A 72,089-nucleotide genomic window follows, 5' to 3' on the forward strand; every position below is an offset into this window, starting at 1 on the left:
GAGAGATGGCAGTCTTGTAAAGGCAAGCTCCTTTAATGATGTTTTCAGTTAGGTACTTCCGCCCAACACAACTTGTGACATCCCTTATCAACCAGTTCAGCTTAGTCCTATGGCGCCCATAGAAATAGATGAAAGGGCAATTACTCCATTACTTCAACGACTAGATGTGTCCAAAGCTGAGGCCCTGATGGTTTGTCTAATGGCCTTTTAAAGTTCTGTGCCAAATCTGTATCTCCTTTTTTAGCTCTCCTATTCAAGAAATCTTTGCTCACTAGTTGTCTTCCGACAAGTTGGAAGGTTGCCGGCGTGGTGCCTATTCACATGACCGGGCCTTGGGAATATATATATTTATATAATTATATATTATATATATAATTCATATATCCCCTAAAAGCAAAGCCTGTAAAACATCGGAGCACATCCTATATACAAACACAATGAATCATATCAATCCGTTAATAAATCCAAATCAGCACGGCTTCCGGCAGGGAACATCCTGTGCTACACAACTAACCGAGTTTGTTCATGAGGTATGCGAAGTTTTCCATCGTTGTAGCATCATTGACTGCATATTTACTGATTTTAAAAAAAGGATTTTGACGTAGTAGATCATGGTCTCTTAGTTCACAAGTCCCTCTGTTTAAATGTGAATGAGAAGGCTGTTGAATGGGTTAGGGAATACTTAAGTTTAAGGTGTTAGTATTTCACAATAAACGGAGCCAAATCCAATTTAACTTCAGTCACGTCAGGCATCCCACAGGGCTCTGTTTTGGACCGTTGCTTTTTCTTGTGTTCATTAATGACATATACGAGAATATTACTTCCCACATGCGACTTTTCACTGACGACTGTGTAGTCTACAGAGAAGTGAAAAATTCCCAGGATTCACTTGCTTTGCAGGAAGACCTAAATACATTGCACCGGTGGTGCGAACCGTGGCACATGAAGATAAACTTGCAAAAAACAGTGCACATGTGTTTCAAGAGGAAAAACAACGTACCTAATTACGTCTATAACATAAACGGCCACTTATTTTAAACTGTTCTCGAATATAAGTATTGAGGTGTGTACAACACCTCAAAACTATGTTGGCATCGACATGTTGATTATGTTGCTGGGAAAGCTTGCAAGATGTTGGGTTTTTTGCGCCACAACACGAGAATGTTTGCGCAAGACTCTAGGGATTTACTATTTAAAAGGTATATTAGGTCAGCACTGGAATATGCTGGTACTGTGTGGGACCCGCCGACAAATACCGACAGACAAAAATAGAAAGGATCCAGAAATTAGCGATGTTTCTGGGAAATATAGTAGATACACTAGTGTGTCTGGCATAAAACAGGAATTAAAATGGGAACGCTTTGAAGTAAGGAGGAAAAAACTAAGGCTTAAATGTTTTCTTAATATATATTACGATAGGATTGCTTTTACTAGGGACAAGTACATTTTTCATCCACACTACAGATCCGAGTGGGTTGATCATTACCATAAAGTGCGTGAATTCAGGTCAAGAACCGATATGTTCAAGACGTTTCTTCCTCGCACTGTTTGAGAATGGAATGCGGTATCTTCATGTCTTGGTAATATTACTGACAACGAAGTGTTTGCATGTCATTGTGACTGCCCTGGTAATATTTTTTTCTACAACCCCCAACTGCAATGCCACTGTGGCACTGTAGGTAAATAAATAAATAAATAAATAAACACTTCGTAATAGGGCGTCACAATACTGAAAGCATCTACTAGTTCTCATTTCATTTGCCCTAAAGTTAGAAGTGCAACACCACCTCCACGATCGCAAGGTCGATTGACGTAATGTATTTTATAACGTTCCATTCTGAAGACATCACTCTCGTTTTTGCTCCATGTTTCACTTAGCATGATAATAGAAATTGAAAGAAAATTGACTGAAGAATTCTTCTAGAATAAATACTTTATTTCGAATAGCTCTGGTGTTTAGATGCACACATATCGGTGCATGAGATATAATTTTACATACTATGCGGCTCAAGTCATCCTGGGAGTAGAAATCATGGTCATTCATGCTTGCATTTATTTGGACAAGAATAGCACTGGCTCGGCATATCGTCTGGTCTGAAGGCGGTGAAGGTCGTCGGGGCATCTAACGTGAATTGCGTTGACCCCATCAGACATTCGCAATAGAACCTTTTCATGCAGATACCAAATATAAAACCCAGCTTCTTTGACCCAGTTTTTTGTTGCTTGTAGCAGGTCACTGTTGTGACGGGTCATGTTTTCCTGAATGAAGATGCGCGGATGGCTGTGTTTTAGTTTGCTCTTCTTGTTCAACCAACAATATGGCGATAAGAGTAAACCTTGGTTTACAGGCTCTCACTGTAAACTGCGAAACAAAGGGAAACGCATGTACAATAACGCTGAATGATGATGTATGCAGGCCTTCATAAGATAAGCGCGTTAGCCGAGGATAACTACTAGGAATGTATTCGTAACTTGTCATTGATAATAAAACAGTCCAACAATGCATTGGCGCACAAAATGCCACAGGGTAATTTCTCATTGCAAGACAGTAATTAAGCTGAAATATTACATTATGAATGCGCTTCACCATTTAACGCATAATTTTCTTCAATATTCACTCAAGACCAGTTTACCCTTGGGATTGCTCCTCACTTTCGTTAAGAGTTGAGGCCACTGATACAAATATCTATTGAGGGCGTCTCACACCTGATTGTGAACCGTAAATTGCCTTCTTGTACAGGCGTTGATAGCTATAACAATAAAGCACGAAAACACTGTTTCCATGTGCAGTAAAATTCTATCTTATAATTTCAGGCAATAAAGTATAGCAAGTACGCTTACAGAAGGCTGGCAACTTGCTAATTAAAAACCAATATTTAAATAATATAATATACACTCACCAAATAGATATCGGCCCGTATTCTAGAGGGCATCATAACCTGGAACGTGTAAATATATACGTGTAAAAGGTATAAGCCACCTTGAATCTTATATCTATTTCTTCCCTAATAATCACGCATATTGCAGGGGTAACACATGTGAAAAGCAGCCACTAGAGATCGACTGCATAGTCCTACATTTCTAAAATGCTTTTAATCATGTAGCGCATTGCCGTTTGACATTAAATTAGTGAGGCGTTAAATTAAACTGGATGACCTTGTGGTTAATCTGCTGTTTCATGTCTATCAGACTGCAGTTACCACTGCAGTCTGATGATAACTGCATGAACTGCAGTTATCAGTTCGTTTGTTACCACTGGCGTACCTCAACGCAGCGTTTTTAAACCATTACTCATTCAATATTCATTACTGACTTGTGAAACCATTGTTATCTCAAATCAAGAAATTTGTATATGACTGTGTTATGTACCATCCTATTAAATGTTCCGATGACCACATTACCTTTCTGGATGACCGTGAAAGTGGGAGTTAGTGGTATATGGCCAATGTTCATGTTACCTATTTTTACAAACTGCAAAGTAATATCTGTATATCGGAAGGACTGCAACTGTACATTTTCATATCGGGGAAGGAAGAAAGTAATTTCTAATGCTTCCAAGTGCAAGTATATTGGCGTCGACTCCACTCCAGGAATCTATGCGTCATTGCATATTAAAAAATCTGGCGCTACCGCATCAGTACCTTTGAAATATATAGGTCGTAGTCTCCATAACCCGACAACGGCTCCCTTTGTCCGACTCAAACCGAGTTTGCTTGATCCCGTTGGTCTCACAACAAAAATAGCTTATGTATATGTTGCAAACAATTCAGAACGTGACATCACGATTTATCCCTCATTCAGAGAATTATAACTCAAGCTTACTACAAATCGCAAAATAAAATATCGCGAGAACCAACATGCATGCGTCAAGATATCACTGTCTTAACTGTATTCCATAAATATATCCACAATAGGAAGTCCTCACCTTTGCGTCTTTGTGCCTACCTTTCTATGTCTAGAACACAATATAATTGCCTTGGTTTCCCTAATATGAATGAAAGCACACTTTTACTGAACTCATACAGCGTGTTTGCTCAGTGGTTTTGGCGTTACGTTGCTAAGCGTACAGTCGTTGGATCAGACCTTGGTCACGGCCGCTGCATTTTGATGAGAGCGAATTGCAAGAACGTCTGTGTGCTTTGCATTGGGTGCAACTCACAGATGCCCTGGTCGACAAAATTTCCTTAATCCCCCAATATGATGTATTTATTCATTATTTTGGGGTTTTGGAATGCAATAAAGTGCGCACCAGCCGATACATCCACAACAAATGGGAAGGGCTAATGGGGAAAAGGTGGTGGCAGACAAAAAATCTCTTCCTTGGTTAAACATCATTATACAATATCAGAATGAAAACTTCAAATCAAAAAGGTGGTTTTCGCTGACATATTGACAACACGCGACAAAAATAAACTAAGCACCGGCCTAAACATTTAGAATATAGGCGGAGCGCTGATCGAGGAATAAAACACAGGAATAAAAATATCAGACTTACTTTATAAAAGTTTATAATTCAGAATAACTAAATGGGCCTGAAAAAACTTGAGGTAATCGTTTTTAATGGCAGTTTGGGACCAAAAATAAGTGTGCTTAACCCAAAAATTTTTGAACAAGCGCCTAATGACATTTCGAAAAACGCTGTAGTATCGGAAATATCCTATCAGTTGTCTACGGCCTCGTCATGCAGAGTCATTATATATAAGTTAATTCAAATAGCAGTTTTTCACTTTTCATGACTTCGCTCGACCAAAAGAAAGAGAACGGGCCCAAGAAGTTTCAACAAATGCATACGACTAATGGTGAAAACAGTAAATCAAAAAGGTTTATTTCTTTTGTCCTTCTGATCACCCAGAATCATTTTATAGGGCCGAGATAAAGGAGATGGTTTGCAGTTTCCATGATTCATGGGACAGAAATTGAGCGCTGTCGCAAACATGTTCAATAAGCGCACGTGCCCAAAAGCGAAAAAGCCGGGGGTTCGAAAAACAATATTTCTATAGGATGGGCTTGATCACGTAGAATCAACATATTGGGTCCAACCTAATCGGGCTGGGGTGGCAGGGGGTTGTCGGTTTTCATAAAATTGGGGGAAAAACAAAGTAATCTCCACCCGAAGCATTCGGAACAAGCAGTTACCGCCACTTTTCACAACGCTTTACGATAAACAATATCCTCTTTCCTTTGTTAGGCATGATCATGCAGAAGGCTATATAGGCTACAGATTAAAAAGGAAGAGGAGAGGGTTTGGTGGTAATGATACGGTGGAACCAAAACAAAGTATGCATACCGAAAAACATTCTGAATAAACGCCATCCGCGTCTGATCAAAACGAGGCACAATAGGCAATATCATCTTTGCTTTGTTGCGCCTGATTATGCACATGACTATATGGGTGCCAGACTAAATAGGGATTGGAAGGGGTGTGGTATTCATGATATGGCGGAACAGCAACAAGTTAAGCATTCCGAAAAGCAATCTGAACAAACGGCAATGAACTCTGCTCAAAACGAGGCACGATAGGCAATACCCTCTTTGCTTTGTTCGGCCTGATCATGCAAATGACTATATTGGCGACATAATAAATACGGGGTTCTGAGGGTGTGATTTTCCTAATATCGCGCAACTAAAACAAATTAAGCGTCCCAAAAAGCATTCTGAATATACGCTTACGGCCTCTGGTGAAAACGAGGTATGGTAAGCAATATCCTGTTTGCTTTGTTCGGCCTGATCAGGCAGATGACTATATAGGCGTTAGATTAAATAGGGGATGGAGGGGGTGTGGTTTTCATGACATCGCGGAAAAAAACTAGGTAAGCATCCGGAAAAACATTCTGAACAAACGCCAACGAACTTTGGTCAAAACGAGGCACGATAGACAATATCCTATTTGCTTTGTTAGGCCTGATCATGCAGATGACTATATAGGCGACATAATAAATAGGGGGTGCAGAGGGTGTGATTTTTATGACATCGCGGAAGAACAACAACGTAAGCGTCCCAAAAAAACTTTCTGAAGAAACACTTACGGCCTCTGGTCAAAGGGCTGTACGATAGGCAAGACGCTCTTTTTGGTGTTCGGCAGTTTCAACTGAATCAATCGCTTCCTCGTTATCAATGAAAACAATATAAAGGGGTTGGTTGCATTACGCACATTTCTCTATCACCTTATAGATGGCGTTAATACGGTCTATTGTTAAGTAGCCTTTGCAAAACCAGCCTGGGGTGCTATGCAGGATGCGCAGAGTTTCTCGTTCACCCGAGTTTTACCCGAGTTTGCTTGGCGGCAGTCAGTGAACGGAAATAGTGTGAAACGCGCCGAAGCTCCAGGCAAAAAAATATGTAGACGAAAAGGCTCGTATGACAACATGAGCGCACCCTGCGCGGCACGCTGCTTCAACGTTTCAAGCGCAGAAGGCTGTACAACGAAACGCGCCAGCGCCGCGTATTGGTATCAACGGATTATCGCTACATAGCGATACCGTGACTGTCCCGCTGTCTCTGCACACTTGCCGTGAGCCGCTTGCCACGCCTTTCCAGGGCGCGTGAAGGGCGTGCCTCGTCTTTTTGGCTCTATCTTTCTTTCCTCCATCGAATGCGAACGGAGTACATGCGGCGCATTCTTGCACCTACACTTTCACTCAAGCGAATACGTTAAAGTACAACAAATAAAATAACGAAAATTTTTATTTCTTTAAGTACCTGTTTTTCGGTTTCTGCGCTAGAAATTTGTGATGACAAACGGAGATTGAGCAAATTATTAAATTTTGCACTTCTGTCCGCGAGTGTCGACAGTGAGGCGAAAGCTTAGAAGCGGTACATTGTAGCGGGTCGCATGCACGAGGGCGTTCACACGGTGATAAGTCGACTAGGGGCGCTGCAGTCCTATTCTCAATAAAGTCGGTCATGATCCATGGAGAGTCATGGCCGCTCTTTCTCTATTATGGGAATAGAAATGCAGCGCCGCGGTCCGGTTGTTCATCGCAGGCGCTTGACTAGGCTATTAATGCCCTTGCTTTACCAACTATAAACGACACAACGGCTGTCGCTGCAAAATGGCGGTATGTTATTTTAGAGTGCGTAGTGACGCAGTTCAGTGAAAATGTACCAATTTATCTTTGTGCGCGAAGCCTCTGCGATACATTGCGAAAAGTGCGTGCTTCCCAGCGACACAATTAATCGTTTGTCATCGCTTGCCCAGTGATGGTGCCTCTGAGCGCATGTACGCAGTATATGAGTGTTGTGCAGTCGAAGGTGCTTGCGGATTACCTCTGCTGGAGCCACTAGCGATCGCAGATGGATATCGTAACGACACCGCAGCACTCGCATTTTGGCAGGTGAGGGCTCTTGTGGGCAGTTATGAGATCAGACTTCGAACAGGGAGAGGTGTTGGAACTGTTTAGTGCGCAGTGCTTGTGATGAAGAAATGCCATTGCGCTGGGTCTAGAAGAGCGACCGATTCTCGGACGCTGATCGTGTTTACGACGCTGTGGCTCCGTTTCATCACCGATGACAGAGCAGCCATCTCAAACGACTGCTGCAATACGCACTCCTCAGCATTGTCGTCCCCCTCGGCGCATCGACACCTTGCAAGCAGCTACAGTGACGTGCCGATAATTATTTACTGTGCGCTACGCGCCACAATGCAGGCAATGAAACCATGTTGTGGGGCTATCTCAGCCCGAGAAGATGTATGCATAAGCCAGCGACAGTCGACGCTTTTTTTTTTATAGTGGTACTCAGTATATCACCGATGACAGTGCGTTGTGCGTGTTTTATGTCGGCAGTCAAGATTGTTGATGCCTCTCAGCTCGACACCGTGTCGCTGTTGCCGGAAGATAAGTTGGGCGCGGCTCAACTGTAGTGGGCGCGCGCACAAGAGTTACATGCCTCGCGCGGGGCGTGACCTCTGGTTTTGATTGACAGGTGAACTCGTGCTAAACTCGTACATCGCGAAACCCCCTCCGAGTTCAACTCGGGAACATGGCGGCGGCAGCAGCAGCCTGTTTCATTGCATCCAGCGGCAGCAAGCGTCAGTATGAGCGTCTGGACCCGTTCACCTACATCACCGACGGGGAGTTTCAGCGTCATTTTCGCCTGTCGAAGACATCAGTGCGCTGGCTGTGTGACGAGCTAGGCGAATACTCTCGTCTGCGGAGACAGCGTGGCAGGCTTCATTCGCTCACCGTCGTAGAGCAAGTCATCTGTGCCCTCCGTTTCTACGGGACTGGGAGTTTTCACGGAAGCGTCGGCGCCGAGCGTTACATTGGACGCCATCAAACTACTGTTAGGCACTGTGTCACAGATGTGTCTGACGCGCTTATCGATGCGGCAGTGCGTAAGCGGTGGCTAGCTTTCCAGAATACTGCGGCTGAGAGGGCATATATAAAAGAATGCTTCCTACTTCGTGGGAACATTACGAACGAAGTCGGGTGTGTCGACGGAACGTACGTAGGAATTAAGGCGCCTTCAATGTCAGCCTCACTGTGATTAACATTGAAGCAATGTTTAGACATGCCATATTGCCACATTAGTCACTTCTGTGCAGCCGACTTAAATTTTATGTTAGCGACATTTCATATGCGGCTGCTTATGATACTGACTTTTTTGCTGGTTGATGACTTTTTGCCGATTGTTCTACTTGTCTGTCAGGGTGCCTTCCAAATGGCTCACTTTCTTGGGAAAGATGTTAATTAAGTATAAATAGATAAATGAATATCACAAATTGTGTGAAGTAACCTATGAATCCTAATCTCATAAAGAACTTGGGGTTCTTCATTGGTGAAGTTACTTAGTATGCACAATGCTGAATTTTGGTGATGCGTAATCTATCGGCCCTACTATGAAACAACAAGGCATAGCACAATTTGTTTCAGCGCGAGATGTGGATGTTGCGCCAAACCGGTTGTGCCTATGCATTTGTGGCGAAATGAAAATGCATTTAGAATCTTAGTGTGTTGGCTTGCATGAAGAAAATACTTCAGATTGTTTGCTCTGTTTACTGTCGATGCATGTGCCAGAGGTTCAGTGTATCTTTCTTTTTTTTTGGGGGGGGGGGGGGGTGGCGGCGTTATTCTGGATAGATAAATTGTATATTTTCGTCTCATAATGGGGCTCTAACTCTTCAGCAGTAGAACACTGCACATCCAATGCTCTGCAGAACTCTCTGTACGTGAAGATGTCATGAACCACCAAGGCAAAATTACATTTCGGGAGAAATGTGGTGCACATGCAAATGAAAAGTGGGTCGTTAACACGCCATGATAAAAATAAAGATTGCAGAGCGAATATACTTTTTGTACAGCTTTAGAAAATTGATTACACAAAACGTGATATGCTCAAACGAGTAAACACTTGCCGCAATGCCAAAGCAGGATGAGCGACATGCAGCAAATATTGGCACTGAACATGTCTCGTAACCGTTATTTTTATTGTAAGCCCTCGCTGTCACGCCTTTCCCTCCGGCACTCCCTTTACTGAAGCGTGGCACTGTCTTTCCATTGGTGTCATGATGATAATGGTAACGGCAGTAGCAAGGCTGGTTAATGCTTGCCCCTTTGATTCCTCTGAGTTTAGTGGTAAAGAATATGGCACGTGCATACGTACACCTGTGCTGCTAAATTTAACCCTTGTGATTTTTTTAGCTAATTTGGGTTGGGAAATTTCAAAGATGGCCTAATATTGGCCTAAGATTGTGGCCTAATAACTAGAGCATTGGTGAGATTGAAGACTGGGTGTATTGGTATAGAAGCTTGAAGTTTAATTGCACAACAATTCCACGGGACACCAAGAAGAGAAATACACACAGCAGAATGCTCTGCTGTGTGTGTCACTCTTCTTTGTGTGCCGTTGAATTGTTGCACGATCCAACTTCAAATAGAGCATAGGGCTTCTTTGGTGCAGGACCAAGGAAGTGTGTGCTATTCGACAACACGCCAGTGCCTTGCCACACATTTATGGAAGTCGGAAGGTTTGCAAACAAAGCTTTGGGTTCAAATCCACCTGCTCATGTAATACAAGCACTGATTCAAAGAACCATCATACAAAAATAATGGTGAAATCAATGGCCTGTGAAAACTGTAATTTGTATATTGACACTGTTGACATAATAGGTACCATACCAGCCTCAAAATTGTACTGGACAGAGCAGTTTGTTTCCTATGTGAAGCACAACCTCCCATTACGTGCTGTGCAGATAACCAAGCTCAGTTTGTTTTGACGTGCTACACAACATTCACTGTAATCTGTTTTTGATTCTAAAGAAGTTTTACAAAGAAGAAATTTACAAAGAAAAATGCTCGTTGCACTATTAGTACTAAGTGCCCTTAAGTGTGGAAGCCTTTAGTGTAGTATGCATAATAAAACCATATGCCGGGACAACGTTGCTTTATTTTTCAGAACTGGGGTTTTCTTTTTCAGAGCCAAATGTCATGTTGATTAGTGTGTCAGCAGCTGAGGTGGCCCCGCACCTTCACGAGTTTCTACTGTCAGCACCACAAACCTATTTTTGTTAGCTTCAAGACAAATGCCTCACCCTACAATATCGTCTTATACGAGCTGATTGCCTCCTATGCCTACAGACATCATATATTTGTCCCATTATGCAATTTTCTACCATCCTCAGCTGTAGTTCTCTCTCGTTCACATCCATTCTATCACGCTTATGTAATCACCTGTTGTGAATCGGCAACAAGTGATCGAATACGTGCATGGACTGCCCACCGATTCCTTTTTTTTTCTTAATCTCAACTAGCATATCAGTTGCCACGGTTTACTAGGACACTGTCTTCCTGCCTTAATGCTATCTCCAACAATTTTTTTTTTACTTCGCTTTCTGCACAGTCCTTGACATCTCAAGTTTCTTTGTTAACCTCCAAGTTTATGTCCCATATTGCATAACCGGTAGAATGCAATGATTCTAAACTTTTTTCAAGGATATCGGTTACGTGGTGATCACGATTCGGCAATGCCTTCCATGTGCTGTTCAACCCATGAAATTTTTGTATGAGTTTCCTGCTTTATATCAGTACCTGCTATTGATATTTCACCTTGGATAAAGATACTCTTCCATAAATTTCGTGGGCTTAATGTCACTCATGAATTTCCGTTATCTCACCAAGTCAGTGAAGGTTACCTTCATCTCTTCCATATTTTCGCGGGCCCACTTGCATGTAAAAGCAGGAACACTCATTGGCTCTCACTGCCTTCTTTAAACTGCTGGACATTCAGTTCGTTTCTACGAAAGTGACTTAATCCGTGCACTCTTATCATGGTAAATATGAAACAGTAGAAATATACTTATCTGCAGTTTTTCGATGTCTCCTTCACTGTGTTGGTAGCGAGATCCATCGTCGGTACCACCTCCTTGTCGCATCGTAGCTATATAGGATGTCTTCCTTTTGCACACGCTATGTAATATGCGTGACGCTCGCAGCCGCGCAGAGTGGAGGAACTCGGCACATTCGCAGAAGCAGCACCGGACAAGTTGTTTGTTCAGCACTGCGTCGCGAACAGTAGGTGTGCGTTGCGATCTGTAAAATCGCCGAACCTATTGGCAGTCTTACGGGGTGCACGGAAAGGTTGTTGATGGAGGAACAGAACGATCCAAGAAATGGTGGTCATCGTCGAGCCTGGTCACTACGTCGCGCACTGCTAGCTCGTTGTACAAGTTTGTTTACACTGGGCCTCTTCGATGTTTAGCCGCCATGCTCGCCCGGCGAATGGATGTGATGATGCCACCACAGCGTTCCCTCGTGGTATAATGCGAAGCGTACTAAATTACAAGTTAGTCTAAGGTGCATTCAATGTACATGTTGTAAGCTTTAAAGTGCTTCTAAACCACTTTAAACTAACTAATAATATTGTACTAAATGCGTTTGTTTTAAACTCGCTTGTGCATGTACTGCGCTCCGTGGAACGACAAACAAGTGAAAGAAGGCACGACCATGCACCGACAGTGTGATCACGTGAGCCCCAGTTTGTCGACCACACAGAAGGCAACGCCCAAGGAATCATAGCCAGCCAGAGGGAATCTACATAAACCAATGAAACTGGAAGCTTGTCGAAAGATAAACTGTGTCTCGGTACCATTCGTGCTTTTATCTTGGGGTGTCGCCAGAGCTCGTGAAGATCCCGAGTTTCACCAAACTCGGCGCATCCTGCATAGCACCCCTGGTCCTTTGGTTTACAGAATTCTATGGTGTTCCTGATTCTATTTTTGATTACTTTAGTAAATACTTTATAGGCAACGGATGGTAGGCTGATCGGTCTATAGTTTTTCAAGTCCTTGGCGTCCCCTTTCTTATGGATTAAGAATAAGAATATGCTGGCGTTCTTCCAAGATTCCGGTACGCTCGAATTCAGGAGGCATTGGGTATACAGGGTGCCCAGTTTTTCTAGAACAATTTGCGCAACATCCTTCAACAAATCTCTTGTTACCTGATCCTCCCCAGCTGTCTTCCCCCTTTGCATATCTCCCGACGCTTTCTTTACTTCTTGCGGCGTGAATTGTTCGATATCAAATACCTCTAGACTATACCCTTTTCCTTTATCGGCGTGGCTGCCACTGGTTCTGTATAAATCTCTATAGAACTCCTCAGCCACTTGAAGTATCTTATCCATATTAGTAATGATATTGCCGGCTTTGTCTCTTACCGCATGCATCTGACTTTTGCCTATTCCTAGTTTCTTTTTCAATGCTTTTAGGCTTCCTCCATTCCTGAGAGCATGCTCAATTCTATCCACATTATACTTGCTTATGTCAGCTATCTTACGCTTGTTGATTACCTTGAAAATTTGTGCCAGTTCTATTTAAGTTGTGACTAGAAGCTTTCATAAATTGGCGGTTCCTAATCAGATCTTTCATCTCCTGCGATAGCTTACCTGTGTTCTGTCTAACGAAGTTGCCACTGACTTGTATTGCAAACTCCCTAATGATGCCGATATGGTTATCGTTCATTGCATCAACACTAAGGTCCTTTTCCCGAGGTAAAGCCGAATACGTGTTCTGTAGCTTGATCCGGAATTCCTCTATTTTCTCGATTACCACTAAATCATTGATCGACTTCTTATGGGCCAGTTTCTTCTGTTCCCTCCTCAAGTCTACGCAAATTGTAGACCTTATCATCCTATTGTAACTGCAGCGCCCTTTGCGAGCATGTCCACATCTTGTACGTTGCCCGAGTTAGTGCAGAGTATGAGGCCTATTTCATTTCTAATGTCGCCATTCGGGCTCCTCCACGTCCACTTTCGATTTTCCCATATGCGGAATAATGTATTCATTATCTGCGAATTATTCCATTCTGGAAACTCAACCAATAACTATCCCCTGCTATTCCTATAAACTATGCCATATTCCCCCATTGAGTTGCCTCCAGCCTACTTTTTGCCTACCCTGGCATGGCAGTCAGCTATCACTATAGTGTATTTTGTTTTGACTTTACCTATTGCCGATTCAACCCTACATAGACGCATTCGACTTGCTGGTCATCATGACTAGATGTAGGTGCTGAGACCTGTACGACCTTCAATTTGTATCTCTTATGTTTCTCAACAAGACCTGCAATCCTCTCGTTATTGCTATAAGATTGCTGTATTTTACCAGTTATATCCTTATTAATCAGGAATGCGACTCCTATTTCTCGTCTCTCCGCTAGACCCCAGTAGCAGAGGACATGCCCGCTTTTTAGCACTGCATATGCTTCTGTTGTCCTCCTTACCTCACAGAGCCTCTCATATACCATTTAATGCCCGCTAATTCCTCCAATTGCAACGCCACACTCGCATCACTAGGTCGTGTTCTAGCGTTAAACGTTGCCAGTTCAGATTTCAATGACGGCCTGTCCGGATACAGAGTTTCTTAGCACCCTCTGCTGCGTCACAAGTCTGACCGCCGCCTTGGTCAGTTTCTTCGCAGTTGCCGGGTCGTGGAGTTCGTGGAGAAGTACGGCGCCAGGGTGAGCAAATCCTGATCTGGTGAGGGAGTGGGTTAGCGGTTCTGGTCAGCCGGAACAGGCCGCTCTAGGCCTGTTTATGCAATTTTATCAACATGAGGATTTTTTTTTTATTCCGGCATAAAATTTCTCGGTACCGCGATTTGAATCATGGTCCTCTTGCACGCGTGGCGGAAACAAAGTAGCCGTCCCAGGGAACATTCTGAAGAAACGCTTACAGAGTCTGGTCATAAGGCTGTACGATAGGCAATATCTTCTTTGCTGTGTTCGGTTTGATCAGGCACAAGACTATTTAAACGACAGATTATATAGGTGGTGGAGGGGGTGTGGTTTTCATGACATCGCAGAACACAAACAAAGTAAGCGTCCCACAAAACATTCTCAGCAAACGCATACAGACTTTGGTCAAAAGGCAGTTACATAAGCAATATCCTATGCTTTTTTCGGCCTGCCCATCTGGATGACTGTATAGGCATGAGAATAAATAGGGGCTGGAGGGGGTGTGGTTTTCATGACATCTCAGAATAAAAACTAAGTGATTATCCCAAAAAAAACTTCCTGAACAAACGCCTGCGGCCTCAGGTCAAAAAAGTACGTAATGCAATATCCTCTCTGCTTTGTTCGGCTTGACCTTGCTTATGACTAGAAGGCATCAGATTGTATATAGGGCGGAGGAGGTGTGGTTTTCATGATATCGCGGAACAAAAAGTAAGCACACGGAAAAACATTCTCAACAAACGCATACGGCCTCCTGTCAGAACAGCGAACGATAGGCTAGATCGTCCTTGCTTTGTTAGGCCTTATCTTGCAGATTACTGTATGGGCGCCAGGTCAAATACGGTGAGGAGGGGGTGTGGTTTTCATGACATCATGGAAGAAAAACAAAGTAAGCGCCCCGAAAAACATGCTCAAAGAACGCATATGCCGTCTTGTCAAACATCAAAACACTGTGCGATCGGCAATATCCTTTTTGGTTTGTTAGGCCTCATCTTGCAGATTCCAATATAGGCGACAGATTATATAGGATGTAGAGGGGGTGCGGTTTTAAGGATATCACGGAGCAAAAACAAAGCATGCGTCCCCCCAAAAAATATTGAGAACAAACGCATATGGCTCCTGGACAAACGTCGGTACGATAGGCAATATATTCTTTGCTTTGTTCGGCCTACTCGTGCAGATGATTATATAGGCGTCAGATCAAATATATGTTAGAGGGTGTGTCAATATCATGACATCGTGAAAGACAAACAAAGTAGGCGTCCTGAAAACATTCTGAAGAAACACCTACGGCATCTGGTTAAAACGCTGTACGTTAGGCTATCCCCATTTGCTTTGTTCGGCCATGCAGATGACTATAGGTGCCAGAATAAATAGGGGGTGGGACGGGTGTGGTATTCATGACATCGCGGAACAAAAACAAAGGGAGCTTCCGAAAAACACTTTGAACAAACGCATACGGACTCTGGTCAAAACGCTGTACCATAGGCAATATCCTGTATGCTTTGTTCAGCCTCAAAATGCAGATGAATTTATAAGTGTCAGAAAACATACAGGGTAGAGAGAGTGTGGTTTTCATGACATCGCACAAAAAAAGATACACAAAGTGAGCGTCCCGAAAGTTTTGGTCGAAAACGCCTACGACCTCTGGTCAATATTCTGTACCATAGGACATATCCTATTTGCTTTCTTCTGCCTGATCATGCAAATGACTATGTAGGTGTGAGAATAAACAGAAGGTGGAGGGGGTATGGTTTTCTGACATCAGCGAGCAAAGACAAACTAAGCGTTCCGACAAACATATTGAACAAACGCATACGGCCTCTGGACAGAACCCTCTCCGTAGACAATATCATCTTTGCTTTGTTCGGCCTGATTATGCAGATGACTATATAGGAGTCAGATTACCTAGGAAGTAGGGGGGTGTGGTTTTGTGACATCACGGAAGAAAAAAACTAACCATGCCAAAAGAAAAAAAAACATTCTGAAAAAAATGTTTATTGCATCTGGTCAAAACACTTTGCTATAGGCAAAATCTTGTTGGTTTTGTTTCGCCTGATCATGCAGATAATCGGGTGGCATCATATTCAATAGGGGGCTGAAGAGGTATGGTTTTGATGACAGCCCGAAAAAAAAACAAAGCATCCCGAAAAACCTTCTGAACTAACGCATACTGCCTCTCGTCAAAACGGTTTTCGATAGGCAATATCCCCTTAATTGGCTGGCCTGATCATTGAGAGGGCTAGATAGGCGTCAGATTAAATAGTGCGCGGAGGGAGTTTGGTTCTCATGGCATCGCGGAAAAAAACAGTCTAAAAACATCCTAAATAAACGCTTACGGCCTCGGGTGAAAACGCCGTAGGATCAGGCTGATCATGCAGATGATGATTACAGAGGATCATACACGCAATTACGCTGCTTCTGTGTCAGGCACCTACCCAGCAGCAACGAGTGATGCTGCTGTATGACCATATCTCAACATGACTACTGCGCATGGGATTAGGAGTGGCTTCGCAGCCGCAGGTCAGCAAGGCTTGTTACGTGATGCCGGGAACAGCTGCCACGCTCTGCTTAACTGCGTTCCGGTGCCCACATGAAGATCGCCACTTAAGGTTCCTGTTTCTGCAGGTTGGTGAATTTTACCATTACAGACCATTTTTTCGTAATATCAATGTCGGTTCCGGAATTCTGCACTTCACCTGGCAGGCTTGTTAGGCTCGTAACTGATGTGTGGTGTACTGTAGGTTGAACATTTTCTTTGAAAAAAACACTTTTACTCATGGCCGGACATGTTGCGAAAACTCCCGGCTATCTTTCGGAGAACGCAGAACCTGAACTGCTAAAGCCAACAAAAGCCTACCAAAACCACAAGATGGCCAAGAGGAGATCCTCACGGAGTTTGAAGTTTTGTGGTCGCAGCAGCAAACACTCCATCAGCAAATTTAACAGGTGACAAAAAAAGTTGAACCTTTGACCGAGGGCAATGAAAAGGAAGGTTTCCGAGCACAAAACGCTATTCTGGCTGATACCGTGCGCAATGTATTCGCAAAACAAGACAGAATTGAAAACAGCTCGCGTAGAGATCATTTACATGCCTTTGGTTTGGATGACACCGAAAAAGAAGCATGGAATGAGTTTGAGTCCTAGGTGACATCGCTTTGTGCGGAAATCTGGAAATATAAATTAACCCCTCCGCTATAGAGGGGCCGCACAGGATTGGCAGGCGCGAAGTTATCCAAAAAAAGGCCTGTAATTGTGAAATTCACTGCTTTAAAAGATAAGCAAATGGACTTCATCGCTGCCGCTAAGCTTAAGAGAACTAACTTTTCAATGAGCGAAGAATATTCTAAACATGTTCGTCAGGCAAGAAACTCTCGGCTTGCATATGCACAGGAACAAACAAATGAAGTACACGCTTAGGTTTAACAAGCCGGTGATGGCCGGAAAAACGTATATTTTTGAGGGCTCTGGAGGTTCTGTTCGAGAATGTTCCCAATAATAAATAACGCAGCCTTCATCCCGATTTATTAGAAATAGAAGGGAACAACTTTCTTTTATTGTCGTAAATTGCCGAAGCCTAAAGCATATTACTAATGATTTTGCAGGCCTTCTATCGAAATCAGAGCATTTCATTGTTATCGCCACCGAATCTCGGCTAGACCCTGACATTGCAGATTCTGTGGTATACCATTGGACTATGTTGCGTATAGAAACAACCGAAATGCGCGGGGAAGGGGGGGTGCTTCTTCTAGTTCGTGGCACAATTGAAAGTGCGCCATTACTTCCAGCTGACGATACAGCAGAATCTGTATGCTGCAGGCTATGCTTTTCTGATGGAAACGCCCTTATTGTCGTTTCTTTCTACAGATCACCTAATTTACACACTGTTGAACCATTTATCAGCCTTTTAAAGTCGCTCTCAACCCAGTCTTCTGAAACAGTAATTCTTTGTTGTTATTTTGCCATGCCAGATGTTGAAGGGCGTAATCTATGTCCCGCGGAGAATAATAGGTCATTCCTTCAGTCTGCATTTTGCGAGCTAATAATGACTTATGGGCTCTTCCAGTTCGTTGATTCTCTTACACATTTTGGATGTGCAAACGGAAATGTGTTATGTTTGATCTTTAGTAACCAGACAGATATTATAGACTTCATTGCATCAGTACCCCGGATAAGTGATCATGAAGTATAGTCAGGCACTATTCGTTGCAGAAAAATAGAATTTACCAAAATGCTGCCGAGAAAGGTATTTTTTATCAAACAAGGAATTATGAGGCTATCTCTAGTGAGGTAAATAATTTCAGGCTTATATTTGCGCATTATATTTCATTAAGTAGCATCGACAGTCTGTGGATCATATTCAGGGATAAACTGCTTTCACTGACCTCAGATTTTGTGGTGTCTAAAGTGGTTTCAGCAAAGCTCTGCAAAGATAAACCTTAGAATAATAAGGCTCTATGTTCAATAATTCAGAAAAAATCCCGTACTTACAAAATATATAGCAAAACAAAAATAAAACCAAGCTTTCGTACAAAGCTAAAAAGTATCAGAACGAAACTTAAAAGCGAATTGAAGGTTGCGAAGAATGCATATCTACAAGCCTTAGCAGAAAAACTCAGAACGAATCCCAAAGAGGTCTGCCGGGATATCCAACGCAACAAGAAGGATGACACTAGCCTGCCGGCTATCGCGAATGATGGTAACCTACTTAAAGAAGACAACAGAAAAGCAGAAGTTTTTAGCAAGTATTTTCACTCAGTTTATACAAAGCCATGTAGCATTGCAATTTCTGACACACCGACACGATTACCGGAAATGGAAAGCAGCGGTTAGCAAGGAAAGAGTGGAGGCTTTGTTCAATCTGAACCTGCATTCAGCTCATGCATCCGTAGCAATTTCTAATCATATGTTGTAACACTGTTCAAGACAGGTAGCACTTCTTAGTAACAATATTCAACAAGTGACTAGATGTTCTGAAGCTACGCGAGGATTGGAAGACAGCCAACGTGACTCCGATATTTAAAGAGGGCGATTCTACACACCTTAGCAATTCCTGGCCGGTATCTTTAACTTCCGTTTGCTGTAAGACGCTCGAACATGTCCTGTTCTCTAATCCGATGAAACATTTTAAGGAGATAACTTTTTCACCTCGGCTTAGCATGGGTGCTGCTCTGGTTTTTTGTGCGTAGCACAACTAACCGAATTCACACATGTCATTGCACTCGGCCTGGACCATAGTGAACAAAGGGAGGCACTCTTCCTTGATCTACGGAAAGCATTTGATGCCATCCCACACACTCTGCTTTGTTTAAAATTATTATTCCTGTGCATTTCTGAACACATTCTTGGCTGCATAAATGATTATTTACACCTGCGCAAACAGCAAGTTGTTCTTATGGGGTGACATCAGCTCCAATGCACGTGCTATCGGTAGTTCATCAAGACTTTCTGTTGGGCCACTTTCGATCCTTGTTTATAATAACTATTTAGTAGTAGGCCTTCAATCAACCATTTGACTGTATCCCACGCACCATGCCTAGGACGCAAAGTGAGCGCCCCGAAAATTTTGCTGAACAAATGCCTGCGGCCTCTGGTCAATATTCTGTACGATAGGCAGTATCCTCTTTTCTTTGTTAGGCTTGGTCATGCAAATTATTATGTCGGTGTGAGAATGGATAATTATGGGAATGAGGGGTGTGGTTTTTGTGACATCGTGGAACAAAGACAAAGTAAGCGTCACAGAAAACATTCCGAACAAACACCTACGGCCTCTGGAAAGCCCGCTGTACTTTAGGCAATATCCTCTTTGCTTTGTTCGGTCTGATCGTCCACATGCCTATTTAGGCGTCAAAATACATAGGGGGTGCAGGATGTGCTGTTTTCCTACCATCATGAAACAAAAGCAACCTAAGCGTTCCAAAAGACATTCTAAACAAACGCCTATGCCCTCTGATCAAAACGCTGTACGATAGGCAATATCCTCTTTGCTGAGTTAGGTCTCATAATGCAGATGATTGTGTAGGCGGCAGACCAAATGGGGGCTGGAGAGGGTAGGGTTTTCATGACATCGCGGTACGACAAGGTAAGCGTCCCGAAAAGCATTCTGAATAACCGTCTGCAGCCTCTGGTAAAAACAGCGTAGGATAGGCAGTACCATCTTTGCTATGTAAGGCCTAATCCTGTCGACGACTATATAGGCATCAGTATCAATAGGGTTCCAAAGGGCTATGGTTTTCAAACCATCATAAAACAAATACAAAGTAAGCCTTCAAATACAATCCTAACTAGTGCCATGACATTCAGACATTTCAGAACAAAAACAAAGTAAGCATCCCCCAAAACATTCTGAACATATGTATACGACCTATGATCAAAATTCAGTACAAGTGGCAATGTATTCTTTGCTTTGTTGGGCCTGATCATGCAGATGACTGTATAGGCGTCAGTACACATATAGGGTGGAGGGGGTGTGGTTTTTATGACATCACGGAACAAAAACAAAATAGCATCTGGAGAAACATTCTGAATAAACGCGTACGGCCACTGGTCAAAACGCTGTGCGATAGGCAATATCCTCTTTGCTTTGTTCGGCCTGATCAAACAGATGACTATATAGGCAGCACATAAAATAGGGTGTGCAGGGGGTGTGGTTATCATGACATCGGGAAACAATAACAAAGTAAGCGTCCCGGAAAACATTTTGAACGACCGCCTAGGGCTCTGGTCAAAACGCTGATCGATAGGGGATATCCTCTTGCTTTGTTGGGCGTAATCAAACAGATAATTTTAGAGGTGTTAAATTTGTAAGGGCCTCTAGGCTGCATGGTTGTCGTGAAATGGGGGAAGGAAAACAAAGTGAGCTTCCCGAAAAATATTCTGGACGAAAGCATACGGCCTTTGGCCAAAACGTTATACGATAGGTACATCCTCTTTGTGTTGTTCGGCGTGATGATGCAGATGATTATATGGGAACCGGATTATATATAGGCCGGAGAGGGTGGGGTTTTCATGATATCGCGGAACAAAAACAATGTGAACATCACGAAAAATATCCTAAAAAAACGCATTCAGCTTCTTATCAAAACACTGTACGAGAGGCAATGTCATCACTGGTTTCTTAGGCCTGATCTTGCAGATGACTATATATGCGTCAGAATAAATACTGTGCAGATGTAGTGGGCTTTTCATGACATCGCCGAGGAAAAACAATCTAAACGTAACGAAAAACATTCTGAACAAACGCATACGGCCGCTGATGAAGACGCAGTACTAAAGGTAATATCATCTTTGCTTTCTTTGGCTTGATCATGCGGATGACTATATTTGCGGCAGAATAAATAGGAGGGTGAGGGGGCGTGGTTTTTGATGACATCGCCGAAAAAGATGTGAGCGTCCAGAGAAGTTTTTTAAGCAAACACATACGGCCTCTAATCACAATGTTCTGCGGTAGGCAATATCCACTCTTGTTCGTTCGGCTTCATCATTCAGGTAAGCATTTAGGCATCAGAATAAATAGTGCGTGGAAGCTGTGTAATTTTCGTGATATTAAGGAAGAAAAACAAAATAGCGTCGCGAAAACCATTCTGTATACACGCCTAATGTGATTAATCTAAAGGCTCTACAATAGGCTATACAAGGTTTGCTTTGTTCGGCCTAGCAATGCAGGTACTATATAGGCATCAGAAAAAATAGGGGGATGAAGGGATGTTGTATTCCTTACATCGCAGAACAAAAACAAAGTAAGCGTCACCAAAAACATTCTGAACACATATGAGGCCTCCGATCAATATGCTTTAGGGTGGGCAATATATTGTGACACGCTGGCGAAGAAGATGTTGTCTGCTTGGTCGGAAGAAGATGGCCCTCTGGACTTCGCGTGCTCTCTACCATCTTGTCTGCTGCTACGATTATTGTGAATGTCCTGTAAATATACGTCTGACTGTTTTTAACCACGCAGCATTTTTGGTGGAGGTGGCACGATCATTATGAAAACGGATTTACGCAATGGGCGCCCTTGGCTGCATCTACAATGCCAGCTCAAAGCTGGCATTGGCAGCCGTCGGCATCGACGCCCACCGTCATTCTAGCACAACCCCGGGACCCAGGAACCTTTTCTGGCATCGACGACAGTGATGTTGAAGACTGGCTTCAAGTATATGAGCGGCTGAGCTCCAGCAACCACTGAGATCAGACCATCATGCTCGCTAATTTGACGTTTTACCTCGTGGGAACGGCACGCGCCTGGTTTTAGAAGCACGAGGAGGAACTTACCAGCTGGAACATTTGTAAACAGAAGCTGAAGGATTTGTTTGGCAAGCCTATTGGATGTCAGTGCGCCGCCCAAACAGACCTCGCTTCGCGTGTCCAGACTTGCACAGAACCCTAACTCACGTACATCCAGGAAGTGCTAGCTCTGTGCCGCAAAATGGATCCGAAGATGTCCGAACCTGATAAAGTCGCACATGTCATTAAGGGCATAGTTGATGATGCATTTCATATCATTGCGTTCAAGAAATGTTCCACTGTGCAAGCCATTATTACCGAATGCCGGCGGTTTGAAGAAGCCAATAGTCGCTGCATTGGCCAGCCATTTCCCCAGCTTCCCAACACGGCTGCTTAGTCCACATGCGAAGACCTCCGCATTCCGTCCACGCCCAATCCCTCTGATTATCTGATGACATCCTTCATGTCATCCGACGTCCATGTTGCTGAGTTTAGCGGTAACAACGAAAGCGCGCTTTCCGACCAAGGCTCTCGGCCGCAACCTTCAAATGTGGGCACCCGGCGCCCGCATCCCTACGCACGACCACCGGCTTCCTCTCGCGATGATGATGGCGCCGCGTAACGCGGAGCAACTAGTGGTGTGCCAATGAAATTGTAGGGGATTCCGCCGAAAACGAGGTTCCCTACAGCAGTATATCGCCACATCCACGAACCCTCCCGATGTCATCCTCTTACAGGAAGTCAATTGCACCCCTTCTTTATCTGGCTACAGCCCACTAATGGGTGCCTCTCCTCCTGTGGGAGCCTTAGTTTCAAAACATGGTACATGTCGCATGCATACCACTAACATTGACTTTCCTCACCAAATACTGGAAATAATTACGCAAGGTAAACGCAGCGAGAGTCTGTTTATACTCAATGCATACAGTTCCCCCCGTTCGCGAACGCACTGTTTTCAGCACCTACTAACAGAATTTGGTAGGTTTTGATGGGTTTGTGTGGTGGCCGGCGAATTTCACGCCCTGCATACTGCATGGGATTACGTTAAATCATAGGATAAAGGGGCCCGCTGATGGAATGCCATTTGTAACACGAAATACACACTGCTTACCGACCCAGAGCACCCCACTCGGATGGGCAACAGCGTATCTCGTGACACCTGCCCTGACCTTACCTTCATGCGCAATACTGGCCCAGTCGTTGCGCACGGGCCCATTGAGGAGCACCTTGGTAGTGACTACTACACTGTCGCGACCACCTTGTCATTACAGGGTGCTCGCAAGCCCGAGCGAAATGTGCGTATAATGGATTGGCGAAATTCAGGGAACGTCGCCAGGACCCACCTGGGCGCCACGGGTACAAACACTGGCTTGACTCTCTCGCACAAGATCTAGAGGCCACCACGAGCACACTGCGCACCAAAACCGAAACACCACGCATAGACCCGCATTTACTTCATCTTTGGAACGCCCGCAGAGGGTTGACACGACGATGGAAACGACAACGTCTCAACCGCAAACTTAGGAAACGTTACATTACTCAGGAGTATGCAGAAATCCTTACGAGGAATAACTGGCGAGAACTTGCGATCATTGAGCACAGCAAAATAGTGGTCGATTCTTCACTCCCTCACGGATCCCACCACAACAGAGGGAAAAACATTTCAACAGCTGCACATCCTAATGCACGAGTACAGGGACGATGTGTCAACATTCCTCAGAGAGCTAGAGAAGCATTTCATACCCACAGGCCCGCCGCCGCAGTACCCTGACTATATTTATGTAGGCGAGGCGAACGAATTGCTCGATGCAGACATCACATCTGACGAGGTACGGGTTGTCCTACAAGACCTACGCCGCAACACGGCACCGGGAGCCGACTACATCCAATTTGCCACCCTTCGTAACCTCAGTGACGCGGCTATTAACCACCTCACCCATATCTTCAATGTTTGCTGGGGATAGGGCATGCTTCCCAAAGCTTGGCGACACGCCGACATAACACTGATCCCCAAACCGGGCAAACCTGTTAAGGTTGAAAACGTACGACCCATCTCCCTAACATCCTTCATTGGGAAGCTCAGGGAGCATGTACCTTTGCGGCATCTGCAGCCCTTCCTCGAAGAAAAATCATTCTTTTCTAGCTCTCAATTCGGATATCGGGCTCATATGTCTGCCAAAGATGTGCTTTTACAATTGCGGGAGGAAGCCATAGGACCTCCGTCGTCCGCCCAACAGATAGCACTCATCGCCTTAGACCTAAAAGGGGCATTCGATAATGTTGAACATGACCTCATCCTTCGCAATGTTGCACATTCACACTGTCGAATTCGTGTGTACAACTATATCCGCGAATTTCTTCGAGATCGCACAGCCACCGTAGGAATGGGGCCGCTTCGATCCGGTACGATTCGCTTTGTAGGACGTGGGACACCCCAGGGCTCAATTCTTTCCCCTACTCTATTCAATATCGCGCTCGCAGGGCTCCCCCGACTACTCGACCAGATCCCTGATGTCGCCCACGCTATTTATGCGGACTACATTACCGTCTGGTCGACACGGGGTTCCGACGGAGCCATCCAGGACCGACTGCAGCAAGCAGTCGATACAGTTTCCGAGTACGCGAGAAAATGCGGCTTAAGATGTGCACCGGAAAAGTCGGAGCTCATAATCATTCGCCCCCGGAGCCGTTCCTCTACTCTCCCTATCACTGTGCATGTGGATGGCACACCGATACTAGAGGTTAATCGTGCTCGTATCCTCGGCCTAGACGTCCAAGCGGATGACAGGTCAAACTACGCTGTTTCCCTTCTATCCAGACAGATTGAGAAAATTCCGGCCATGATCCGGTGGGTTTCCAACAGGCACTCGGTTCTTCTAGAAGAGGACCTGCTGCACCTGGTGGAGGCATGCGTTATCAGCCGCCTTACATACCATCTCCCATTTCAGCGGTTGACCCAAGCGCAACAACTTCACATAGACGTAATGATTGCAAAGCGACGAAGCTGGCCCATGGTCTCCCGAACTATACTTCCACACACCATCTCCTTAACTTAGGGACACATAACATACTCGGCGAGCTGCTAGAGGCACATTGGTTCAGCCATCGCCAGCGCTTCCTGCTCACTCCTACTGGCCGCCATCTTCTCACACGGCTAGGATACTCTGTCCCACCCCTTGAGTCTAAAACCCGTCCAACGATCCTGTCGTCACCGATACGCCAAACACTAAGTATTGATCCGTTGCCACGTAATATGCACCCCGAGCATGACAAAGGGCGGCGCAAAGCCCGTGTACGATACATTGGCCGCATGCTTGCAAACATCCCGGAAACACATACTTTATACACGGGCACATCACGCACTCAAGAGGGCTATACCTCTGTAGTTTTGGATGGCACCGAATCCCTGAGAGACTCTGCTGCAATGTGCGGAACAAATGCCGCTTACGGAGAAATTCTAGGTGTTGCTCTTGCAATTCAATACGCAATCCGTGTTCCTGAGGAAGTGAATATATTGACGGACTCGCAACAGGCATGCCGGGCGTTCCTATCAGGACATGGCATCCCGAGAGCAGCGCACCAAATTCTCAAACAGATCCCGCAAAATACACCAACCACACCTTCCCGCATCCGCTTACTCTGGACCCCTGGTTATACCTCGCTGCCGTGTAACAAACGTGCGCATGAGGTTGCCCGAGAAATTTCCCTCCGGGCGCCTCGGCGTGGTGAGGGGACCAGTTCAGAGTCGGGGGATCCTTTGCTCCGTTACAAAGAAATACTCCGTCATTATACACGCATTCGTCGCACCCATGGCGCACCACCGCCGTTCTTCTCGCGGGAGGAAGCAGTGGCATTACGCCAGTTACAAACCGCAACTTTTCCAAATCTTGTCTCTCTCAATAAATTCTACCCACACTGCTATGCAGATCGTTGCCCTGGCTATGGCAGCTCGCCCACAATCTTACACGTCACGATTGAGTGCACTGCAAACCTCTTTCCTGCCTTGCCAACTCTCCTTTACCCCCTACGCAAGAAAGAGCTGGGGGACGATGCCCTCCATGACGGACCTCCAGAGGTACTCCGAGGTGTGATACAATGGGCTCCAAACATCGCCCGATTCATCTTAGGGACCCTGGACTGAGGGTTCCTCCCACACTGCTCTCGCCATTCAAATATTATTAATAAAGATGTTTTCTCTCTCTCAAGGTCTGGAACAAACAAAACGAATAAGGCATTGCCTTTCATACAGCCTTTTACTGACTAGCCGTATGTGCATATTTAGAATGATTCATACGGTACTCAGAAGGTTTTTGTTGCTAGATTTGATGATAAAAATGCTTACATGTCCCCGTTAAATATTGCTAGGGCATAAGCCGGGTGAGGAGTAGAGGAGGAAGGCGTTAGCTGGTGCAGCATCGGGACGCCATCTTTACTTCACCATCAACCTCGTCCTTTAAATGAAGCCCGTTCAACATTAACCGTAACAGTTTTGTGGTGGAGGTGCGAGGTACTTCGACCGAGGCGACGGAGCTGCTGCAGCAAGTGCCACGCCGGAGCCGACGCCTCCCTGGACTGCCTCCGACACCACTTGAGATCCCGAGTCCCGCAGCGGAGACCAACAGCCTTCTCTGGCTCTTTCAGTGCGAACAACGGCCACCTGGATGCATCAGATGGAGCCCCGCTCTTTCTCAGGAAAATTCGGCGAGGACATGGACGAAAGGCTCACCCACTACAAGCGTGTGAGGAAGTACAACGGCTGAAACTCCACGTCTCAGCTCGACAATGTATTTGTGTTCCTCACAGACACCTCGCTAGTGTGGTTCGAGATCCAGTAAGATATCTTCACAACGTGGGACAGCTTCGTTATAGACCTCACAGAGTTCTTTGGTGATTCCCCCACGAAAAGAAAGTGGGCGGAGCAGACATTGCTTCAGCGTACTCAAGTCCCAAGTGGGACCCGTCCTAAGTACATAGAGGCGATCTTGAAGCTTTGCCAAACGGTCAATCCTCGAATGTCCGAAGAGGACAAAGTTGGACGCCTTCACAAAGGCATAGCTGAGGATGTTTACAAATATTTAATCAGGAAGAAGAATCACGCCTCGGTCGACGACGTCATGAAGCATTGCCGCACATTTTAGACCTTGAAGCTGCCCCGTACCACGCCAAAGTTAGGCAGGTTAGTGAATGTCACAACAGTGGCAAGCGTTGACGATAGCGAAAACTACAGTTTTCAATTTGACCTTGGGGCAACTACAAGGCAAATGGTCTGCGAAGAACATGAATGCCCCCCAACAGGCGGATGTCGAACAGCTTGGTTGCACTTCCAAGCAACTTCTAGGACACGCACCTGCTGTGCCCGCATTATCTGCCATGCCAGGCGTTGCAGACTGTCTAGTCGATCAGCTGCAACAGCACCGACGTTCCTTCCCCGACGGCATGACGCACAATCAGCGCACTCGTCGAGCTACCACCAAGAATCGGAATTCGGAAGATCGGATTATTATTCGCAGCGTCCCAGAGTTGACCCCGAGGCGTACAACGTCGGTCGCGCATCCCCTGTGTGTTACAGCTGTGGTGCCTCAAGACACATTGCTAGTTTTGGTCGCCAGCACCGACGGACAACATATGGCCCAGAACCAGCTTGGCCTAATTTTGAACATGACAGTTATGACGACCGTTGGCCGACAGACCCTGAGTCCACAAACAGCACAGGCGCACCACCCCGGAATACCTTCCATTAGTATTGTAGAAGGAGTGGCTAGCCAGCATCAGACCGCAGCCTGACGCCCCCAACCAATCGCCAATGCCGTTCAACTTCACCTCTGCGACATGCTACGTCACCACCGTCATCGGAAAACTAGCCGGCGCGGCCGATGGAGGTAAAGTCGCGGGGCAGTCTGAGTCTCTGCGAAATACTGCTCTGCCTATTATGATGGTGAAGAACAAAGTGCGTGACATAATTGATAGTATACCTGCAATATCATTTGTGGATACTGGTGCTACCGTTTTCCATATTGAGTGTGACTTTGAAAGAGAGGCTCGGTCGGAAGATTATGTCCCCGTGGAATGATGGTGTGACCTTTTGTGGTGTCAGTGGAGAGTGCCTAGTTCCCCTTGGTATTTGTGTTGCAAGTGTTTTATTCGAAGGAGCCGATCTTAAAACAGAATTTCTCGTACAACCGCGGTGCACTCATGTGATTCTCGCGATTCACTTTCTTGGAGATAATTGGTGCATCCGTTAACCGTGAGGCGAAGTTACTTTGAATAGCGCGCTGCTCGCCAGCCTTGCCGACACATCCTTACCAGAGAAATACTATTGTGTTATTTCGAACGATGTGCTGCTACCGCCTTAGTCGCTGTCACGTATCCCTGTCAATTTCGCTGCTGCCGACCTTTCATCGTTTGACGCGCAAGTCCAGCCATTTACGTTGAGCTGCTCAAAGAAAGATGTACTTGTACCACGCTCTCTCGTGAGAGTAGTGAATGGCGCCTCAAAGATGTGGGCTTTCAAAAGTTCTTGCGTTCCTGCTGTTCTCCCGCGTGATATAAAAGTCGCTGAATTTGACGAGATTACTTACAGCTCCATTAAAGTTCTAAGCCAAGACGACCAGTCTCATACTAGCGATCCTTACCGAAGCACTACTGAAGAGCAGATCCTACGGATGATTACCAAGGCGCTGCCTTCACAAAAGCACCATACACTCGCACAACTTTTGTGGGCACATATTTCTGTGTTCGATTTCACACAAGGCGGAAAGCAGGCTTCACACCCGCGTTCTCGTGCTCGCCACAGAATTAACACCGGATCTGCGCACCCCACTCGGCAAATGCCTTGCCGCGTTTCTTCAACAGAGAGGACGGTTATCACTGAACAGGTTGAAGACATGCTACCACAAAATCCTGTTAAAGAGTACTCCAGTCCGTGGGTAGCACCAGTAATCTTAGTAAAGGATTGATCGTGAAGGTTCTGCGTTGATTACAGGAAACTGAACGCGGTCGCCAAGGATGTGTATCCGCTTCCTAGAATTGATGGTGTCATCGATTGTCTACATTCTGCTGCCTACTTTTCATCACTGGATTTGCGATCGGAGTATTGGCAGATACTCATGCAACCAGGCGATAAGGAGAAATACGGCATTCGTGACGCCAGACGGTCTTTATAAATTTAATGATATGCCGTTCGGCATTTGTAACGCGCCATCAACATTCCTACTATTCATGCACACTATGCTCCGAGGATTTATTGGGAAGCTGAAAGGTTTTCCAGAAAAAATGAGTGAACATCTGTACATAATGGTTTTCAACCCTCCCAATTCGAATATCGTATCGAAATTGAGCGAAAGAAAGCGCAAATATATTTTATTTCGACGAAAAGTGCAGCAGCGGACACGCCCAGCTCGCGCGTCTCGTTTCCGCCTGTGATTGGTCGGTGCGCCTCGTGACGTCAACTCTGCCGCTGCCGACTGCTGCCGCTACGCATGAAGCGCGGTGCCAGGTAGTTTGGTGCTGTTTTTCTGAGACGGTAATGGAAAATTTAGAGAGACTGCGTTTTTCTGAGGAGTTCGGCGTTACTCGCTACATGTACGAGCCGATTGCGAAGAGCCATCCTCTCGAAGAAGCAAACGATGCTGCAGCGAGCAGTGCTTTCGACGCGAACGAAAGCAAAGTCTTGGGATCTCTTCGTGTTGGAAATGTTCTTTGGTGAGTATATTTTTTGCAAAGCGACCTAGTGATCTCGCCGATCTTTCGCCGATCTAGTGAGCTCGTTTCCGGTCAAAAAACTGTAGTGTTGTGTTCCTGCATGCCTCCTCGTGGAACGTAAGCGGAGAGGCGATCATCGGCATTTGTGCGCTGTCCAAAGCTGTCGGCAATCTACAAAGATGGTTTAAACGGGTGTAAAGCTTCCCGGTTCATGCAGCACGTGTAGTGACTTTCATCTGTTGACTACCACTCACGTTGACTACCACTCACGTTGATTACCACTCACGTTGACTACCACTCACGTTGACTACCACTACCATGAGCGCAAACAAAGTCGTACTCCTGAAGTCGACGAGCCCAACTTGCCAGTCGTCCACTCGCATCACGCAGATTCACCTATCAGCATAACGCGTGGTGGTCAGTAACGATAGTGAACTGGCCACCACGCACGCAGACGCACCAACAAAGGAATGGAGGGTCGATCGAAGCAGATTACATGGCACGCACGCAGAAACAAGCACGGTCAGGCACGGTCGCGGACGCTGCGAAGGAACGAAGCAGAGTTGACGTCACAACACCGCGGTTTCCGGCCTCCGCTCCACTCGCTCACTCAAAGGGGGGCGGAGCTACAGCGCAATTTCAACCGGCGACTACGTCGCTCCTAATTGAAAAAAAAAATTTTCCCTACATGGTTTATAAGGTTCTCGCATCCGTATATGAGCGTCTGATTGAATTCGACAGACTCTTCAGCTTCCCTTTAAATGGGAAACTTGTTTGTGCTACCTCGAAGATGTGGTGATTTTTGGCAGCCCATTGAGTGAGCACAACACCCGTCTGTCTCGTTCTGGATTGTGTTAAACAAGCCGGCTTGATCCTAAATTCTATGAAATGTCGTTTCGGGGAAACCGAGACGTTAGTACTTGGGCAGGTGGTCGACAAAAATGGTGTGAGGCCAGATCCACGGAAGATTAAGGCAGTCAACTCCTTCGAAACCCCGAAGTCAGCACGGGTGTTTAGGAGTTTCTTGGGCGTGTGCTCGTATTTTCGTCGCTTTGTCCTAAGATTCACCGATGTGGTGTACTCCCTATCATGCCTTCTCCAAAAAGCGGTACCTTTCAACTGGACATCCACTTCCGACGACGCGTTCCGCAAGCTAAAATTTCTACTAACATCCGGGCCCAAATTGCGTCACTTCGATGCATTCTCACCTACGGAAGTGCACGCTGATTCCAGTGGTATCGGCATTGGTGCCGTACTAGTGCACCGTCATCAAGCAGCTGAACACGTTGTGGCTTATGCGAGTCACTCTTTGACTAAGGAGGAACGTAATTACAGTGCGACCGAGCAAGAATTCTTGGCAGTACGTGGACGTAAACGGCTACCAGTCCGATCGTTTATCTGTCACTTCAGGCGTTCCTCAAGGGTCTGTCCTTGGACCGATCTCATTTCTCGCTTACATTAATGATATTTGTTCAGATACTAATGAAAGCGTAATTGTGCGACTGTTCGCCGACGACTGTTTAATTTGTCGAGAGATATGTAACCACAAGGATAAAAAGATGACCAGGGAGGCACGGGCGTCTGTTGAAGAATGGTGTGAAACATGGAAAATGCAAGTAAATAAAGAAAAAACTGCTGTTTTACGCATTACAAACAAGGTTAAGCACGTCCTAAATTTTGAATATTAACTAAGTTCCACTGTGCAAACTACCGTTAACAAATGTAAATACTTAGGAGTAAGAATACCTGAAGACCTCAACTGGAATCAGCATATCACTAATATTTGCTCTACCGCTGAAAAAAAAGTTATGGTTCTTACGTCGCAAATTAAATCTTGCTCCAGCCCCCGTAAAGCTAACAGCGTATTTAACAATAGTAAGGCCTACACTGGAATATGCAAGCATCATATGGGACGCCTACCAAAAAGGGTTAATTCATAAAATTGAGCGAGTTCAAAGAAGAGTGGCTAGATTTATTCTTTCAAGGTACTCCCGTACTAATTCTGTGACAGAGATGTTGAAAGAATTAAATTTACCCCCCCCCCCCCCCTCTTGGAACGTCGTCGCATAGCCAGACTTAAATTCTGTTTTTGCTTTCTGAAAATTTATTTATCTTTGATGCAGCGCAGCACCTAATTCCACGACAAATCCGGAGCCTACGATGTGACCACCACAGCAACTTTCTAGTATGTCATCCTCATAAGAATACATACAAATACTCTTTTTTCCCTAGAACCATAACAGACTGGATTGACTTACCGAACGCCTTATGTGATTCTCAAGCTGTAGAACATTTTGAAACTGAAGTTACAAAATATTTTTAAATAGATCCTCATGATCTAACATTTCTCGTGTAAGTTGTATAATCTAGTAGTGTTATATGTATAATGTGGCGATGTATGTGACGTATGTGATGTAATATGTATCATGTAAGTTGTAGTATGTAGTGCGTGATGCATTTTTCGGCTGCACATTGCTGCTTTGTTTCACATAACGGTTGTTAAGTCAGATTTTGTATTCTATTTATGTATAATGGCACGCTGTGATTAATTATTAGCTATACAGTGCTTCATTATGTAAGCTGTGATGCGTTTTGTGCCATATTTGTACCCCACCCCTGTAATGGCCCAATCGGCCAAGAGTACCTGCAAATAAAAAAAAATTAAATATATGTATGTAAGGAAACATTACATTGCTTTTGTTGAACGTGATGATGAATAATAGGTAATGACGCGTCAAATGAGATTGCGTGTTTCGATGGTTTTATGACATCGTGAGACAGAATGAATATTAGCTCCATTGGTTGCATCATGAAAAAGCCCACCACCTACGCGGAAAGGTTGTAGGAAAGGAAATATTGTGTTTCCGCTGTTCGGCCTGATCATTCGGAATAAAAAAAATGCGTCAAACAAGTTGAATGGTTCACGCGATTTTATGACATCGTAAGGCAGAATCAAAATTAACTCCATAGGATACATCTTCAACAAACGCAGAGCGTTTTTGCGGAAAAGATGTAGGAAAGAAAACATTATTTTGTTCGGCTTGATGAAGAATAAGTACGCGGAAAATGAGAGCGCGGGCTCAAATGGTTTCATGACATCGTGAGAGAGAATCGAAAGAACCTCCATAGATACATCTTGAAAACCAGACAGCTTATGCGGACAACCTGTAGCAAAGGAAGTATTCTATTTCTTTTCTTCGGGCTGAAGAAGAAAGCAAGGGGCGGCAGAAAATTAGGCAAGCGGATGACAAAGAAGTTTGCAGGGACAACATGGCCACAATTAGCACATACCCGGGGCAGCTGGAGAAGTATGGGAGTGGCCTATGCCCTGCAGTGGGCATAACTAGGCTGATGATAAATTATTATGATGATGATGATGAAAAAATATGCTGAAATTACTTGAGTGGTTCAAACGGTATCATGGCCTCTTCAAGCAGATTCAAACTTAGCTCCATCGGAAACATTCTGAACGAACGCAGAGCGCTTCTGCATAAGAGAAGTAGGAAAGCAAATATTCTATTTCTTTTGCTCGGCGTGATAATGAAGAATAAGTACTCGTCAAATCAGATTGAGTGCTTCGCAGGGTTTGATGACATCATGAATCGAAATCAAAATTAGCTCGATCGCATAAATCTTAAACAAACGCATAGCACTATTGCGGAAAAGCAGTAGAAAACAAAATATTCTATTTCTTTTGTTAGGCCTAAAAATGAAGAATAAGTACGCATCAAATAATATTGGTGGTTCACAAGGATTGTCGAGATCGTGAGAACGATTGAAAATTAGCTTCATTGGATACACCTTGATCAAACGTGGAGCGCCTATGTGGAAGAGGTGTAGAAAGGGAAACATTCTATTTGTTTTGTTCCGCCTGATGATGAGCAACCAAATAAGTATGCTTGAACTCAGGTGGGTGCTTATACGATTTCATGACATCGTGAAGCAGAATCAAAATTAGCTCGATTGGATACATCTTGAACCGCGCAGAGCGCTTATGCGTAAAAGTTGCAGGAAAAGAAATATTGTATTTATTTTTCTCGGCCTCATGATGAAGAATAATTCACTTAGCGTCAAATTAGTTCCGCGGTTTACACCATTTCCTGAAGGCATGAGAAAAGATCAAAATGAGCTCCATCACATCCACCTTGAACAAAGGTGGAGCGCCTATGCAGAGAAGCTGTGGGAAAGGAAATACTCTGTTTCTTTTGTTCCGTCTGCTGATAAAGAATTGGTACGCATCAATTTAGTTATTACTTACCCTTTTGTCATCACTTCCCTAATGAAAAAATATGTATGAGAGTTTCACGAGAACTTCTGTACGCTATTATTGCTCCGTAGACTCAACGACGTCGTATGTCACATGTGTATGAGTGGACATTGTCACTGAACGAGATTCTCATATGGCTACATTAAGCGAGATCGTTCTCGTGTGGGTATGTTAAACGAGAATATTCTCGTATAGCTATGCTTGACAAGATAGTTCTCACACGGCTATGCTCTACGATATGGTTCTCGTTTGTGTATGCTACATGAAAATGTTCTCGTTCAGTTATGCAAAATGACACTATTCTTGTTTAGCTGCATTCTACAAGTGTTCTTATTTGTAATGAATGAGTTCTTTTGTTCATGCAATATCTTTGTTAAGGTTCTACAGTAACATCGTCTGCCAACATTACAGCGAGTTAATTTTGATCACGTGAGTGAGCCGATATGCCAGCTTGGAGACAAAGAGGACACTTTTTAAGGCACACAATTAACACAAACCATCTTCATTCTGCAGCCCGAAGCATGGTGTCCAGGTGTTTGTTCAGGTCCTTCAGCCGCCTTGCCTCTGTATCCACAGTGCTCGGCGTTTTGGACACAAAGTGCTCGTATACCTTTGCATAAAACTGTAAACAAAGCAGCCGGCCCTGTTAGATACCAACAAGCCATTGGAACTGACATGCACAATAGGTGGCTCCACTGCATAACTGATTGGGCTGGTTCTTGCATGATATTGTGTATAAAGCGTGAACATCTCACAGAGAAACAGGAAAAAGAGAACACGGACGCTTTTGAGTTTTCTACCTACGTAAATTGATATTTCAACATTAACCACAGCAGTTGATAGCAAGTGCTCGTCATAGCATTGTCTTGTTCCCGTCTTTGTTATTGTTCGTGTCTTACAAACAATATAAATGGCTACAAAATTGCAATACAAGACTACAGAAATAGTGTAATACTTTTCCACAAGTATTTTACATTAAATGAACAAGTATAACCAGCTCAGGCAAGTGAATACACAAAGTGCACAGCTTTTTGCTACCGGACTGCGGAAAATGCAGATGAAAAACACTGCATAGAGGCCAGTGCAGAATTCTTTATTGGAATGAATATTGAACCTTTAATACCAATATAGAAACCAAATCATAGTTTTTTATAGCGAGCTGGAGCACATCACTAAATATACGCATACAGCTATGAATACCCCTGATATGCAGATGTAAACTGTGTCGGCCCATATGAGAGATCACCTCAATACTACCCGATCTTACCAACAGCCCATTATATTCGTGCAGAAAAAGCACTGTGCGATAGGCATTACTCCTTTAACTTCGAAACACTTTGCAATCCTTATGAAAACATGAGCTAGCAGGACAGGGTCTAGTTACTTAGATATGCACCAAGCTTTTGTGGTGTCAACTCTCGCTTGGCCTCGCCACCTTCCTTTAGCTTTCGCATACATATTTTGCTCGTAACACTCCTGTTGGTTAATTCTTGTGCCTGCCACAATCATCGGGCAATCTCGCTAGCAAACGTGCTGTCCGTTTTGGCTTGGTTTACCCACGTCCATTTACTAGCACAAATAAATCTATTTCGAATGTGAACCTACGAAAGATAAAAATTGCAAGAGATTAGTTACTTAAGTACAAAAATAGCATATCTGCTATCAGAAAAGGCAGCTTTCCCTGAAATAATGGATAAAAAAGGTAAGTTTTTAAGGAAAAGTAGGTTGCCAGACATAGTGATGGCACTCAAGGATAAAACTAAGATGTATGCGAAAGGTTCAAAGTTGACGTCCAGGCTGTAGGTAAGCTCTAGTCAATGAAGCTTCACTGATAATGGGCCAGAGACAACAATTCAAGCTCAGAGGATTTACCACATTTAATCCCACAATCAGCGACAAGGACCTTTTGTTCGGGATATACTGGATTTTCTTTAGACTTGAGAAAAAATTTAGGGAAGCAAATGGGAACAGTAGAAAACCACAGTAAAACTTCTTGCTTCCTTAACGAGCTGCTTTGTCCCAAAGCTAGCAATCTTACCCTTGAGACAGAAAAAGTTCTTGCAGTAACCCAGTCAGCTCAAATTACACATGCGGTGAAAGAAGGGGTGTATACAGTAAAAGTTCTTTCATTGAAATTTGCCAGGACTGGAACAAAATTCTGAATTAACAGAGTGTTGAATTATTAAGGGTATGACAATAAAGAGCTAATGTTCACACAATCACACTTTTGAACTGAAATAAACCAGAAATCCCGTTTCTATTTCACTCATAAGAAGTGCGGGAGCTGCAAATGTCATTTCGCGACTGCTTATACTGCTCGTGGCGGCAAGGGCCTTGAGGAAGTACTCTTTTGGAGTGCAGTCATAGCGCAAGAATTGGTCGCATTTTTATCAGACATACTATTCACTACCACGGGTCCATCCCGATAATTTTTTCACCATTGAGATGGCTGTAAGAGATTGTTCCACACTCTCAATGTTACCGGCTGATTGGATACCAGCGTGCAGGCCACAGTACAATCATTATCCTCGATAGCCACCATGTTTGTGAGACTGCATGCATTGCACCAAGTCACAATGAAACTACTACTTGCCACAATTGACCGCTGCGAAAGAAACAGCGGTCATGATCATCACGACTACAGAGTGTGACTATGCAGTTCTGAAGACAAGTGGCCAGTGCAGTGTCATGCAAGGCAGCAAACGCGAGTAGAAAGACACAACTAGGCATGACGCATTTTGGCATTCCTGTAGTTTACCCTGATGACAAGGCAATTTTGACTCACTCTGTCACTTCAATTCGACACTGGCACTGCTTTTGCTCTTTTGCATTGCACAATGGTCACACACCTTGCTCAGAGCGCAGGAGTCATTAGGCAACACCTAATGTGACGGGCAGTGCTTAACCAAGTGAATAGAAGAATTCATCCTTTGGAGGAAAAAAGAAATGTCTTACAATGCAGAAATGATGACAGGACAGAAAGGGCACTGGTCTTCAACTGGTTTCATGGCATTGAAAAAAAAGCTCCTAAATGGTACACAATAGCGTAAGCAACTGTTCAACAAATGGTACTTGCGCCATTCCACATTCCACACACATGTAGGATATCGTTAGCATGGGTTTTTTTCTTAACTGGGTAGCACAATAGATACATGACTCAAACTATTATCAGATACCTTTTGTGCAATGAAGTTCCTGCCCCCCGACATTCTGCATTATTATAATATTTTTATTTTCCAAGAACGTAGGCTGCCAGTTACTTATGGTATAGTAATAGGAACACAGTGTAAACGCACCTGTCTGCTAAGTGCTGAATATGAACAGCTTTTATTAAATCACATTTCAGCTGCTATATGGCCCTGCCCCCAATACTGCACTAGTGAAATAAAGGTGCAACCACACTTTCTAAAATCGCTTTTCGTATTATTGCATCAGCTTTTTAGGGGTAATTTTAGCCCCTCCCCCCCCCTCAATTATCTGGGAGCCGTTGCATCACAGTGACGACGGCTGCGACAAGGATCTATTTGTGCGACACGGTTAATCTTCCTCTTTCTCTTACTTAAACCTCCCCTCACTTTACTAATTATGTGGCACAGCAAGAAAATTGTTATATGCCGCCTCTTTAAAATGCCTAATTTATTGTACAGGCAGAAATAGCTTCGCTAACCGTAACACAACTCAATTTTCATCAAAAAGGCTATCTTACTCCTGAAGTAGTGCAACAACTACAGCTACCAAACTGGTTGTTTGCTGGTGTAAAATTTTAAGTAGCTTACCGGCTAATGTAAAACCACAATATTTTTATCGTCATATCAGCATTCATAGTAGCCATGCCATGTGTCACATTCGCAGTTGTGCAAGCAACATGCATTGCCGATTGATCTCTTCTTGCCCTTTCGCTTCTCACTTGATATTGCTGGGCAAGCAGTCAAACTGGATAGTTGTTAGACACTGGCTGTCACCTCCTTACCTTCCTTATGAATTGTGCGATGAATGAGGCTCTCTTTCTTGGTGAAATATTTCTAGTTTAAGGCCTAAAGGAGCTCCATGGCTGTTTCCATTTAAGGAGTGTGAGCATCCTCTGAAAACATATACATGAGGAACACTGCAGAAAGAGCCCTTTAAAAAAAGAACACGAGTGTAGTTATCACCAAGGCAAACCCTTGTGTCTTCTTAAATATTTATCAAAAGTCAAACTCGAAACTGATACTGAGGTGCAAGGTGTCTATATCATATTACCTTCTGAAAGCACAGTGGTGCCTCGATGTTGTGGGACCAACTCGGACGTGGAGATCGGCACTGATCAGCAACACTGCAGTCTGCTAAGAGATTTTCTGCAGGCCCAGCCGCACCTGCATTAAAACAAGTGAGCTCGGTGTCACAAGAGTACTGTATTTACTCGCATAATGATCGCACTTTTTAGTAAAAGAATGGTCGCAAATTCAGGTGTGTGATCATTATCGCGGGTAAACTTCCAGCATAAAGAATTTTTTTTTCATCCCCCGTTTGCTGCGGAATGGCAACAGGTAAACAAATAGGTGGCTGCCACTGTATGTAGTGCGGGACACCTAAACAAAAATGGCGGCCGGTGCAGCAAGCTGAACACACCAAATGTGTCGAACGCGATTTTTTTCTCGTGAGTACACTACGTGCATTGAAACAGTTTCTTCCGTATCAGTAATGAATAGTATTGTTAATATCTGTAAGTTTGTGGCAATAACGTAGCCATGTCCACTATGAGGGGGCAGAAACAGATGGGTGCGCTTAGCTGCCAGTGACATAGAAAGACACGGCGGGCATGCTGCTGAAACTGCGGCATTTGTCTTCACTACCATCCTAATACAGCGCGTTTTCACTAAGGGTGGGGCAATAGCTTAGCTGGGTTACAATTGTCGGCGTATGAATAGGGTACACTTCTAACGTATCAGTTTAAACGTGGCTGCCATCGTTGCCGCTAGCGATTTGTTGCGTGCCCACGAGTGCAGATGAGAAGAATGGAAAGGCGCCTTTTTCGTTGCTGTTGGCCACAACCATTGCAAAGCTGACACATAAGAAAGCCAATTTTGGTAGTAGTTTTTTTTGTCATGGACGTGCGGAAAGTGACGAAAAGAATGAAATCAGGCATTTGCTTAAGAATGTTCGGTGCGTGCAGACTACTTGGTTTGTCTTGAGAGTTGTTCGCGTAGCATTCGACAGATGGTAAGCGCGATCATTAATAGCTAGACTTGGCACATGACATATCGCTGTGGCAAGTTCGGGGTGCGTTCATTACACAGGAAATAAAAAAAAAATCGAATTTGGACCACAAAATAAGGCTGCTATCGTTTGTGAGTGCGATCACTATTTGAGTAAATACGGTAAATATAAAAAGTGACACACTGAACAAAGCAACATTTATTAGGTATAAACAGGAATGAAATGCTGATATTCGCCCATGGAAAGCTTTAATAACAAAGCCTGCAAGATGGGAAAAATGCAATTTATGGGCCATCTGTACAACAACAATAATGGAAGGTCCCTTCATTTTTTAGTCCCTCCTCCTCCTCATGCATAGATGGCAGTCAGGTTAAGTAAACTGGACAAGATTACCCCATAGTGTAAGCAAAGGTGGCCACTTTTTGGGCCAATCAGGATACCATAGCATGACATGCATCCCTACAGTCGTTTTAATGTGTTCTGTAATGGTAGCCATCTTGTACGCCCTACAGTGTCAAAGCTTCCATAACCCTAACAGCGTGACCCAGTAGGGATAACAAATAAGTGTCCACAGCTGCACAAGTCAGCATATCTATCAGGAGGTTTTCGTTACACTTTAACAACTCTCCTCCTATAGATTCATCCCAATTATTGTCAATACAAGCTTGAAGCATCGGCACAAGCTGAATGCACCAGGACACTATAAAAAATACCACATCTTCTTACCCAATTCCATGTTTAATATACCACTGCCAAGTTCACTATCATGTGTAGAACAAACCAAATTGTTCTGGAATCAAGTAATCTTCCACTACCTGTGAAAAAAGCATGCAAGAAAGGGTATGTAAAGCACACGGGTGTGCATGGATATCAAATACCACTGTCGTGCAGTAGACACTACGTCGGCAAAACAGGCCAATGTATAAATGACTGGATTTGCAGCCATGTTAACTGAATTATCAGGTCACTTGGTGGTCACTTGGTAGTGCAAGGCTCACTTGCATTATTTTGTTTGAAAACTGTGCAACTGTGCCAATGTGTAATGAGCATAGGGCTGGCAAGATTTGTGAGCCTTTCCTTATATCATCATCATCATCATCATCATCATCATCATCATCATCATCATCATCATCATCATCAGCCTGGTTACGCCCACTGCAGGGCAAAGGCCTCTCCCATACTTCTCCAACAACCCCAGTCATGTACTAATTGTGGCCATGCCATGCCTGCAAACTTCTTAATCTCATCCGCCCACCTAACTTTCTGCCGCCCTCTGCTACGCTTCCCTTCCCTTGGAATCCATTCCGTAACCCTTAACGACCATCGGTTATCTTCCCTCCTCATTACATGTCCTGCCCATGCCCATTTCTTTTTCTTGATTTCACTAAGATGTCATTAACTCGAGTTTGTTCCCTCACCCAATCTGCTCTTTTCTTATCCCTTAACGTTACACCTATCATCTTTCCATAGCTCGTTGCGTCGTCCTCAATTTCAGTAGAACCCTTTTCGTAAACGTCCAGGTTTCTGCCCCGTAGGTGAGTACTGGTAAGACACAGCTATTATATACTTTTCTCTTGAGGGATAATGGCAACCTGCTGTTCATGATCTGAGAATGCCTGCCAAACGCACCCCAGCCCATTCTTATTCTTCTGAGTATTTCCGTCTCAGGATCCGGATCCGCCGTCACTGCCTGCCCTAAGTAGATGTATTCCCTAACGACTTCCAGTGCCTCGCTACCTATTGTAAACTGCTGTTCTCTTCCGAGACTGTTAAACATTACTTTAGTTTTCTGCAGATTAATTTTCAGACCCACCCTTCTGCTTTGCCTCTCCAGGTCAGCGAGCATGCATTGCAATTGGTCTCCTGAGTTACTAAGCAAGGCAATATCATCAGCGAATTGCAAGTTGCTAAGGTATTCTCCATCAACTTTTATCCCCAATTCTTCCCACTCCAGGGCTCTGAATACCTCCAGTAAACACGCTGTGAATAGCATTGGAGAGATCGTATCTCCCTGTCTGACGCCTTTCTTCATTGGGATTTTGTTGCTTTCTTTGTGGAGGACTACAGTGGCTGTGGAGCCGCTATAGATATCTTCAAGTATTTTTACATATGGCTCATCTACACCCTGATTCCGTAATGCCTCCATGACTGCTGAGGTTTAGACTGAATCAAACGCTTTCTCGTAATCAATGAAAGCTATATATAAGGGTTGGTTATATTGGCTATATATGGGTTATTGGCTTACATGGGTGTATGGGTTGGCTATATATAGGGTTGGTTATGTGTGAAAGATAATCTGCGAGTTGGCTTTCCCTCCAGTGGATTATCAGATAGCAAGACTGCTTATTTATTATTGTAAAACAAGTGTCATAGTAGCCAGGCCATGTGTCCTTTTCGCAATTGTGTGAACAACATGCATTGTCGATTTATCTGTTCTTGTCCCTTCACTTCTCGTTTTGTGTTGCTGTGCAAGCAGTAAAATTGGATGGTTGTTAGAGTGTTATCTCCTGTCAACGCCTCAACTTTCTTATGAATTGTGCGTTAAATAAGGCTCTTTTTCTTGGTGAAAGAGTGCTACTTTAAGACATAAACAAGTTCCACGGCAGTTTGCATTTAAGCATCCTCTGAAAACATGTACATGAGGAACACTGCAAGAAGAACGCCAAAAGAAAGAACACGTCTGCAGCCGTTGCCGTAGGTCATCAAAAACCCGTTGCTGGTCTTCACCCCACAGAAAGGGGACATCTTCTCTGGTAAGATGTGTTAATGGCCATGCGATACGCGAAAATTCCGCGATAAACAATTGGTAGTAGGCACAAAAGCCCAGAAAACGCTACACTGCCTTTTTATCTGATGGCGTTGGAAAATTAGCGATGGCAGAGATTTTATCAGGGTCAGGTTGGACACCTTCACAATTACCAACGTGACCGAGAAATTGAAGTTCTTCAAAATCTAAATGGCACTTTTTTCAGGTTTCAAAGTTAGACCAGCTGAGCGTATTGCTTCAAAGACCGTCTTTAGTCTCTGGAAGTGTTCTTCGAACGTGACGGAGAAACCAATCACGTCGACGAGGTACACCAGACAGGTTTGGCATTTGAGGCCTGAGAGTACCGTGTCCATTAGTCGTTGAAACGTTGCTGGCGCGGAACACAAACCGAAGGGGAGCAGGTGAAATTCAGAAAGTCCGTCGGGCGTCACGAAAGCGGTCTTCTCACGGTATCTCTCATTAACTTGTATTTCCCAATAGCCACTTTTCAATTCTATCGACGAACTGTAATGTGCGTTTCGTAGCCTGTCCAGGGAATCGTCGATACTAGGTAGCGGATAAACGTCTTTCTTTGTGATCTGGTTGAGTTTTTGATAGTCGACGCAGAAGCGCAGGCTGCCGTCCTTCTTTTTCACCAATACGACATGCGATGCCCAAGGACTATTAGAGGGTCGAATAACTCCGTCCTCAAGCGTGGTCTTCACTTGTGTTTGTATTGCCTCGCGCTCTTTAGGTGCTACATGATAAGGATTCTGCCGAATCGGTCTGGCGTCGGCTTCGGTGACAATACGGTGCTTAGTGAGCGGCGTCTGGCTAACTCGTGATGTTGACGAGAAGCAGCTCTTAAACTCATCAATGAGCTCAAGAAGTCTGTTGCGTTCCACGGGCGATAAGGTGGGACTGATGTCAACCACAGGCGCAGGCATAACCACGGTGGACATCGCGTGCTCCACTGAGAGGCAGTCCGGCATTGAAGTAAATTCGTCGAAGTAAGCAACAGCCGTGCCTTTAACAATGTTTCGACGTTCCCTGGTAAAATTCCTCAGCAGGAGTTCAGCATATATGCCGTGTAGTTTAATGACGGCCCTAGCGATGGAAACCCCTTGACTCAGTACCAGTGGGTCGATGTGTACAGTGACGCCAGTCCCGGTGTTCAAGTTGTCGCAGATTACAGGTACGAGGGAACAGCTTCGCGGCTGGAGTGTGAAGTCGTCGTCGGCGATACGTAAGCGGGGTCGACGTCGTCTGAGCTCGTGCAAAATGTGACGACGAGGTCACGGACATTATCACTGCACCGTACTCTCTCAAGAAATCCATTCCCCATATAAGTTCCTTACACCACTCAATGACAATGACGAGGGTGGCGACAAAGGTTGCACCGGCGATTACTATCCTGGCTGTACATTTTCCAATCGGCGTCATCAACTGGCCCCGGCAGTTCTGATGTTGGGCCCAGTTCACGGTGTCTTCACTTTTCTCAGTCTATCGGCCAGCTTTGTAATTATTATCGAAAAATGCGAACCAGTATCGACGAGAGCGGCCACTTGATGGCCGTCAATGCAAACGACAAGATCGGCGCTGACGGCGTCGGTTACAGGAGGTGTGGTTGGAATCGCTGGAGCTGTAGCGTCGTCGATCGTCGCAGATATCTTCGATATCTAGGCCGTTTGCAACCTCACCCCCGGAGGTCGCTGCGTCTAGTTTCCCCGGTGTGGGCTAGGGGACCTGCCCCTTGAGGCGTCAGATAAATCACGACGGGAGCCGGAGAAGGGGAACGCGATCGAGGCATCGTTGAGCCTTCTGGCCGAAAGTTTGTAAAATTTCCGTCGCAGCTACGTGCAGCATCAGACACAGGGTAATTGCAGTTGGTAAATCTTGGATACCCAGCCGCGCGGTAGTGGCAGGCGCAGTAAACATGTCCTGCTTCGCCGCAATGAAAGCATAGCGGCCGGCGGTCAGCGGTGCGCCACAAATCGGGCTTTCGAAGCGGGTAGCTGGCAGGGGATTCACCGTAGAAACGAGGTGCAGCAATCGACTGGCGGCGATACGGCATAGTTGGCGGTGGCTGTGCCTGTCGAAAATAGGGCGTCGGGGGTGGTGGTGATGGTTGCGTCGTAGTGGTCGACGGTGCCAGCAGCATCGTAGTGGCGGGAGGTGGACGACAGACAGCTTTCGCGTAGATTAATCGTCACGGCACCGCCTGTCAGTCGGCCAACGAAAAGGCCTCTCGAACTTCCTCCCGAACGATATCAGCGACAGAAGCCACCACTGGTGCCATAGGAGAGATCCCGAGCTGCCGGATCTCCTCTCGCACAATCTTTCGGATGTCTTCATGCAAAAACGTGCTACAGATCTCAGGCAGAATTTAAGCAATCATCGGCGAGCTCTTGCGGTCATATTGGCGGTACCATTGCTGTAGTGCCCGTTCTATAGCGGTAGCCTCCTTGGTTAATTTGGCCACTGCCGTCGGTGGTTTCCTCACGAGCCCGTCAAACAGTTCCTCTATCACTCCGTGCAAGAGATAGCGCAACTCCTTTTCTTCGGTCATCTCAGTGTCTGCTCTGCGGAAAAGGCGTCCATACCTTCTGCAAACAAGCCGACGCTCTCGTTTTGTTTTTGAATACGGGATTCGAGAAGGCGCGGCGCTTTGTCTCTTCTGTCGCTACTAGTGAATGTGTCTAGCAGCTGGGTGCGGAAGGCATCCCACGTGGTCAAATTTCTCTCCCGGTTTACAAACCACGTACGCGTGCTGTCTTGAAGCGCAAAATAAACATTAGACAACTTTTGCACTGGCGACATGCTCAAGTTGGTCCAGCCAATCTTGGGCATCTTCAAAATCGTCAGCATGGAAACTTTCTGGGATCTTGGGATTCTGCAGCGTCACCTGCGATGGAGTTGCAGTGGCCATGGCGGAAATCGGTAGACGCATTCTTCAACGCTGCAAAGGGTTGAACTCGGGAGTCAGGCCTAGCAGGCGGTGACTGTATCGGTGAACAGGAGTTTCGACGAATGCAGGTGATTCCACGTTCGATGTATGGCTCCGCGAAGGCGTGCCGCTCATGAGGCAATCCTACCCAGCACCTCCAAAGGTGTCACAGCCTAGTAGGAGACGGGAAAGCCGGTCTCGAGTACGTGAAAAAGCACTTTATGAGAGCAGTCAACGCGACGTCGTTGTCGTCTTTGTTTTTCTACTCGCGCGCTACTTCAGCGTCGTTCTCATCGCCTTGCACATACCCGCAGCGACCATATAGGATGTGGCAATATTACCTTGTCAATGAAACAAAGCACAATTGTGCCTCGATGTTGTGGGGCCAACTCAGACGCAAAGATCAGCGCTGATAAGCAACACAGTTGTCTGCTTACACTCTTTCTGCAGGCCCAACAAGTGAGCTTAGTCTCACAAGAGTATAATATAGAACGTGACACTGTGAACAAAGTCATTCTTATTAGGTATAAATAGGAATGAAATGCTGACATTCGCCCATAGAAAGCCTATAGGCTGCTCCTTGAAAGAGTATTAGAAAATGCGAATAATGCATATATGCTTTATTCAAAAGAGGCCTTGTTTCTCTGAGAATGCCACAGCCAATCACACATTTGAAATTGAAAATAATAAAATGCATCCAAAGTACAGCATGGCTTTGAGGGTACCCCAAACTACTGAAATTCATATCAGCCAAGTTGAGCAGACAACACCATAATCAAGCATCGAAAAGTGTATATAATTGCAAGTTGACAGAATAATGAGGAAGAGAAGCTGAGGGAGCTGGTGCCACTATAGCATAGTTCAAACTCTAACCCACATCATCTGCAGAAGGGCAAAGAATGCCCAGCTTTCAGTTATACTTTCACCTGTGACCACTGCACCAGGTTGACTGAGATGCGTAACAAGCAGTTTGTGCTACCACGTTATTACATCCTGCAACTGATGTGACATCAGAGATCAGCTTGAAGTTTGACGCTAAGCTACACTAGGGACACCTAATGAACTGGATACATAAAAATCTAAAGCAAAAGTGTTAAACATTGTTTTCAAAACCTGCCAGCCTGTGCACTTTATATTTTGCAAAAAATCTAGACAGATCTCCTGTGTTGGAAAGACAGCACGCACTTTCCTAAAGCTTTCCCTCAGCACCCACATTTTCTATGCCTACATTATTAACCATTATTCACCTTGACACGCATTTCACAAGCAGCACACTTGAAAAAGCAGAAACTAACATTTGTTTAGATCAGTGAGTTTTTCTCAGTGCTTTTGTTGCTGCAAATTTAGCCTGCTTCTGGAACGTATCTTAATAATCTTACCTAAAGCAAGTGCCCTTCAGGTATTTTGTTAGGGATTTTTCATTGCTAGCAATTAATAAAGCAGCATAAGTGCCATGCCTATTTATTTACGTGCATTTTCTCATTCCTATGCCACCCCATTTCTCATCAGCTTTAGAACATCTTCACTAATAGAACTTCATTCTCAAAACTTAATGGAACATTAGTAAAATTGTAAAATAGCAAGAATTCATAAATTGCATGAGAGACTAAGGAAAGTTGGCAGGTACCAAATACACGAACAGAACCTAGAACACATAAATGGCTGTGACCATTTTGAACGTACCTTGTCAAAGCAGGCAGATCAGATGCCTTGTCGTGTTGTTTAGGCTGCATAGTGCCGGAGACTCCTATGTGGCGCAGACGCAGAGATGCATCCGTCTCAGGAAATTGTGACATCCCTAAGAAATAAATGCTCAGCTTATTTTATTCGCTGCTGAAACTGCAAACTTGTGATATAACAACATCGCATCAAATTGTGGAAAGCTTTCGCACAGCCAGCGACATGATGCTGCATCCGCTTAGACAAATTAAATATTTCATTCTTACATCACAGGCGGTTATTCAACGTGTCAAAGGCACGAAAACAAACAGTAAACTAAACAGAAGAAATACAGGTTGCCTTGGCGACAATTTATAAGCATCGAAGTTTGCATACAAGGTAAAATCTTCTCACGATTCAGATCATTTGGATGCCGTCGCGCGTTGATGTTAGCTGTGAAAACATTTGCACAACACATCAACGTACTTCTAGAATTGTCTATACGCTTTCTTCTTGAGAAAATACGTGCAAAAGCAGTGACATTCCCTACTCGAATTTTTGTGCCCGTTCAGACCAAGCGAGGTCCCGGCGCTAGCATTCTTCATAACAAAAAGAAAATAAACCATAGAAGAAGCTCTTAGCAACATCAATCTTGGGGTAATTTTCGTGAAACGTTTTGCTAAATGTGCACTACGATATCGAACGAACATTACGGAATCACTGTTATTGTTTTTGTAGCTGTACTAATCATCTTCTGCTGCGCATGACAAGGTACACTACATGAACAATAAGAATGCGCTAGGCACAGGACTTACCTTCTGAGGCGAGCGCTCCTTCGTGTCCGTTAACGCCGCATCGACTGCACCAACAGCCCGTCCAGCGTAGTGTTGAATTGTGGTGAACTACAGCACGCGATAGCACAACTATCAACACTTTCTTCCGTGCACTGTGACCCGATGCGGGAGCGGCGAGAGTACAGCAGCTTCTCACTAGCCGGACACAAAGAAAGCCGAATAGACTGCGCTACGACAATCAACAACGGCGCACCGCAAGAAACATACAGCGAGCTAATAGCGTTGCACAGGCCCCAGGGCTTTGTAATCGTTAATTCACACAAAAAAGAGCACATGTTCTCTAAGCACCGCGTAAATATGATCAAACGATCAGTATCACATCGACCGCCCAGGCCGTCACAGCAACGTTTATCCACTTTAAGTACCCCAACTCCTCACGTATCCCCGCAGGGGCGTCTGCGTGAGCAGGCGTTTGGTGTGTTGCGACACCACGTACCCGAGCACACGAGGGTTGGACCCTCCCGCGTGTAGCCGGGCGCGGCTTAGCTGTGTCTGGGGAAAAGGGGATCCTGGGGGTTGAGCCGATGCTGGTTGTTTCGGCCTTTAAGGCCCCCCGGTGGAGGCAACACACCTCTTCGGCCTCGGCTTCACATAGACGGCACCTCCAGGCTGACCCACCTGGGGGAAGTCGGCAGTCGCCTTTTCCTGTCCTCCTCTCCAATCTTTGTCTTTCTCTCCCACTTTTGCATCTTTCCTGTCTTCTCTTCACTTCTTTTACTTACGTATTTTCTGGCGGCAAGGGTTAACCTGGTCTAATTATCCAACCTTGGGCATTTATAGTATGTTATAGTGGCGATGCATGGCTGGCGTCTGCAGGCACTTTCTCAGCCTTGTAGCGTCGCCTTCTTGGGCTCGGTGGTGGGTGGCCACCATCGCCGCTGAATTTCCAAACTTTGTATGGCAAACGCTTTTCCCTCACTGCCTGATCGCTCCCTAAAGAGGGGGTGCACCGATGAACAATTCAACTTTTTTATGCAACCGAAAGTCTCCTTTTCTAAATACCACGTTGTCCACAGTCAGCACGAAACGAAGACAGTCCGAATGATTTCACCATTTCTAGTTGCCAAATCTATCACTGAAGCAATAGTCCCAGGTTATAAGGTTACGAAGATGGCAAGTGGCCATTTTCTACTCAAAGTTCGCGACAAGCCACAGTATGACAAGTTTTCAAAACTTGTAGCACTTGGGAACATTCCCGTTTCTGTCGGGCCACACAGGTCGATGAACACAGTGCGCGGTGTCATCTCGAAAGATGAGCTCCTCGAACTTACCGAAAGCGAATTATTAGAAGGATGGCAAGAGCAGAACGTCGTCAAGGTACAAAGGATAAAAATAAGGCGAGATGACAAAGAAATACCAACCTGGCACATAATCATCTCTTTTGGACGTAGCAACTTACCAGACTCAATAAAAACAGGATACTGCAAACTCCGTGTAAGGCCATGCATTCCTAACCCATGCCGATGCTTCAAGTGTCAGCGGTTCGGGCACGGTTCGCAAAGCTGCCGAGGGCGCACTACTTGTGCAAAATGTGCATCAAATGAGCACTCGTGCGACACTTGCAATTCCACCATCTGTTGCACTAACTGTGAAGGGGATCACCCCGCATACTCTCGTTCGTGTCCACACTGGAAAAAAAACAAATCATCGAAATCAAAGTAAAAATGAACCTTTCCTTCCAAGAGGCGCGCAAACGCTTCTCCATCAATCAATCGAGTCCATCCTCCACCGATGTGGCGCACCGGGGAGCAGCGCTACATCCTTCGGCGGCCGCCCAAGTCACACGGAGGGTGACGGTGGTAATGCCATCAGCCCCCCCCCCCCCCCCCCCCCCGGCAGGAACAGCCAGCGCTGTACCAGCCCCTACAAAGGAGGACCAGCAGATCTTCGGGCCTGTTGGACCCATGGCCACTGCGCGGGCAGATAGGCCTACCACCCCCGCGAACGTGCCCGCTGCGCAGGCACTATCCACCGCCTCAGACGAGGTGATGGATACAAATACAAATCCGGCGTCTCAGACGCCGAAGGAACGGCGCAGCTCCCTTGAGCGCGCCCGGAAGATAGAGAGATCACGTTTCACGGGGCCTGGAAAGGTCTCGTGAGATAATCTAATCCAAATTTCTTAGACACACAGCACAAAACACATACATTATGGATACACAGATAATACAATGGAACCTTAGGGATTTACTCCACAGCCTAGACGACATTAAAGAACTCTTACATCAGTACAGTCCAAAGGTGCTGTGTGTCCAAGAAACACATCTTAATCCTTCACGCGCGAACTTTCTCCGGCAGTATACCGTTTATCGAAAAGACCGCAACGACGCCCTCACCTCGTCTGGCGGCGTGGCAATAATAGTAGATAAGGGCGTTCCTTGCCGGCAACTACAGCTTAAAACAACTCTAGAGGCAGTTGCAGTCCGTGCGGTACTGTTTAATAAACTGATCACAATTACCTCTGTATACATTCCCCCGAACTACCAACTTTCAATAACAGAATTTCACGCCTTTATCTATGAATTGCCTGAACCATACATTGTCGTTGGAGATTTTAATGCACACAGCACCCTTTGGGGAAGCCGTCGCTGTGATGGCAGAGGACGCTTAGTTGAAAACTTCCTCCTCACTACAGATGCTTGCTTGCTTAATGGGAAAGAACCTACATTTTACAGTATTGCAAACAAAACATTCTCCTCTATCGATTTAAGCACCGCATCGAGTTTACTCTTGCCGCATCTGGAGTGTAACGTAATTAAGAATCCCTACAGGAGCGCTCATTTCCCCATTGTCATAAAACTAACAAAAGGTGACGACTGCTCTCCACATGACACCCAGTGGAAATTCGATTGTGCCGACTGGAGAAGATACAGGGACATGACACATTTGACTTGGAATGATATCTGTAATCTTTCTATCGAAGATGCAGTGGCATATTTCACGGCGCTTATAGTTGATGCGGCATCAATTTGTATCCCCGTAACAAATGGATCGTCCTGTAAGCGACGTGTTCCATGGTGGAACGATGGCTGCAAAAAAGCGCGTAGAAATCAAAATAAAGCTTGGAACAAACTTCGAGACTCTCCAACTACGGAGAATTTGAATATTTTCAAGAAAATAATGCCTAAGGGTGGAAGAACGCGACGCCGTGCCCAAAGGGAAAGCTGGCAGAGATACATTTCTAGCATTAACTCTTATACTGATGAACGAAAAGCCTGGAACAGAGTGAATAAAATCAAAGGTCGGCAAACTCATCCTCTACCATTAGTAAACACACAAGGAAATACTCATCAGGACCAAGGTGACTCACTAGGGACACATTTTGAAAACATTTCTAGCTCATTGCATTACTCCGATGCATTCCTGAGATACCAGCAACAAGCTGATAGACGGCCTCTGGACCTAAAAGGAAAGAGCAATGAATCATACAACCGTCCTTTTAATATGGCGGAATTTCAGGCTGCACTACATAGCTGTAATAAATCAGCTCCTGGAACCGATCGAATAATTTATGAGATTTTTCAACCCCTACATCCCGAAGCACACAAAACACTCCTCTCTCTTTTTAACGCCATATTCTCTGCTAGCTACATCCCGTCAGTCTGGAGGCGAGCAGTCATAAACCCTATTCTGAAAGAGGGCGAGGACCCGTCTTTGGCCAGAAGCTATAGGCCTATAGCCCTAACAAGCTGCCTATGCAAATTTGTTGAGAAAATTACTAACCGTCGCCTGGTGCATTTTCTTGAATGTAACAAGATACTAGATCCCTTGCAGTGCGGCTTCAGGAAACACAGATCCACAACAGATCAACTTGTCCGTATCGAGACAAATATCCGCGAGGCCTTTGTGCACGAACAGTTTTTCCTATCAGTATTTTTAGACATGGAGAGCATAAGATACTTCTTGGCGTTTCGGAATCCTCCGTGATCTAGCTGGAATGGGCGTCCGAGGCAACTTGCTAAAGGTGATTCAAAGTTATCTGTGCAACCGCACATTTCATATTCGGATCGGTAACGTCCTCTCTCGTCTTTTTACTCAAGAAATAGTTGTGCCACAAGGTGGAGTACTGAGCTGTACTTTATTCCTTGTAAAAATGAATTCGCTCCATACCATAACACCACGTACAATGTTCTACTCCGTATACGTGAATGATATCCAAATAGGTTACAAGTCATGTAACCTTAGCATCTGCGAGCGGCAGGGGCAGCTTGGCCTGAATAAGTTGTGTAAGTGGGCAGAACAGAACGGCTTTAAACTAAACCCTGAAACAAGTACATGCATTCTCTTCTCCAATAAGAGAGGCGTAATACCGGAGCCCGTTATTGACCTTAATGGTGAACGGCTATCCGTGAGTCATGAACATAAATTTCTAGGCCTCATTTTAGACTCTAAATTAAGTTTTATCCCACACTTAAAATATCTGAAACTGAAGTGTTTGGGGACAATGAATCTACTGAAGCTCTTGTCGCACACATCTTGGGGAAGTGACAGAAGGTGCCTCTTGAGCTTGTACAAAAGTCTTATACGGTCATGCCTTGACTACGAAGCCATTGTGTATAACTCTGCCATGGCTAGTGCTTTGAAGATGCTTGATGCCATCCACCACTAGGTATTCGTCTCGCTACTGGTGCGTTCAGGACTAGCCCCTTGAAAGCCTGTATGCAGAATCTAACGAATGGTCCCTACATCTTCAAAGAACATATTTAAGTCTTTCTTACGTCCTCAAAGTGAAATCAGATTTCCATCATCCATGCCATTCAGTTAATCACGACCTGTCTAGGGCTAGGCTTTTCCGTAACCACCCAGGCACTAGACCTCCTCTGTCCCTTCGACTGGAAGAATTGTCCGAAGAAATGGGCGCGTCGATTGTAGAGAATGTCATAATGGCAACTACGTGCCTTCCACCGCCCTGGGGGTGGAAGACTATCGAATTTCACGTGTCGTTTGCAGAAATATCAAAACGAGCACCTGAGGCACACATAAGCTCACATTTTCTTGAGCTTCAGGAGAAGTATTCTTGTGCTGAATTTTACACGGATACCTCTAAGTCTTCTTCTAGTGTTGCTTACGCAGCACTAGGACCAGCATTTTCAATATTCGGTACATTTAACCCACATACATGTATTTTTACAGCGGAAGTGTATGCAATACTCTCTGTAGTAAAGCACATCAAGCAAACGAATCTGACTAGGGCTATTGTGTTCACAGACTCATTGAGTGTAGTCCGAGCCCTAATGAATGTACGTATACATAAAAACACTGTCTATAATGAACTGTATACATTGCTATGCTCATCTTATAGTGATAAACAAATGATCATCCTATGCTGGGTTACTGGCCACTGTGGTATAAAAGGCGACGAAGCTGCTGACGAGAAACCTACTTCAGTAGCTCTTAGTGACACCGACATAAACATACCCATCCCAGCCACAGATCTTAAAGCATACTTGTGCCACAAGCTGAAAATACACTGGCAGCAACAGTGGAGTACTCAGATATCAACTAAATTGCACTTGATAAAACCCAAATTAGGTTATTGGGTATCGGAGAGAACATCACGATATAACGAAGTGCTTCTTTGCCGATCAAGAATAGGACACACTTACGGCACTCATTCTTACCTCTTGACTGGGAGGCATCCTCCCACTTGTAGTAGGTGCGGCCAAAATCTCACAGTCCTGCATGTTCTTATTCAATGCCCTGCAATAGAAGCACAGAGAAAAAGGTATTTCATTTCTGCATATCGCGAAAATATTCGTCTTCACCCAAAATGTTTTCTCAGCAATGAACCGCTTTTTAACCCGAAACTAGTTTTAGACTTTTTAGCTGAAACAGAGACTCTGGAAATCATTTGGCCAGGTAATTTAGAGCACGTATAACAGCCCCTGTACTCAATGGCTATCTCGGTGCTGAAATGTCAATGTTATGTTTTATTGCGTCGTGCTTTTAACTAAAGCCCATTGCCATAGCCCACAGCACTACTTAGTGTCATTATTTTAGCAACTATATATTTTACGTCATCCACAGCAACCAATTTTAGGCCTTTTTACAGCCACATCACATATACCATGAGAAATTCATTATCTAATTCATAATCAACACCATTCACAATACACCGTTAACATCACCTTTGTCATGGCACTCTTTGGCCATACCTGGCCCTTGCGCCATAAAACACCGCAGATCATCAACTGCTCGCGTATACGCACCATACAGCCCGCTGCCGTTCCTGCCACCGCAGTGCTGCCATCGACCTCCACGCCAAGCGTCCGAGCGTCGTCTGCTATAGCCTGGCACGGTTATGGTTGTTTGTCGCGGTACTCGGCATTTACTACATGGTGCTCGCTGAATAAAGCAGCCTTTATTTCTTTTTTAATTGTTGTTTAAGCTGAAGTACAATATTCTACAGACACAATACCTGGGGGTGCACGTCCGAAGAAAGGAATGAGATGAAAAAAGTGGGCCTACAAACCAAAGTGCGCACGCAATGTTAACGCTCGGTTACCCACACGTTGCCGGTACTGGCGTCTCCGTGAGCGCAAAACTTGGACCGGACACAAAAGACCTCGACCACCAGCCACGTGCACGAGGACAGTGAGAAGGCACACGCAGTGAGAAAATAAAATCCGCTACAGCACTAGAATCGCAAACACCCGCAACTAACGGGCACATGTCAGCAGAGCAGCGCCGCTCACTTGGTGCAGAGCTCGACCGCAGCGCCCTCACAGTCCCAGGAACAAGTCGCACCCTGCTCGGAAGGAAGAGTTGTGCAACTGAGAAAGTAACTATAAAAATGACGTATTTTCCTTACTTGGTCGTCTGTGGTTCCGGTGGCGGTGGTAAAAAATTTAGTGAATGAAGGCCAAAAAGAAAAGGAAATTAGGATGCTGCCGTTCCGTGGGTGGCCTTCAGGCTGCCGGTCGTGGCCACCAGGTCATGCCTGGCGGCGACTTCCGCTACCTAGGTCGTAAGCCGTAGCTGCATATCCGGCTCCGAGCTGGCCAAAGCAGCCTCCCACGGCTGCGGACTAGATACCTGCCAAGAGGCAGGGGGTGAGTGTTCAGGGCATGAATACAGAATATGAGCATAGTCTGCTCGTGGGTGTCTTCAGAGCGTGCATTCACGTAAGAAGGCACCGGGGTGAATAAGGGCTAGTCGGACAGGAGAGAGGAAAGTCATCATCATCATCAGCCTAGTTACGCCCACTGCAGGGCAAAGGCCTCTCCCATACTTCTGCAACAACCCCGGTCATGTACTAATTGTGGCCATGCCGTCCCTGCAAACTTCCTAATCGCATCCACCAACCTAACTTTCTGCCGCCCCCTCCTACGCTTCCCTTCCCTTGGAATCCAGTCCGTAACCCTTAATGACCATCGGTTATCTTCCCTCCTCATTACATATCCTGCCCATGCCCATTTCTTTTTCTTGATTTCAACTAAGATGTCATTAACTCGCGTTTGTTCCCTCACCCAATCTGCTCTTTTCTTACCCCTTAATGTTACAGCTATCATTCTTCTTTCCATAGCTCGTTGCGTCGTCCTCAATTTGAGTAGAACCCTTTTCGTAAACGTCCAGGTTTCTGCCCCGTAGGTGAGTACTGGTAAGAGACAGCAATTATATACTTTTCTCTTGAGGGATAATGGCAACCTGCTGTTCATGATCTGAGAATGCCTGCCAAACGCACCCCAGCCCATTCTTGTTCTTCTGAGTATTTCCGTCTCATGATCCGGATCCGCCGTCACTACCTGCCCTAAGTAGATGTATTCCCTTACGACTTCCAGTGCCTCGCTACCTATTGTAAACTGCTGTTCTCTTCCGAGTCTGTTAAACATTACTTTAGTTTTCTGCAGATTATTTTCAGACCCACCCTTCTGCTTTACCTCTCCAGGTCAGTGAGCATGCATTGCAATTGGTCTCCTGAGTAACTAAGCAAGGCAATATCATCAGCGAATCGCAAGTTGCTAAGGTATTCTCCATTAATTTTTATCCCCAATTCGTCCCAATACAGGTCTCTGAATACCTCCTGTAAACAGGCTGTGAATAGCATTGGAGAGATCGTATCTTCCTGCCTGGCGCCTTTCTTTATTGGGATTTTGTTGCTTTCTTTATGGAGGACTACGGGGGCTGTGGAGCCGCTATAGATATCTTTCAGTATTTTTACATATGGCTCGTCAACACCCTGATTCCGCAATGCCTCCCTGACTGCTGAGGTTTCGACAGAATCAAACGCTTTCTCGTAATCAATGAAAGCTATACATAGGGGTTGGTTATATTCCGCACATTTCTCTATCACCTGATTGATAGTGTGAATATGGTATATGGTTGAGTAGCCTTTACTTAATCCTGCCTGGTCCTTTGCTTGACAGAAGTCCAAGATGTTCCGGATTCTATTTGCGATTACCTTAGTAAATAGTTTGTAGGCAACGGACAGTAAGCTGATCGGTCTATAATTTTTCAAGTCTTTGGCGTCCCCTTTCTTCTGGATTAGGATTATGTTAGCGTTCTTCCAAGATTGTGGTACGCTCGAGGTCATGAGGCATTGCGTATACAAGGTGGCCAGTCTCTCTAGAAAAGTCTGCCCACCATCCTTCAGCAAATCTGCTGTTATCTGATCCTCCCCAGCTGCCTTCCCCCTTTGCATATCTCCCAAGGCTTTCTTTAATTCTTCCGGCGTTACCTGTGGGATTTCGAATTCCTCTAGACTATTTTCCCTTCCATTATAGTCGTGGGTGCCACTGGTACTGTATAAATTTTTATAGAACACCTCAGCCACTTGAACTATCTCATCCATATTAGTAATGATATTGCCGGCTTTGTCTCTTAAGGCATACATCTGATTCTTGACAATTCCTAGTTTCTTCTTCACTGTTCTTAGGCTTCCTCCATTCCTGAGAGCATGTTCAATTCTACCCATATTATACTTCCTTATGTCAGCTGTCTTACTCTTGTTGATTAACTTCGAAAGTTCTGCCAGTTCAATTCTAGCTATAGGGTTAGAGGCTTTCATACATTGGCGTTTCTTGATCAGATCTTTCGTCTCCTGCGATAGTTTACTGGTATCCTGCCTAACGGAGTTACCACCGACTTCCATTGCACATTCCTCAATGATGTCCATAAGATTGTCGTTCATTGATTCAACACTAAGGTCCTCTTCCTGTGGTAAAGCCGAATAATTGTTCTGTAGCTTGATCCCGAATTCCTCTATTTTCCGTCTTACCGCTAACTCATTGATTGGCTTCTTATGTGCCAGTTTATTCCGCTCCCTCCTCAAGTCTAGGCTAATTCGAGTTCTTACCATCCTGTGGTCACTGCAGCGCACCTTGCCGAGCACGTCCACATCTTGTATGATGCCAGGGTTAGAGCAGAGTATGAAGTCCATTTCATTCCTAGCCTCGCCGTTCGCGCTCCTCCACGTTCACTTTCGGCTGTCCCGCTTTCGGAAGAAGGTATTCATTATCCACATATTATTCTGTTCCGCAAACTCTACTAATAACTCTCCCCTGCTATTTCTAGTGCCTATGCCATATTCCCCCACTGCCTTGTCTCCAGCCGGTTTCTTGCCTACCTTGGCATTGAAGTCGCCCATTAGAATGGCGTATTTAGTTTCCACTCTACCTATCACCGATTCCACGTCTTCATAGAAGCTTTCGACTTCCTGGTCATCATGACTGGATGTAGGGGCGTAGACCTGTACAACCTTCATTTTGTACCTCTTATTAAGTTTCACAACAAGACCTGCCACCCTCTCGTTAATGCTATAGAATTCCTGTATGTTACCAGCTATATCCTTAATAATCAGGAATCCGACTCCTTGTTCTGGTCTCTCCGCTAAGCCCCGGTAGCACAGTACCTGCCCGCTTTTTAGCTCTGTATATGCTTCTTTTGGCCTCCTTACTTCACTGTGCCCTATTATATCCCATTTACTCCCCTCTAATTCCTCCAATAGCACTGCTAGACTCGCCTCACTAGATAACGTTCTAGCGTTAAACATTGCCAGATTCATATTACAAGGGCGGCCTGTCCGGAAAGGAAAGTGTGGGCCTGTGAATGGCGCCACGTGCTCTGTTGGAGCTTAGACAGGGATGTGTGATGTGGAGGGAGGGATAGGCGAGAGTTGCGGTGATGGAGGGTGATGTCATGGCAGGTGAGGAGGGAGTCACGCGTGTCCATCCCGGAGTGGAGGAGGCCAGCTCGGTCTGTCATCTTGCGAGCGATGGAATTTGCCTCCTCGTTGCCAGGGTGCCCCACGTGAGCCGGAACCCAGAGGAGTTGGATGCGACGAGAAGAGGGTGGAGAGTGCTCAAGGATGCTGAGCGCGGAGGAGGAGATGCGACCCTTCGCAAAGTTGTGGACTGCAGCTTTGGAGTCGCTGAGTATGAAACGGGCCGGGGTAGTGGCAATGGTGAGCGCAAAAGCTGCTTCCTCTGCGGCAGTGGAGGGGGGGAGGGCAGGTAAAGTGGCAACGGTCAGGGGAGAAAGCATATGGAAAGCGGTGGCAAGGGCGCAGGTGGGGTGGGAATTGTACGGCGCTGCATCGACATAAACAGCGTTAGACTGTGTGCCGTACTGGCGCCAGCGGGTAGAGGCAAGGGCAGAGTGGCGGGCGGCGTGATACTCAGGGTGCATGTTCTTGGAAAGAGGGTTGACAGTGGGCATGGAAGATATAGAGAAGGGTAAGGGGTGTGTTACACAGGCAGGGGACACAGGGGTCAAGCGGAGGGACGAGAGAAGGGTTCTACCAGACGGGATGCGAGAAAGGCGGTCGAGTTGTGCCGTGCGATGGGCCTCCATAAGCTTTCAAAGAGTATTGTGAACGCCCATTGCCAGCAGACGAGAAGTTGTGGTGTAGGTGGGGAGCGCAAGGACCGACTTGTAGGCTTGGCGGATGAGACAGTTCACCTTGTCTTCCTCGGCGCGAGAGAGAAAAAGATAGGGGAGGGAGTAGACAAGGCGGCTGAGAACGAAGGTCTCGACAAGACGACGGAGGTCGCGCTCACGCATGCCGTGGTGCCGGTTACCGACATGTCGAATAAGTCAGACGGTCTGGTGGACGGTGGTAGTTAGGCGGGAAAGGATGGCAGTGTGTTTGCCATTGGATTAGAGAAGGAGACCCAGAATACGAATGCAAGAGACAGAAGGGACGGGGTGCACGTCAATAATGATGCTAAGGGTGGGGGAAGAGGTGGGGGGCGTGCTTCGAGCCGGGAGGAGCAGAAGCTCCGACTTTGACGGCGAGCAGACCAGCCCGACTGTGCGAGCATGACCGGCAACCACGTCCGCAACTGCCTGGAGGACGGCCTCCATCTCTCCAAAATTTCCGGTGGTTACCCAGAGGGTGATATCATAGGCGTAGAAAGCATGGGACAGGTTGCGAATGGCAGCTAGAGCGCGTGCCATGGGGAATAAAGTAATGTTGAAGAGAAGGGGGGAGAGGACGGAGCCCTGGGGGGTGCCCTAATTTCCAACAGTGAAATTTGGAGAAGACAGAGGGCCGAATGAAATCTCAGCGGTGCAACGGGCAAGCAAAGCCGTGATATAACCGTGGATACGAGCATCCACGTTAAGGGTGGAAAGAGCATCTAGGACGGCGGAATGAAAGACGTTGTCAAATGCTTTCGTCATGTCCAGTGCCAAGACCGCATGAGTGCACTTGGCGTGATGAGGGTGAAGAACTTCTTCGCAGAGCTGGAGGCATGACTTCATGGGTAGAAAGGGAAGGGTGAAAGCCAAACATCGAATCGGGGAAAAGGTGGTTGTCTTCTAGAAAGTTCTGCAAGCGGTCTAAGCCAACGTGCGCCAAGAGCTTAGCGAGACAAGAGGTGAGGGAAATAGGGCGGAGATTTTGGATGTCTATTGGTTTGCCAGGTTTGGGGATGAAAATTACCTCAGCGTTGCTCCACTCAGAAGGCAGACTGCATTCATGCTACTGTTTGTTAAAGAGGTCACTGATGGCCTCGAGGGATGGGGTGCCCAGATTATGGAGGGCCTTGTTAGAGATTTGGGTGGCCCCCGGTGTGGAGGAGGTGCGCAGGTTATACAGCGTGGCACGAACCTCGCCCAGGGTGATATCTGCGTCGAGCGCTGAATTAGGGATGCCAGTGTAGGAAGGGAGAGAGGAAGGGGGGTTGCTGCAGAGATAGTGATCACGAAGAGCAATAAGAAAGTCGGAATCAGAGAGTGGAGATGAGTGAAGGAGGCGCGTCACGTACCTGCGGTGCGTGGACTAGGAATGCGACGGGTCAAGGAGGACACGTAGGAGAATGTACGTATCTCTCAGCCCGAGGTTCCCGGCCATGCGCTCGAGCTGCGCACTGCTGTCTGCTGAGAGAGGAGCAGTGGTTCTCCATGTCCATTGCCAGGCGAGCAAGGCGGAGGCGCAACGAGCGATTATGTTTTTTTGGAAAGCCAGCGGTGGTGCAGGGAGTGATACGCCTCCTAGAGGTGAGGTGCAGGAGGCGACTATCAACCGTGTAGTAGTGAGGAAGGGTGGGGACGGGGGCGGTGGCAGACGATACATCCTGAAGCAAGTTAGGGGACCACTGAGGAAGGTCTGAGATGGAGGTGGAGGCTTGTTGCCGCGACTGGCGGAAGCGATCCCAGTCCGCCACCTGCACCAGACGCTTGCGGGAGGAAGATATGGTGGGAAAGGAGAAAGAGACCGCCAGGATGTAGTTGTCGCTACCGCGAGACACACCGAGGTGTTCGTCCACACCGCGTCCGCGATATATTTGCAGATCAAAAGGTATGGACTAGTGTTCCGTTGTACGCTGGAGTCAATGTGGGTGGGTTCCGAGAAATGGTTAAGGACGGCCAACTGTTCGTTCTGCAAGAAGGTCCGTAGTGCCAGGGCCTTCCTGCCGTTCTTGGGGTAGCCCCAACTTACGTGATGAGTGCTGAAATCCCCAAGAATTAGGAGCGCGTTCCGGCTCACGCGTGAGATGGCGTTGCGGAGAAGGAGGAAGAGGGGAGCTGCAGGTGGTGTGGGGAGGGCTGTATACATTAAGGACAAAGAGGCTGGAATCTTGCCACCGCCAGGGAAGGAGTTCCAAGAAGAAATGAGTTCATTCCGGAACGTCGAGCGGATGCTTGTTACCATGTAAGCGCGATGAACTAGCGTGGCAACGTTCGGAGGTGAAGGGGAAGCAGGGTGGAAAGCTGTGTAGTCACATAGATTTAGTGGTGAGAAGCTTTCTTGAAGGGCGATGATAGCGGGAAGGTCGGAGAGAGGGATGTTCGGGAGGTGGATCTGCAGCGTGTTCCGCTTTGCGCGGAAGCCACGGCAGTTCACTGCCAGAAATTAGGGTGTGGGGGTGTCTGGCCATCTTGAGGCCTGAGGGCCCCGGCTGGTGCAGGGTGCCTGGGAGATGAGGATGAGGAGAGGAGGGATGAGACATAAATGGTCATCTGGGCAAGATCGGCCTCGAGGGAACTCTGGCGGACCTCAGGTTTGGCCATGCGGTTGTTAATTTGAGCCATCCAGCTCTGCGTGTCCGTACGCAGAGCTGTAAAGGCGGCCATGATGCCTCGTTCATGTGCCTCGAGGAACGAGGCCATTTGGCGGATGACAGCCTTCATCTCCGGGGTAGGCGCAGGTTCGGTAGAGGAGCGCCTCTTATGTGGAGGGCTGCGGGAGGGGGAGGCGGCACGAGAAGACGCGGCCGAAGAGGAGGCGGACATAGGGGCGGGAGGTGGTGGTGGCGGGGTCTGGAGAGCTATGGGTTGTGAGGTTTGGTGAGGGGAAGAGGTTGGGAGGTGGGGGTGCGCGAGCAGCTCCTGCAACTGTTCTTTCAGTAGGGCAATCTCGTTGCTCTCGGCTGTGATTTGAGTTTTGAGATTTCCTTTTTCGCGGTCGGGTGTGGGAGGCTGCGATCGCCAGCTCACCTGAGAAGCAGTCGATGGGGTGTGTGGCCATGGTAGCGGTGGAAAGGAGACGAAGCGGTGGCGGTGGCTACGGTCCCGGCTAGATCGGGAACTGGATCGCTGACGGGGGGGGGGGGGGGGGCGATGAGCGGGTGTCCTTGGCGGATGGTGTTGACTGCGCTGAGTTGGACGGCATTGACTTGGGACTAGATGCGAGTGGGGAGGGACCGCCCCGTTCGAAGCGGAGCTTACGCGGGCAGGACCCCGTGACATGTGCTGCGCTGCACAAGATGAATTTAGGAGTGCAGTCAGGGGGGTCCTGAACCACATGCACAGCTCCGCAGTATGGGCAGCGTTCGGACCTGGGCTTGGTACATACGTCCGGGCGGTGACCATGGCTCCAACAACTGAAACAAGCTTCAGCTTTGGAGCGGAAGGGGTGACATATCAACAGGCCGCAGTCGAACGCCACTGTGCAAGGGAGCTCTTTCGTGCCGACGAAGGTGATCAGGATGGACCGGGCGCTACCCATCTGCCTTGCGTCGGCGATGGTATAAGTGCTGCCGGGATTCATAGCCTGCAGCTCCTCGGTTATCTCCTCTTGGTTTTGATTGCCCACGGCGTTGTAGATTATTCCGCGGAGGTCGTCGTCAGGTGCAGCCACATAAGCGCGCAGTGGGTACAGCTGGGTGGCGAGACGCAAATCAGAGGTTCGCACATACTGCCGGGTGAGTTGCTCCGAGGGCGTACTGACGGTGAAAGAGTTGTATGGGTTTATGCGTCGCGGTCCTCGGCCCGGGCGTCGCCGTACTCAACGCTAGAACAGAGTGAGGCAAGCAGGGCGACATTGGTTGTTATGCGGAGGTCGAGGCCACCTCCAGGGCGGAAGACGATCTTTTAGTCTTCCGCTGGGTGTCGAGGCAGCGGGACGTGGCGGCGTAGGCGGTGAGTCTTCAGCGATGGCGGACTTGAGGTGGGAGTTCGTGGCTAAAACGGCTTCCTTTGGATGGCCTGCATGGTGGGCTTGTAGCATTCGGGACCAGCGAGGATCGTCATCAAATTCTCGTTGGGAGATGAGTGTACCGTCGACTATACTTTTCATATCGGCCGCTTCGAGACAGTGGGGGCGAGTGCCGATGCAGCGGGTGCCGGTGCGAAGCTAGGTGCAGCTGCGCGCTGCAGGCGAGGTGGAGTGGTGCCGAGCGTTCGGCTTAGCTAGGCGGCCCCCTGGCTGGTCAAAGATGAGGCCCTGGTGAAACGTTAGCCGGCGGGTCCGGGCAGATGAAATGTCAGGTAGGTCCTTACACCTCCGGGTGCTCGGTAGCAGAAACTGGAGGATATCCCGGGCGAGATGCCAAAACCAGGAGCAGAAATCGCTGAGCGCATGCGAGGCACGTCCGATGAACGCCGGGCGTGGGTTCTGTTCCTCTCTGTGGTTCCGGTAACCATAATCACATTGCTAGCGTGGGTATTAGAGGGGTATTATTTCCATGTTTTTGCGTGTTTTGGGCGGCATGTTTCAACATCTTTGCTGACATTGCTTTAAACAGCGAGGACACCCTCTGGAGCAGCCCTATCAACCGGACAGGGCCGTAAAATCTGTTTGAAGTTCGCAGCACATCATCGTTTGGTTTGTGAATGTTAGAAGGTGTTCGTGTTTCTCAGCGGCGTAATCGACGGCGGATTTGGCATCGTGTGGTGTACACTTTGTTCCGCCTTGTTGTGCGCCGTTCTACGGATGTGTACTGTCAATGAGTGGTTTTGTTTGTGCTTCGAGAAATGGCGCCACGCCGGCGGGATTTGATTGCTCGTAAAAACATCCGTAACGTCTTTGGCGAGTGCTTCCGGAAACTGCTCGCCTTTTGTGCGTGTGTGTGTGTGTGTGTGCGTGGCGCGCACGCGCGCGCTTCTGATATGCGTGGAACGCCTAGGAACGTCCGTACAGTCTTTCGCGAGTGCTTTCGGAAACTGCTCGCATTCTGTCTGTGTGCGCACGCGTGTGACATTCGTCGTTATTGCGATTTGCAAAGGTGTTTTTCATTTGGTGACTGCGTCCGCGAATGCCAGGATGTGATACACGTTCGTCATTTAGAGACCCTGCTTCAATGTAGGGTCACTTACATTTTGGTTGCTTGGAGGTCAGCTTTCAATGCATGGCAAGGCATTGCAGTGCGCTTAACCATCATTGGCACACGAACTGCTTTATCATTTCTCCTTTAAATTCAAATTCAGTTTTGTGTAGTATGTAGGGAGGGAATGGTCACCAAGATGCGACGCTCATCTCGTTTTTTGCCATTGCTCTGCACATATGAGAATTTTTTACTAGGTCAAGCTCTCTCAGCAAGTTGTGAAACACTTAGTGCAAATAATTTTTCACAGCAATAACTGTGATCATTACCACAATTGATCACATGACATTTTTAGGGATTGTTATTTACTTACAATATTTCCTTTATTTATTTGTGACAATGTGCGATGGATTTTGACTGCTATTTTGGCTATCTGTTCACCAACCTATTTACACTGTCTTGTGGTTCTGCTTTTCATTTTTATATGTGGGCATGCATGGCCATTCGCATGCCTGCCTTCTAGAATTGGACATAAACAGGCACTAACATGCTCTTAGCAGATTTGTATTTGGCAGTATTGTGGTTGACGCACTTGGCTATTTGGAAAATATGCAGGTTCAAGTTCGCCAATTACAGCCTTTGACTGACATCTCTGATGCAAGCAATATTGCTACGGAGCAGTATTTCCAATGACGAAGAGCCGAGCAGTAAGACGACGGCGACGATTAGAAGCTAGCGCGGGCTGTTGCCTCTTGGCCAAGCGCAGCGTATTTTCTTGTAAATATACTTGTACAGAGCTTTTCGTCTGCGTCTTCCTACGTAACATATCTGGTGGAGGTGGACGTTCCCTGCACCTCGTCACGGAACTTCGCAGTGGACGGTACGTCGAGCCTTCCTTCATGACTCCCGGCGACGACAACCTGATCCCGCCGGCTCCAGCACCTGCTGCTACCACGACGACCTACAACACTCTCCCCGCTCCCCGTGATCCTGGCGTATTCTCGGGCAAAGATGGGGAAGACGTCGATGACTGGATCAGCCTGTATGAACACGTCAGCCGCAATAACTGGTGGGACCCTACTATTATGCTCGCCAACATAGTCTTTTACCTCGGTGGCACACCTAGAGTTTGGTATCGCACGCACGAAGATGAGCTCACCAGTTGGGATTCACTTAAGGCACAGCTTCGAGACTTGTTCCGCAACCCCTACGGTCACCAACTTGCCGTGTAGAAGTCGCTTTCCGGCCGTGTGCAGACGTCAACAGAGCCCTATTTCACGTACATTCAGGACATCTTGGCTCTGTGCCGCAAAGTTGACACCCACATGACTGAGTCCGACAAGGTTCCCCACATCCTCAAAGGCATTGCCGATGACGCCTTCAACTTGTTCGTTTGCAACAACGTAGTGACGGTGGATGCTGTTATGAAAAAGTGCCGCCGCCTGGAACTCGCTAAAAGCAGGCGTATTGAATAGCACTGCCCAACACCCCAGTGACATCTTCCTGTGCCGACACTCTGCGTCCCAACAACACTGCCGATGTTACCAGGATCGTCCGGCGTGAGATCGAGGCCGCCTATCCGGCTGCCATCGACTCCAGTCCCACCAACACATCTGCAGTCACGGTCTCACTGATCCAGGCAGTAGTCCGCCAATAGTTGGAAAACATGGGTTTTCACACAATCCCCTCGGCCCATCGTCCTGATACCCTCCCGGCTTCTTCGATTCCGCCCCATCTCGCATCTTCTTACCCACCACGTTTCCGCAACCCATCTGAATGGCGCACTGGGGACGACAACTCCATTTGTTTCCACTGCCATTGAATCGGGCACATTTCTCGGCAGTGTCGCAGACGCTGGAGTTCCCCGACCCGGCCTACTTATACTGCCTACTCTCGCCCCCAAGTTGGTCCTTCTCGTCCCTATGCCGCACGCTCCGATAACGCCGCCGCGCATTCTCCTGCACCGAACCGCTGCTGTTCTCGTTCGCCTTCGCCCCAACGACGACAATCTTGCTCTCCCCAGCCCCGTCGCTCCTATTTGCCGACTACCTTCGGACGCCGCTCCCAGCCGGAAAACTAGAAGATGCAGTGCCTTGAGGTGACGCTGCATTGCTCCCTACGCCACCAAATCATCTACTGACGTTGTCCACTCATCTGAACCTTCTTGACGTGCAAGTCAACGGTGTTTCTGCGTCTGCACGCATAGACACTGGGGCGCATTTGTCCGTAATGAGCACTGACTTTCATTACCAGCTCAAGAAAATTATCACGCCCGCCACGACGCCTGTTGTCCGTGTCGCCGATGGCGGAACAGCCCCCGTAATTGGTATGTGTACCGCCCGCGTCTCCTTCACCGATCGCTCCACTACCATGCTATTCACTGTCATCGCTACCTGTCCCCACGACATCATCCTTGGCTTAGACTTCGTCTCCGCACTTTCTGCTTTCATCGATTGCTCCGCCAGTACTCTCCGCCTCGACGTGCCTGTTCTGGATCCCGCTGAACAACGCCCTACTCGCCTCAGTTCCGTCGACTTCGTTCGCTTGCCACATTCGGCACTGACTTACGCTGACTTCGTGTCATCCCCACCAGCCCCCGACGGTCACTACATCGCGGCTACTCTGCAAGACGTCCTCCTTAAACACGGGATCACAGTACCTCACACAGTTTTATTTATTACGCCGAATTGTGTCTGCCTGCCAGTGGTCAATTTTGGCTTGTCGGCACAAGTGCTGCAACGCGGGATGTCTCTAGCCCAACTTTGCTCGTTTGAGGATCACTCTGTAGCATCGATTTCAGTAGACGAGAATTCAGCCGATCCTCCTCTACCGTCGAAGTCGGAAACTTGTACCATCGCCAACTTACAAAAAATGATTGCACCCGACAGGCCTTACGAGCACGCTCGTGTGCTCTACCGCTTTCTGATTTCCTACCAAGATATTTTTGACTTTACCGATCGTACTTTGGCCCAAACAGCAGCTGTCAAACATCGCATTAATAATGATGATGCCCCTCCTATTCATCGCCACCCGTATCAAGTATCACCGGCTGAGCGTCAAGTTATTCACACCGAAGTTCGCAAAATGCTTGCCAAGAACATTATTGAACCGTCATGTAGTCCATGGGCGTCACCTGTTGTGCTGGTAAAAAAGAAGAATGGCTCATGGCGTTTTAGCGTAGATTATCGGCACGTTAACAGGGTTACCAAAAAAGGACGCGTATCCCCTACCTCGAATTGATTACGCCCTTGACTGCTTCCATGGTGCTCGCTGTTTCTCCTCTATTGACCTTCGCTCCGGCTACTGGCAGATTGCCGTGGACGATCTTGACCGCGAGAAGACTGCCTTTGTAACACCCGACGGTCTTTATCAATTCAAAGTGGTGTCGTTCGGTCTATGTAAAGCCACTGCCGCTCCTGCCACTGACTCCCTTCTTCACGGTTTCAAATGGTCGACGTGCCCGTGCAACTAATACGACGTTCTAGTATTCTCCCCAACATTCGCTACGCACCTCGAGTGCCTCTCAGCAGTCCTGAACGTTTTTCGGTGTGCCGGTCTGCACCTCAACGCATCGAAGTGCCAATTCGGCCGTCGCCAGATTACCGTCCTTGGACATCTCGTTTACGCGAACGGAGTGCAACCGGACCCTGGCAAGATCCATGCTGTTACGCACTTCCCTGTTCCAAAGTGTGTCAAGGATGTTCGCAGCTTCATGGGCTTTTGTTCGTTTTACACCCTGTTGTGAAGAATTTCGCCTTCATAGCACGACATTACCGAACTTTTGAAGAAAAGCGCCCCTTTCCAGTGGGGCGACAACGAAGCCTCTGCATTCTCGCACCTAATCGACGTTCTCACAACGCCTCCCGTTCTGGCCCATTTCCACCCTTCGGCGCGTAACGAAGTCCGTACTGATGCCAACGGTCATGGAATTGCAGTACTGGCACAACGCTAGCGCGCCAACGACCGTGTTATCGCTTACGCCAGCAGGCTCCTCTCACCTTCGGAGCGCAACTATTCCACCACTGAGCGTGAGTGTCTGGCCCTAGTTTGGGCGGTTGCGATGTTCCGCCCATAGTTATATGATCCTATAGGAAGACATGGTTGCTGGGCCTTACGCCTCCAAGAATATTCACATTCTGTCACCTACAAATATGGCCAACTACACAAGGAAGCTGACTGCATGTCTCGCTACCCGGTACACGAGTGTCACGACGACGACAGTAGTACCGCCAACGGCTTCTTTTCTGTGTCTGCCTTCGCTAACATCACCGATGAGCAGTACCGAGACCTATCGCTGTGAGCGCTCATCTAGCGCCTGCGCTCTACGCCTACCGAAGCATCCGTTCACCGATGTGTCCCCCAAAGCGGCATTCTGTACCGACGGAAGTTGCTCCCTGACGAATTCGATCTACTTTTTGGCGTGCCAAATCATCTACGACAGACTGCGCTCTTTGAGATGCATGACGCACCTACTGTAGGACATCTTGGGGTAACCCGCACGTATGACCGCGTCCGCCGCCGCTTCTATTGGCCTGGTCTCGCTGGCTCCGTCCAACGCTATGTTGCTGCTTGTGATTCCTGCCAGTGTCGGAAAGTACCTCAGGCGCTACCTACCGATCATCTCCAGTCGATCACCGTCCCCGTGGAACCTTTCTTTTGTGTTGAAATAGACCTCCTCGACTCTTTCCCACATCATCCTCTGGGAACAAACTGTAGCCGTCGCAACTGATTACGCCACCCGATACGCTATCACGCGGGCTCTCCCTACCAGTTGCGCCACTGACTTCGCGGACATTGTCTTGCGTGCCATTATCTTAGTTCATGGCGCCCCGCGACAGCTGCTTACTCACCGTGGTCGTAACATCCTTCGGAAAGTTATCGCCGACATTGTGCGTTCCTGCTCTATTCTAAACAAGCTGGCTACCTCATACCATCCTCAAACTAATGTCCTGACAGAGCGGTTAAACCGTACTCTTACCGACATGCTATCCAAGTACGTTCCGAAGGACCACTACGACTCGTACGTTGCCCTTCCTTACGTCACATTTGCTTAAAATTCTTCCCGGCACGACACAGCCGGATTTTCTCCATTTCATCTACTCTACGGTCGCGAACTGACCTTGCCCCTTGACACAGTACTTCCTCCTGCTGCGATCTCAACAACCGAGTATGCGCGCGACGCCATCGCCCTTGCCGACCATGCACGCCAGCTTGCCCGTGCTCGGCTGACGGACTCGCAAACCACTCAGGAGCGTCAGTACAACGCCCGCCACCGTGACGTGCAGTTTTAGCCTGGTGCACTCGTCGGATTTTAAGAAAAGCTCCTTTCGCGATACACAGGGCCCTACCGCGTGCTGCACCAGGTGACACTTGTGAGGTACGAAATTGCTCCTGTGAGCTCAACCTCGTCATCTACTCTGGCATTTAGTGATATCGTGCACGTCAGTAGGCTCAAGACCTACTACACTGCTTCAGACTCCGGCCTTTAGTCGCTCCGGGATGGTGCTTTTGCCGCCGGGGTTAGTGCTACGGGATAGTATTTCCAATGACGAAGAGCCGAGCGGTAAGAAGAAGACGACGACGATTAGAAGCTAGCGCGGGCTGTTGCCTCTTGGCCAAGCGCAGCGTATTTTCTTGTAACTATACTTGTAGTTAGCTTTTCGTCTGCGTCTTCCTACGTAACAATATTATTAGGATGTGACAAAGTGCATGCATAATTTGTCACTGATAAAAGTGCCTACAATAAACTTTGCCAACTCGTACTTGTTTGAAGTGTTTCTAATGTGCTATAATCACATTGCCAGATTATTTTATTGCGTGCACAAACAAATGTGTAGCAGTTTTTTATGAAACATTCATGTTACCTGACTCCTACATTGCAATAGAAGCTTAGGCAGATCGGCTTTTAGCAAGGGATTCATTGTCTGATGATAGCTTTCGACAATATCATTGTGCTATCCAGCTTCTTGGCTGGTCGAGGAATGCGCCATGCAAAGGCAGTAGTATCTCCATAAGTGTTCATCCGAGAATATGTCCCCAAGTGAAAATCATTGCATCAAAAGTACCGACACCAGCTTTGATGGGGATGTATATGTGATCGTTGAATGAAATTCCAGAAGTTGAACTCTGAACATCTTATTTGCGTTCTAGTTTATGCTGGATACATGTGTCACAATGTTTCAATGTCATCAAACAGCACATTGATCATGCTCTTGCATGTACTACAAACAACTCATCATAAATCTCACTGCCATTAAGGAGCTTTTGTATGCACTGCGACTCAAGTGCACACACTTTGTATGCAATTCATAGTCATCCTGAAATATCAAGTTTCTCATACAACTACAGTGCGTACACTTCACACGCCACTTCCCACACGTCATACATAATCTTATCAGGTCTACACAACTCATCGCACACATGTCATACAAGCTCTACGCATTCTTAATCGCACATCGCATAAATCTAATGCACTTCGTAAAAGTCTGCGCAGCAGATCATACAAATCTCGCATGTTTTCTATGAGAGTTCGTTCAATATGCATTTCATATCGTTCATTTCTCGTCAAATCTGTGCGACATGCATACATCTCGTTCAATATATCATACAAATATTTCAACAGAGGTATATTATTGTATTTCATTATTATTAATTATTTTCATTATTATAATATTATTTTATACTTAACATTTATCCTATATTGATTGTGGGGGAAGGTTGCAAAACAATAACCCTGTCATTATGTCACAGGCGGCATTTCTCTCCTAGCCGCCAATGTACACAAACGTGCGGATATGGTTTACTGTAGCCACAAAGGTACCCCTTAAGTTGAGCGCAGAAAATTGGCAATTGTGTCTTTTGCTGAAGAGCGAGTAATGACTTGGTATCATTTTAACAGGTGATACATACAGTCAGACTATATAGATAGAGAGGTGTTTACACAACGAAGAAAATTCTCAAACCAAACTCCCACCCATTTCATTGAACAATGAAGAGGATTCGGAACGAAGCAATCTTCAGACATGCAGCACTTAGAGTGTGCAGGAAGTTTGAGGTAAAGTGAGGAATCCTGGAAGGAATTATGGCTCCAGATCTGGCGTTCTCACATCCCATTTTTCGCTTACATTCAAACATGTTGTCAAAACTGGAAAGATAGTAAAGATTGGTAGACTTCTATTTTGGGGTCCAGTCTGACAACACAAATGCGGCAATGCAGGGTGACATTTTTGGTTGTCTTTCTAGGTTAGACAAGGAAAATGAGTGTGAAGAAAATTCTCATGAACGTAGGTGAAATAGGGGGGTGGCTCTTGTGCAAAATGTTTGTACCTCAAAAACATGGACAGCACAGGGAGGAATATGTCGCGAAAGTAAGCAACCAAGTATATTCGATGAAAAGTTTATATGGGCAACCAACAGTAATTCAAGGAATCTGACAGAAACAGACACAGTACATTATATGCAATTAATGAAAACAAAAAGGCCGGGGAGATTTACGAGAATTGTACTAAACACATGAAACATAAAAATGTGTAAAATGACACAAAGTGGAGTGGCTCAATATTGAGGCACCAGCGAGTTGTCCGAAAGAAAGATGGGCCGGAGCAAATATACTCGCGAGCGACGTATGTGCTGCGGGGAAAATGCAGACACAAGAAACCACTTTCTTCTAGAATGCGAAGGTATTCACCCAGCGAGACATGCGGTTATGTTCCCTTTTGAGAAAAAAAAGGTATTGATTGGGTTTCGAAGGACAAATCGGTAAGCAGTGCAACAAGCGCTTTATGATTTGATCATAAAAATAATAGAAAGAGGGATAACACATGGGGTTTCACGTCCAGAGCGCACTGCGTTTTCTTTTCTGACTTGTGGTTTCTCTGGCGGCGCGATCGCATTGGCACGTGACATGCATCTTGTTTCCCATCGCGAAAAACGCACCTAAACGCTGAAAACTACGTATTCTGTATAACATGTACACACTTATTACGTATGACTAGGTCGAACAAAAAACCTTTCTGATTCTACGTGTTTCTAGCCACTAGTGCTCCACTATTGGTCAAACTTTTTCGGGGTACCTAAACGTTGCCCTTTAAACGTCGTCCGAAAACATTCGAGGTAAGGGCCAAGCACGAAAATACAAATACCAAATGTTTTATTACTTTTGATTAGCCTAATCATGCATTATTTGTATGTGCATGACACTATTTACTATATGCGAATTCAACAAGATATACGAAAGAGAAATTCAGATGCACAAAGTAATACACCCAACCTTTCCGGATACTTCTTGCAACACAGCACAAAACACACGCAAAATAAATGGACCGATAACGAAAAACATACCTTTGTCTATCTGTTCACAAAAATTGAGCATATAGAGTGAATTTGTGTCCTTAAATATATTTTAAGGATATCTCCAAATAATGAAATTGCTAGATAGAGAAGATATATATTTAAGGTTGAAATATTAGGTCTAAAAGATCAAAAAAAATTCTGCGTATAATGGAATATATTTTTATTTCAAGATGCACTTGATACGATTTCATCTACCATTTTGTTATATAGTTATTGTAATAAAAGAAAAATACTTCCACGCCTCCATGTCCTGCTTCCAGTTTTTATTT

The sequence above is a fragment of the Dermacentor andersoni genome, unplaced genomic scaffold (assembly GCF_023375885.2).
Source record: "Dermacentor andersoni unplaced genomic scaffold, qqDerAnde1_hic_scaffold ctg00000039.1, whole genome shotgun sequence".
Taxonomy (NCBI): Eukaryota; Metazoa; Arthropoda; class Arachnida; order Ixodida; family Ixodidae; genus Dermacentor; species Dermacentor andersoni.